This window comes from Pyrus communis, chromosome 14, assembly GCF_963583255.1.
Source record: "Pyrus communis chromosome 14, drPyrComm1.1, whole genome shotgun sequence".
NCBI classification, from domain to species: Eukaryota; Viridiplantae; Streptophyta; class Magnoliopsida; order Rosales; family Rosaceae; genus Pyrus; species Pyrus communis.
This window is the reverse complement of record NC_084816.1, coordinates 177507-245888: the sequence shown is the minus strand read 5'-3', so window position 1 is coordinate 245888 and position 68382 is coordinate 177507. Positions and strand designations below refer to the sequence as shown.

The window sequence follows — 68382 nt, the reverse complement described above, 5'->3', positions numbered from 1 at the left end:
TATTTTTCCTGAGCATTAAGTTAAATTTTTAAGGAATTTGGAAGCAGTTTTACGGTTAATTGAGCAACAAATGTATACTTAGTAGAATATTTAAACCCAAAACAAAAAAAATAAGTGAAAAATATAGTGGTGAGGTCGAGAACATTTTCAAATGGGGTTCTACACTCAAAAATCACAACAGAAAGTCTCACCTTAATTTTCAAAACTTCACAGTGAGGCGAAGGTGAAAATAAATATATTTATGTACAAATTTGCAAAATCAACTGAAAACTGTGAATGTTAACCCACGTTTTTTTTTTAGAAAAATGATTTTTTTTTTTTCGTGAAATATTTTTAGTGACCATTAAGGAGAACTTTATAAGGTATTTGGAAAGCCGACTAAAAATCGTGAGTTAACACCCACGTTTTTTTGGTAAAAAATGCAATGTTTTATTTTTGCAAAATAATTTCTGCGAGCATTAAGTTAAAGTTTTTAAGGAATTTGGAAGCAGTTTTATGGTTGAATGAGCAACAAATGTATACTTAGTAGAATATTTAAGCCCAAAACTAAAAAAATAAGTGAAAAATATAGTTGTGAGGCCGAGACATTTTCAAATGGGGTTCTACACTCAAGAATCACAACGGAAAGTCTCAACTTAATTTTCAAAACTTCACAATAAGGCAAAGGTGAAAATAAATAGATTTATGTACGAATTTGCAAAACCAACTGAAAACCGTGAATCCTAACCCACGTTTTTTTGAGAAAAATGATTTTTTATTTTTTCGTGAAATATTTTCAGTGAGCATTAAGGAGAACTTTATAAGGTGTTTGGAAATGATTTTATCATTTATTGAGCAACGGATGTATACTTAGTAGAATATTTAAGCCGAAAACTGAAAAAATAAGTGCAAAATACAATAGTAAGGACAAAAACATTGCCAAATGGGGTTCCACCCTCAAGAATCTCAACGGAAAGTCTTACCTTAATTTTCAAAATTTCATGGTGAGGCGAAGGTGAAAATAAATAGATTTATGTATGAATATGCAAAACCGATTGAAAACCGTAAATGTGAACCCACGTTTTTTGGGGGAAAATGCAAATTTTTTAATTTCTGGAAATATTTTCTGTGAGCATTAAGGAGAACTTTATAAGGTGTTTGGAAGCAATTTTATGATTTATTGAGCAACAAATGTACACTTATTAGAATTTTAAGCCGAAAACTGAAAAAATAAGTGAAAAATACAATAGTGAGGACCAAAACATTGTCAAAGGGGGTTCCACCGTAAAGAATCTCAACAGAAAGTCTTGCCTTAATTTTTAAAATTTCAAGGTGAGGCGAAGGTGAAAACAAATAGATTGAACGATGATTTATGTACAAATTTGTAAAACCGACTGAAAATCGTGAGTGTTAACTCACGTTTTTTTGGTCAAAAATGCAAATTTTTATTTTTGCGAAATATTTTCCATGAGCATTAAGGAAAAATTTATAAGGTGTTTGGAAGCAGTTTTGTGATTTATTGAGCAACAAATGTATACTTAGTAGAATATTTCAGCCGAAAACTGAAAAAATAAGTGAAAAATACAATAGTGAGGACCAAAACATTGTCAAATGGGGTTCCACCCTCAAGAATTTCAATGGAAAGTCTCACCTTAATTTTCAAAACTTCACATTGAGACGAAGATGAAAATAAATAGATTGAACGGTGATTTATGTATGAATTTGCAAAACAGACTAAAAACCGTAAGTGTTAACCCACGCTTTTTTTGGCAAGAAGGCAAATTTTTATATTTGCAAAATATTTTCGGCGAGCATTAAGGAAAACATTATAAAGTATTCAGAAGCATATTTACAAATTATTGAGCAATAAATGTATATTTAGTAGAATATTTAAGTCAAAAACTAAAAAAATAAGTGAAAAATATAGTAATGAGACCCATAACATTGTCAAATAGGGTTCTACAGTCAAGAATCTCAATGGAAAGTCTCACCTTAATTTTCAATACTTCACTGTGAGGCGAAGTTAAAAATAAATAGATTGAATGGTGATTTATGTACAAATTTGAAAAACCGACTAAAATCCATGAACCCACGTTTTTTTTGTGAAAAATGCAAATTTTTTATTTTCGTGAAATATCTTCTGTGAGCATTAAGGAGAACTTTGTAAGGTGTTTGGAAGTAGTTTTATGATTTATTGAGCAACAAATGTATACTTAGTAGAATATTTAAGCAGAAAACTAAAAAAATAAGTGAAAAGTACAATTGTGAGGACCAAAACATTGTCAAATGGGATTCCACCCTCAAGAATCTCAACGGAAAGTCTTATGTTAATTTTCAAAATTTCAGGGTGATGCGAAGGTGAAAATAAAGAGATTGAACGATGATTTATGTACGAATTTATAAAACTGACTAAAAATCGTGAGTGTTAACCCCATGTTTTTTTGGTCAAAAATGCAAATTTTTATTTTTGCAAAATATTTTCTGCAAGCATTAAGGAAAACTTTATAAGGTGTTTGGAAGTAGTTTTATGATTTATTGAGCAACAAATGTATACTTAGTAGAATATTTAAGACGAAAACTAAAAAAATAAGTGAAAAATACAATAGTGAGGACCAAAACATTGTCAAATGGGGTTTCACTAGCAAGAATCTCAATGGAAAGTCTCACCTTAATTTTCAAAACTTCACATTGAGGCGATGGCGAAAATAAATAGATTGAACGGTGATTTATGTACGAATTTGTAAAACCGACTAAAAACGGTGAGTATTAACCACGTTTTTTTGGTCAAAAATGAAATTTTTTATTTTTGCGAAATATTTTCCACAAGCATTAATGAAAACTTTATAAAGTATTTGGAAGCATATTTACGATTTATTGAGCAAAAAATGTATATTTAGCATAATATTTAAGCCAAAAGCTAAAAAAATAAATGAAAGATAGTCTTAAAATCACCTGTAGGTGAGGCTTATACAAAAAATGGCAAAATTTTGTTTTGCTCAATAGTCTTTCATCATCTTTTGGTTGATAAAGAGGGTTCTATTAATATGTAGAACAAACTATCATATTCATGTTCTTCAAAATATATTTTTTTGTGCATAGAGCCAAACTCGTTTTTTGAGCACCCGAGAGTTTGCCTCGTTCTACGTGTGCAAAGCCCGCCTCATCTTGTGTACCTGAGTTCACCTCGTACTGCATGTGAGGTGTTTGCATTGTTACATGCCAGAAGGTTGCATCGTTTTGGCATGCACAGAGCCAACCTCATTTTTCATGCACTGGGCTGGCCTCGATTTGTGCGACGTATCCAGTCTCGTTTTCGTGCGTGGAGCTCGCCTCGTTTTGCATCAAGAACTCCTTCCTGTTTTCTGTGAGCGGAGCCCGCCTTGTTTTGCGTGTCATGGTTCTTCATTCTGCGTGAGTTGAGTCCGTCTCGTTTTGCGTGTGTCAAGCCCGCCTAACACTCATGATTTTCTTAATAAAAATACAAATTTTTTATTTTCTCAAAATATTTTTCTTGAGCATTAAGTTAAACTTTTTAAGGAATTTGGAAGCAGTTTTACAGTTGATTGAGCAACAAATGTATACTTAGTAGAATATTTAAGCCCAAAACTAAAAAAATAAGTGAAACATATAGTAGTGAGGCTGATAATATTTTCAAATGGGGTTCAACACTCAAGAATCACAACGGAAAGTCTCACCTTAATTTTCAAAACTTCACAATAAGGCGAAGGTGAAAATAAATAGATTTATGTAAGAATTTGCAAAATCGACTGAAAACCGTGAATGTTAACCCACCTTTTTTGGGAAAAATGATAAGTTTTTATTTTCGCGAAATATTTTCCATGAGCATAAAGGAAAACTTTATAAGGCATTTAGAAGCAGTTTTATGATTTATTGAGCAACTGATGTATATTTAGTAGAATATTTAAGCCAGAAACTAAAAAAAAAATAAGTGAAAAATATATTAGTGAGGCCCAAAACATTGTTAAAATGGGATTCCACCCTGAAGAATATCCAAGGAAAGTCTTATCAAAATTTTCAAAACTTCACTGTGTGGCTAAGATGAAAATAAATAGATTGAACGACGATTTACGACGACTGGACGAGGATCGGTAGCGTGGTACTAATCTTTCTCTATCGCAATTTATTTATATATTTTCTACTTTTATGTTTTTTCCTTTGAGAGTTTTGTTTTCCTACGTTACTTTATTTGAGTAACCAATATTAAATTTAAATATCTTTAAATTTAGGTTTTAAAACGTTGATAGAAATTAAAAAAAAAACCAAAAACAAACAAAAATTTGAAAAAGGGGGATCTATACAAAGCTAGCAATTTTCACCAGTAGAAGTCTTGCGGAACTTCAGTACCAAAGTACCGATCGTGTCCTTTTCTATTTTATTTATTTTCCGCTATTTTTTTTTCTTCTTACGTTACTTTATGTAGATTTAAATACCTTTAGACTTAGAGTTATATCTTCATTTTCTGTGTTTGGGCGACCAATCCTGCCTCGTTTTTGGTGCGTAGAGCATGCTGCGTTTTCAGTCAGCATAACCTGCCTTGCTTTTTGTGCACCCAGGTTCACCTCATTCTATGTGCGTGGACTCCACCTCGTTTTGCATACGTCAAGCCCACTTAACATCCGCGTTTTTTTTGTAAAAAATTCAAATTTTTTATTTTCACGGAATATTTTCCGTGAGCATTAGGAAACTTTATAAGGCACTTGAAAGCAATTTTTTTCGGTTTATTGAGCAACAAATATGTATTGGTATAATATTTAACCCGAAAACTATGAAAATAAGTGGAAAATATGCACGTGAGGCCCAATACATTGTAAAATGGGGTTGCACCCTCAAGAATATCAACGGAGAGTCTTACTTAATTTCCAAAACTTTACGGTGAGGCGAAGACAAAAATAAATAGTTTGAACTATGATTTATGTACGAATTTGCAAAACCCACTAAAAACTGTAAGTGTGAACCCACGTCTTTTTTGAAAAGTGCAAATTTTTATTTTCACAAAATGTTTTCCGTGAGCATTAAGGAAATCTTTATAAGGCATTTGAAAGTGGTTTTATGATTTATTGAGCAACAAATGTATATTTAATAGAATATTTAAGTTGAAAACTAACAAAATGGGGTTCCACCCTCAAGAATATCAACAAAAAGTCTTACCTTAAGTTTCAAAACTTCATGCTGAGGCGAAGGTGAAAATAATTGAATTGTATGATGATTTATGTATGAATTTGCAAAACCGACAAAAAAAACGTGAGTGTTAACCCATGTTTTCTGTCAAAAAATGCAAATGTTTTCCATGAGCATGGAGGAAAACTTTAGGAGGCATTTGATAGCAGTTTTATGATTTATTGAGCAACGAAGGTATATTTAGTAGAATATTTAAGCTGAAAACTAAAAAAATAGTGAAAAATATACTAGTGAGGCCCAAAACATTGTTAAAATGGTGTTCCACCCTCAAGAATATCAACGGAAAATTTTACCTTATTTTTCAAAACTTCATGGTGAGGCGAAGATGAAAAGAAATAGATGGAACAATGATTTATGTATGAATTTGAAAAACTGACTAAAAACCGTGAGTGTTAACCCACGTTTTTTTGTGAAAAATGCATGTTTTTTTATTTTTATTTTCGTGAAATATTTTCCATGAGCATTAGTTTTCCATGAGCATTAAGGAAAACTTTATAAGGCATATGGAAGCAATTTTATGATTTATAGAGCAAAAAATGTATGTTTGCATGGAAAAATATATTTTGAAGAACATGAATATGATGGTTTGTAGTTGTGGTAAGAGAAATAAAAGAAACTTTACGGTGAGGCGAATGCAAAAATAAATAGTTTGGACGATAATTTATGTATGATTTGCAAAACCGACTAAAAACCGTGAGTGCTAAACCACGTTTTTTGTGAAAAATTCAAAATTTTTATTTTCGTGAAATGTTTTCCATGAGCATTAAGGAAATCTTGATAAGGCATTTTAAAGCAGTTTTATGATTTTTTGAGTAACAAATGTATATTTAATAGAATATTTAAGTCAAAAACTAAGAAAATAAGTGAAATATATACTAATGAGGCCCAAAACATTGCTAAATCGGGTTCCACCCTAAATAATATCAACGAAAAGTCTTATCTTAATTTTCAAAACTTCACGGTGAGGCGAAGGTGAAAAGAATTGGATTGTACGATGATTTATGTACGAATTTGCAAAATCGATTAAAAACCGTGAGTGTTGACACATTTTCTGTCAAAAAAGAAAGTTTTTATTTTTGCGAAACGTTTTCCGTGAGTATTAAGGAAAACTTTATAAGGCATTTTCAAGCAGTTTTATGAATTATTGAGCAACAAATGTATATTTAGCAAAACATTTAAGCTGAAAACTAAAACAATAATTGAAAAATATACTAGTGAGGCCCAAAACATTTTTCAAATGGGATTCCACCCTCAAGAATATCAAATAAAAGTCTTACCTTAATTTTCAAACTTCACGGTGAGGCGAAGGTGAAAAGAATTGAATTCAACGATGATTTTTGTACGAATTTGCAAAACCAATTAAAAATCGTGAGTGTTAACCCACGTTTTTTTGGTCAAAAATGCAAATTTTTATTTTTGCAAAATATTTGCCGCGAGTATTAAGGAAAACTTCATAAGTTGTTTGGAAGCGGTTGTATGATTTATTGAGCAACAAATGTACACTTAGTAGAATATTTAAGCCAAAAACTGAAGAAAAAAAATATGTGAAAAATACAATAATGTGGACCAAAACATTGTCAAATGGGATTCCACTCTCAAGAATCTCAATGGAAAGTCTCACTTTAATTTTCAAAACTCCACATTAAGGTGAAGCTAAAAATAAATAGATTGAACGGTGATTTATGCACGAATTTGCAAAACGGACTAAAAGCAGTGAATGTTAACACATGTTTTTTTTGTCAAAAAAGAAAATTTTTATTTTTGCAAAATATTTTCTGCGAGCATTATGGAGAACTTTATAAGGTGTTTGGAAGCTATTTTATGATTTATTGAGCAACAAATCTATACTTAGTAGAATATTTAAGCCGAAAACTGAAAAAATAAGTGAAAAATACAATAGTGAGGACCAAAACATTGTCAAATGGGGTTCCACCCTCAAGAATCTAAACGGAAAGTCTTATCTTAATTTTCAAAATTTCACAATGAGGCAAAGGTGAAATCAAATAGATTGAACGATGATTTATGTACGAATTTGTAAAACTGACTAAAAATCGTGAGTGTTAACTCACGTTTTTTTGGTCAAAAATGAAATTTTTTATTTTTGGGCAATATTTTTTTAGAGCATTAAGGAAAACTTTTATAAGGTGTTTGGAAGCAGTTTTATGATTTATTGAGCAACAAATGTATACTTAGTAGAATATTGAAGCCGAAAACTGAAAAAATAAGTGAAAAATACAATAGTGAGGACCAAAACATTGTCAAATGGAGTTCCACCCTCAAGAATCTCAACGGAAAGTCTTACCTTAATTTTCAAAATTTCATGGTGAGGTGAATATGAAAACAAATAGATTAAACGATGATTTATGTACGAATTTGTAAAACGACTAAAAATCATGAGTGTTAACCCATGTTTTTTTTGTCAAAAATGCAAATTTTTATTTTTGCGAAATATTTTCTGTGAGCATTAAGGAAAACTTTAAGACTTGTTTAGAAGTGGTTTTATGATTTATTGTGCAACAAATGTATACTTAGTAGAATATTTAAGCTGAAAATTGAAAAAATAAGTGAAAAATACAATAGTGAAGACCAAAACATTGTCAAATGAGTTCCACCTTCAAGAATCTCAACGGAATGTCTTACCTTAATTTTCAAAATTTCACGATGAGGCGAAGGTAAAACTAAATAGTTTGAACGACGATTTATATACAAATTTGTAAAACTGACTAAAAATCGTGAGTGTTAACCCACGCTTTTTGGTGAAAAATATAATTTTTTATTTTCGCAAAATATTTTCCGTGAGCTCTAAGGAAAACTTTATAAGGCATTTGGAAGCGTTTTTACAGCTTTTTGAGCAATAAATGTATATTTGATATAATATTTAACATGAAAACTAAGAAAATAAGTCAAAAAACACAGTTGTGAGGCTCAAAACATTGCTAAAATGAGGTTGCATCCTCCAGAATATCAACAAAAGTCTAACTTTAATTTTCAAAATTTCACAGCGAGGCGAAGGTGAAATAATTACATTGAACTATGATTTATGTACAAATTTGCAAAACCAACTAAAAACCGTGAGTGCTAACCCCTTTTTTGGTGAAAAAAATGAATTTTTTATTTTCACGAAATATTTTCTGTGTGCTTTCAGGAAAGCTTTATAAGGCATTTGGAAGCAGTTCTACAGCTTTTTGAGCAATAAATGTATACTTAGTATAATATTTAAATCAAAAACTAAGAAAATTTGTGAAAAATAGGGTCTTGAGTGTTAACCCACGTTTTTTTGGTCAAAAATGAAATTTTTTATTTTCGTGAAATATTTTCCGCGAGCATTAAGGAAAACTTTATAAGGTGTTTGGAAGCGGTTTTATGATTTATTGAACAACAAATGTATACTTAGTAGAATATTTAAGCCGAAAACTTAAAAAATAAGTGAAAAATACAATAGTGAGGACCAACACATTGTCAAATGGAGTTCCACCCTCAAGAATCTCAACGGAAAATCTTACCTTAATTTTCAAAATTTCACAGTGAGACAAAGGTGAAAACAAATGGATTGAACGATGATTCATGTACGAATTTGTAAAACCAACTAAAAATCGCAAGAGTTAACCCACTTTTTTTTGGTCAAAAATGCAAATTTTTATTTTTGCGAAATATTTTTCGCGAGCATTAAGAAAAACTTTATAACATGTTTGGAAGCAGTTTTATGATTTATTGAGCAACAAATGTATACTTGGTAGAATATTTAAGCCGAAAACTGAAAAAATAAGTGAAAAACACAATAGTGGGCACCAAAACATAGTCAAATGGAGTTCCAACCTCAAGAATCTCAACAGAAAGTCTTACCTTAATTTTCAAAATTTTTACGGGGAGGCGAAGGTGAAAACAAATAGATTGAATGATGACTTATGTACGAATTTGTAAAACCGACTAAAATCGTGAGTAACAAATGTATTTATTGAGCAACAAATGTATACTTAGAAGAATATTTAAGCCGAAAACTAAAAAAATATGTGAAAAATACAATAGTGAGGACCAAAACATTGTCAAATGGGGTTCCACCCTCAAGAATCTCAATGGAAAGTCTCACCTTAATTTTCAAAACTTCACATTGAGGCAAAGCTGAATATAAATAGATTGAACGGTGATTTATGTACGAATTTGTAAAACTGACTAAACATCTTTAGTGTACAACCCACGTTTTTTTTTGTCAAAAATGCAAATTTTTATTTTTGCGAAATATTTTCCGCGGACATTAAGGAAAACTTTATAAGGTGTTTGGAAGTGGGTTTATGATTTATGGAGCAACAAATGTATACTTAGTAGAATATTTAAGATGAAAACTCAAAAAATAAGTGAAAAATACAATAGTGATAACCAAAACATTGTCAAATGGGGTTCCACGCTCAAGAATCTCAATGGAAAGTCTTACCTTAATTTTTAAAATTTCACGATGAGGTGAAGGTGAAAACTAACAAATTGAACGATGATTTATTTACGAATTTGTAAAACCGACTAAAAATCGTGAATACCCACGGTTTTTTGGTCAAAAATGAAATTTTTTATTTTTGCGAAATATTTTCCGTGAACATTAAGGAAAACTTTATAACTTGTTTGGAAGTGGTTTTAGGATTTATTGAGCAACAAATGTATACTTAGTAGAATATTTAAGCCGAAAACTGAAAAAATAAGTGAAAAATACAATAGTGAGGACCAAAACATTGTCAAATGGGGTTCTACCTCAAGAATTTCAACGGAAAGTCATACCTTAATTTCCAAAATTTCACGATGAGGCGAAGGTGGGAACAAATAGTATGAATGATGATTTATGTACAAATTTGTAAAACCGACTAAAATATTTTCCACGAGCATTAAGGAATACTTTTTAAGGTGCTTGGAAGCAGTTTTTGATTTATTGAGCAACAAATGTATACTTAGTAGAAAATAAGTGAAAATTACAATAGCAAGGACCAAAACATGGTCAAGTAGAGTTCCACCCTCAAAAATCTCTACAGAAAGTTTCCCCTTAATTTTCAAAACTTTACATACTGGCGAAGGTGAAAATAAATAGATTGAATGGTGATTTATGTACGAATTTGCAAAATGGACTAAAAACCGAGTGTTAACCCACGTTTTTTGGTCAAAAATGAAATTTTTTATTTTTGAGAAATATTTTCCGCGAGTATTAAGGAAAACATTATAAGGTGTGTGGAAGCAGTTTTATGATTTATTGAGCAACAAATGTGTACTTAGTAGAATATTTAAGCCGAAAACTGAAAAAATAAGTTAAAAATACAATAGTGAATACCAAAACATTGTCAAATGGGGTTCCACCGTCAAGAATCACAACTGAAAGTCTTACCTTAATTTTCAAAATTTCACGATGAGGCGAAGGTAAGAACAAATAGTTTGAATGATGATTTATGTACGAATTTGTAAAACCGATTAAAAATCGTGAGTGTTAACCCACGTTTTTTTGGTCAAAAATGAAAATTTTTATTTTTGTAAATATTTTTTGTGAGCATTAAGGATAACTTTTTAATGTGTTTGGAAGTGGTTTTATGATTTATTGACCAACAAATGTATTCTTAGTAGAATATTTAAGCCGAAAACTGAAAAAATAAGTGAAAAATACAATAGTGAGGACCAAAACATTGTCAAATGGGGTTCCACCCTCAAGAATCGCAATGAAAGGTCTCACCTTAATTTTTAAAACCTCACATTGAGGCGAATGTGAAAATAAATAGATTGAACAGTGATTTATGTATAAATTTGCAAAACCGACTAAAGGTCGTGTAACACATGAATAGATTGGACGACGATTTATGTACGAATTTGCAAAATGGACTAAAAATGTGAGTGTGAAACCACGTTTTTTGTCAAAAATGCAATTTTTTTTTATTTTCGCAAAACATTTTCCATGAGCATAATGGAAAACTTTGTAAGGCATGTGGAAGTGGATTTATGATGTATTGAGCAACAAATGTATATCTAGTAGAATATTTAAGCTGAAAACTAAAAAAATAAGTGAAAAATATAGTATTGAGACCCAAAAATAGGTCTACCATCAAGAATCTTAACGGAAAGTCTTACCTTAATTTTCAAAACTTCACGGTGAGGCAAAGGTGAAAATAAATAGATTGAACGATGATTTAAATACAACTGGGCGAGGATCGGTAGCGTGGTACCGATCTTTCCCAATTCCATTTTTTTTTCCTTCTTTTTTGTTTATTCCTTTGAGTTTTTTCTTCGTACATTACTTTATCTGAGTAACCACTATTAAATTCAAATATCTTTAAATTTAGGTTTTAAATCGTTCATTACAAGTGTTTAAATATGTACGATAATAGATTTTGCATGAAAAAATATATTTTGAAGAATATGAGTTTGATAGTTTGTTGTTATGGTAAGAGAACTAAAACAAAACATAAGTAAAAAACAAAAACTAAGAGGGGTTCGGTACAAAACTAGCGATTCATTTTAAAAACTATTGCTAACAAACTAGCGACAGTTCTTCTAAACAATCGATATCAAAGTACTGATCATATCCTTTTCTATTTCATTTATTTATTTGGAAGCAAGTTTACGATTTATTGGGCAACAAATGTATCTTTAGTAGACTATTTAAGTTGAAAACTAAAAAAATAAGTGAAAAATATAGTAGGGATGCCCAAAACATTGTTAAAATGGCGTTCCACCCTCAAGAATATAACAAATAGTATTACTATAATCTTCAAACTTCATGGTGAGGTGAAGGTGAAAAATTAACAACGATTTATGTATGAAGTTGTAGAAACTGACTAAAAACAGTTTTTTGTCAAAATTGCAATATTTTTATTTTCGTGAAATATTTTCAATGACCATTAAGGAAAATTTTATAAGGCATTTGGAAGTGGAGTTACGAATTATTGAGCAACAAATGTATATTTAGTAGAGTATTTATGTCAAAAACTAAAAAAATAAATGAAAGGCCGAAAACATTGTTAAAATACAATTCCACCCCCAAGAATATTAACAGAAAGTATAAATTTAATTTTCAAATTTCACGGTGAGATGGAGGTGAAAATAAATAGTTTGAACGACGATTTATATACGAAATTGTAAACAACCGTCAGTGTTAACCCACTTTTTTGTCAAAAAAGCAAATTTTTTATTTTCGCGAAATATTTTTTGCGAGCATTAAGCAAAACTTATAAGGCATTCGGAAGCGGATTTACAATTTATTGAGCAACAAATGTATATTTAGTAGACTATTTAAATTGAAAACAAAAAAAAATAAAGGAAAAATATAGTAGTGAGGCCTAAAACATTGTTAAAATTGCGTTCCACCCATAAGAATATAACGTAAAGTATTACTATAATTTTCAAACTTCACGGTGAGGTGAAGGTAAAAATAAATAGTTTGTACGACGATTTATGTACGAATTTGTAAAAACTGACTAAAACCCACGTTTTTTGTTAAAAATGCAAATTTTTTTTTTTCGCTAAATATTTTCTGTGAGCATTAAGGAAGATTTTATAAGGCATTTGGAAGCCGATTTACGATTTATTGAGCAACAAATGTATATTTAGTAGAGTATTTAAGTCAAAAACTTAAAAAATAAGTGAAAAATATAGTTGTAAGGCCCAAAACATTGTTAAAATAAAGTTCCACCCTCAACAATGTTAACAGAAAGTATTACTTTAATTTTCAAACTTAACGGTGAGGCGAAGGTGAAAATAAATAGTTTGAACAACAATTTATGTACGAATTTGTAAAAACTAACAAAAACCCGTGAGTGTAACACCCATGTTTTTTGTCAGAAAGGCAAATTTTTTATTTTCACAAAACATTTTCCATGAGCATTAAGGAAAATTTATAAGGCATTTGGAAGCGGATTTACGATTTATTGAGTAACAAATGTATATTGAGTAGATTATTTGTGTTGAAAACTAAAAAAATCAGTGAAAAATATGGTTGTCAGGTCCACAACATTGTTAAAATTGGGTTCCACCCTCAAGAATACAACAAAAAGAATTACTATAATTTTTAAACATCACGGTGAGGTGAATGTAAAAATAAATAGTTTGAATGATGATTTATGTACGAATTTGTAAAAACTGACCAAAAACAATGAATGTTAACTCACGTTTTTTGTCAAAAATGCAAATTTTTTATTTTCTCAAAAACATTTCCGGGAGCATTAAGGAAAATTTTATAAGGCATTTGAAAGTGTATTTACAATTTATTGAGCAACAAATGGATATTTAGTAGACTATTTAAGTCGAAAACTAAAAAAATAAGTGAAAAATATAGTAGCAAGTCCTAAAACATTGTTAAAATGGGGTTCCACCCATCAAGAATATAACAAGAAGTACTACAATAATTTTCAAACTTCACGATTAGGCGAAGGTGAAAATAAATAGTTTGAACGACGATTTATGTACGAATTTATAAAAATCGACTAAAAACTATGAGTGTTAACCCACGTTTTTTTTGTAAAAAAATGCAAATATTTTATTTTTGTGAAATATTTTCCGTGAGCATTAAGGAAATTTTATAAGGTAGTTGGTAGCGGATTTACAATTTATTGAGCAACAAATGGATATTTAGTAGACTATTTAAGGCGAAAACAAAAAAAAAATAAGTAAAAAAATATAGTAGTGAAGCCTAAAACATTGTTAAAATTAGGTTACTCCCTCCAAAATATTAAGGGAAAGTATTACTTTATTTTTCAAACTTCATACTGGGGCGAAGGTGAAAATAAATAGTTTGAACGACGATTTATGTACGAATTTGTAAAAATCGATTAAAAACTATGAGTGTTAACCCACGTTTTTTTGTCAAAAATGCAAATTTTTTATTTTCGCAAAATATTTTCTGTGAGCATTAAGCAAAATTTATAAGGCATTTGGAAGCGGTTTTACGACTTATTGAGCAATAACTGTATATTTAGTAGACTATTTAAATCGAAAGCAAAACAAAAATGAGTGAAAAATATAGTAGTAAGGCCCAAAACATTGTTAAAATGGGGTTCCACCATCAAGAATATAACAAAAAGTATTACTATAATTTTCAAATTTCACGGTAAGGCGAAGGTGAAAATAAATAGTTTTAAGGATAATTTATGTACGATTTTGTAGAAACTAACTAAAGACCATGAGTATTAGCCCACGTGAAATATTTTCCGTGAACATTAAGGAAAATTTTATAAGGCATTTGGAAGCGGATTTACGATTTATTGAGCAACAAATGTATATTTAATAGACTATTTACGTCGAAAACTAAAAAAATAAGTGAAAAATATAGTAGTGAGCCCAAAATATTGTTAAAATGGGGTTCCGCCCTCAACAATATTAACGGAAAATATTACTTTAATTTTCAAACTTCACAGTGAGGCGAAGGTGAAAATAAAGAGTTTGAATGATGATTTATGTACGAATTTGTAAAAACTGACAAAAAAGCGTGAGTGTTAACCCACTTTTTTGTCAAAAATGCAAATTTTTTATTTTCACGAAATATTTTCCATGAGCATTAAGAAAAATTATCATAAGGCATTTAGAAGCGGATTTACGATTTATTGTGCATATTTAGTAGACTATTTAAGTCGGAAACTAAAAAAATGAGTGAAAAGTGTTGTAGGGAGGCCCAAAACATTGTTAAAATGGGGTTCCACCCTCAAGAATATAACAAAAAAGTATTACTATAATTTTGCAAACTTCACGGTGAGGCGAAGGTGAATAGTTTGAACGACGATTTATGTATGAATTTGTAAAAACCAACAAAAAACCGTGAGTGTTAACCTTTTTTTTTTATGCAAATATTATATTTTCATTAAACATTTTCCATGAGCATTAAGGAAAATTTATAAGGTAGCTGGAAGCGGACTTAAGATTTTTTTAGCAACAAATGTATATTTAGTAGACTATTTAAGTTGAAAACCCAAAATATTGTTAAAATTGGGTTGCACCCACAAGAATATAACAGAAGTATTACTATAATTTTCAAACATCACAGTGAGGCGAAGTTGAAAAGAAATAGTTTGAACGATGATTTATGTACGAATTTGTAAAAACTGACTAAAAACTGTGAGTTAACACCCACTTTTTTTGGTCAAAAATGAAATTTTTTATTTTTATGAAATATTTTCCACGAGTTTTAAGGAAAATTATATAAGGTGTTTGGAAGCGAGTTTATGATTTATTGAGGAACAAATGTATACTTAGTGGAATATTTAAGCCACAAACTGAAAGAAGTAAGTGAAAAATACTATAGTGAGGACCAAAACATTGTCAAATGGGGTTCCACCCTCAAGAATCTCAATGGAAAGTCTCACCTTTATTTTCAAAACCTCACATTCAGGCGAAGGTGAAAATAAATTGATTGAACGGTGATTTATGTACGAATTTGCAAAACTGACTAAAAGTCGTGAGTTAACACCCTCGTTTTTTTGGTCAAAAATGAAAATTTTTATTTTTGCGAAATATTTTCCGCGAGCATTAAGGAAAACTTTATAAGGTGTTTGGAAGCAGTTTTATGATTTATTGAGCAACAAATGTATGCTTAGTATAAAATTTAAGCCGAAAACTAAAAAAATAAATGAAAAATAGAATTGTGAGGACCAAAACATTGTCAAACGGGGGTTCCACCCTCAAGAATCTCAACGGAAAGTCTTACCTTAATTTTCAAAATTTCACGGTGAGGCGAAGGTGAAAACAAATAGATTGAACGAATGGTTTATGTACGAATTTGTAAAACTGATTAAGAATCGTGAGTGTTAACCCAAGTTTTCTGTCAAAAATGCAAATTTTTTGTTTTCGCAAAATGTTTTCTGTGAGCATCAAGAAAAACTTTATAAGGCATTTAGAAGCGGTTTTATGATTTATTGAGCAATGAATGTATATTTAGTGGAATATTTAAGCTAAAAACTAAAAAAATAAGTGAAAAATATACTAGTGAGACCCAAAACTTTGTTAACATGGGTTCTACCCTCAATAATATCAACAGAAACTCTTACCTTATTTTTCAAAATTTCACGGTGAGGCGAAGGTGAAAAGAAATAGATTGAACGATGATTTATGTAAGAATTTGCAAAACCAACTAAAAACCGTTAGTGTTAACCCACGTTTTTTGTGAAAAAATGCAAAATTTTAATTTTCGAGAAATGTTTTCCATGAACATTAAGGAAAATTTTATATGGCATTTGGAAACAGTTTTATGATTTATTGAGCAATGAATTTATTTTTAGTATAATATTTAAGCCGAGAACTAAAAAATAAGTGAAAAATATATTAGTGAGGGCCAAAACATTGTTAAAATGGGTTCCACCCTCAAGAATCTCGACGGAAAGTCTTATAGAAATTTTCAAAACTTCATGGTGTGGCGAAGCTGAAAATAAATTGATTGAACGACAATTTTTCTAATAGAATGTTTAAGCCAAACACAAAATAAATGTACTAAAATTGTAGTGGGACCCAAAACATTGCCAATACGAGATTCTATGTACAAAATATAAACAAAAAGTCTAACATGAATTTCCAAACCTCATGGTGCGGTGAAGGTGAAAGAAAATAGATTTTTGTACAAATTTGCAGAATTGGAAACCGTGATGGTTAGCCCACTTTTCTTTTTGAGAAAATTGATATTTTTTTATTTTTGCCAAATGTTTTCCGTCATGATTAAGGTATCTTTATAAGTCAATTGAAAGCGGTCTTTGCATTTATTGAGCCACAAATATATTATAATAGAATATTTAGATTAAAAACTTAAAAATAAATTGGCAAAAATTGTAGTGTGGCCCAAAACATTGCCAAAACAGGACTCCGTATACATGAATATTAACAAAAGGTCTTACATGAAGTTTCAAATCCTCGCAGTGCGGTGAAGATGAAAGGAAATAGATTTTACAATGATTTTTGTGAAATATTTTGCGCCATGATTAATAGTAACTTTGTAAGGTAATTGACAGTGGTTTATTATTTATTGAGTCACAAATGTATTTTAAAAAGAATATTAAGTTGAAACCTTAAAAATAAATAGACAAAAATTATAGCGGGGACCAAAACATTGCCGAAACTCTATCTATAAAAATATAACCAAAAAGTCTTGCAAGAACTTTCAAAATCTCACAGCGCAATGAAAGTGAAAACAAATAGAATTTACGATGATTTTTTTTTTTGTACAAATCGGCAAAATCCTCTAGACACAATGATGGTTAGCCTAAATTTTTTATTGAGAAAAATGCGAATTCATTTTCTCTGCGAAATATTTTTTGCCATAATAATAACTTTATTAGGCAATAATTAAAAATACTTGGAGATCGCTAATGTGATTAGAATGTTTTCAATATTAGTGTAATCTCAAATAGCCTTGTCTCATTCAACAAAGCTATTTTGCGTCATGAAACCCTCCTAGGTATTTCTGTCCAGCCATGACAGCCATTTGCCTAGTTCCCTGGAGCTATGTTTTGCTGATAAAGCCGTCTTAAAAGTACTTTTGCCTAGACATTTGCTTAGTCTCTTAAGATATGTTTTGCTGATGTGGCGGAGCAAATCCAGATTTGCCAGGTGGATTGCCTAGTTCCATGCTCTCTGCTTGCAATATAATAGCATGATTATAATACAACATGACAAATAAAATAGTGATGAGATAAGATCAACACTTGGAAGATGAAGAGGAAGATGGAACCATAATAACTTCATCGTCATCATGTTTTTCAGCTGAGTCCGAGTCCGAGTCTTCCACTCTGAACTGAGCTCGCTTGCTTGCTCTCTGTTTTCAGTTATTAAATGGGGCTGTGCAGATTTGGAAGATTGGTTGAAGGGGTCGGAGTTAGCAGGAGGAGGCCATTTGCAACCTCCTCCTCCTCCTCCTCCTCCTCTGCCGCCGGCGGTGATGAAATGATTGTTCGCGGCACTGGCAGCAAGTCGTTGAACCTCTACTCTGCCATCAACCAAGCGCTCCACATCGCCTTGGAAACTGATCCACGGTCTGCACTTTCTTTCTTCAATTTATTTTTTGTTTTTCACTTTCATTTCTGCTTGCTTGATTCATAATTTTTTCATTCAACTATTCTCGTTAATTCAATCGTATATGATGTGATCTTATCTCTCAGGTCAGATGGCAATTTCGACTTTAAACAAATTTAACAATTTCGATTGACTTTGCTGAAAAATATCAAATCCGATAAAAGTTACCAGTTGAATTTTACTCATGTTCATGCCGGTGGAGTGTTACTTTGGATTGATCAGTTACCTCATTTTGCTTATGCGCCGCCTAAACCTAGCCTAAGCCTATGGATTAACCACTTAACTCATTATTTTCATCTCACTCTCAGTTCTTATGTATTTGGAGAAGATGTGAGCTTTGGTGGGGTCTTCCGTTGCACAACAGGCTTAGCTGATCGCTTCGGTAAACAAAGGGTTTTTAACACCCCTCTTTGTGAACAGGTACCCATCCAGCTTTATGTCTTCCTCCCTTCCACTTTGTTAAAAATGTCTTCTGTCAACTTGATAACCTGCCTTCTTGTCTTTACACCCAGGGCATTGTAGGATTCGGCATTGGTCTAGCAGCTATGGTATGTTTGAGGGTTCATCTTACACCTGACCTCACCTTTACAATCATGTGTACCTCCATTCAAATTTCACTTTCAGTTTTTGATCTTATCCTATAGCCACAACCCTCACTACCTTTGGCTTCATCTGACATGATAGGGTAATCGAGCTGTAGCAGAAATCCAATTCGCAGATTATATTTTTCCAGCTTTTGATCAGGCATGCATCCCGATTCTCTTCAGTGCTGAGTTCTGTCATAGACTCATAACCTCACAAATGAAAGATGATAATTAATTGGGTGAATCTCACTATGTAGATTGTCAATGAAGCTGCAAAGTTCCGATATAGAAGTGGAAATCAATTTAATTGTGGAGGTAAAACTTCACTTTTTTTGTCATGTGGGAACCATATTATTTTCTTCCCACAAGTTGTTTGTGGATTATAAGGTTTTTTGTTTCTCACTAGGTTTAACAATTAGAGCCCCCTATGGAGCTGTTGGCCACGGTGGACATTATCACTCACAGTCTCCTGAAGCTTTTTTCTGTCATGTCCCTGGTCTCAAAGTAGGTCTTCTTCCATTCAATCATATTTTGTGATCTTTACCCCCACAAAGCCTCACTACATTTTCCCCGTCTCTCGTCATCTTTCTTTGAGCGAGAGTTATAAGGTCATTGCACTGTTATTTGATATCTAAAGAGTACTAAATTCATATAGGTGGTCATCCCTCGAAGCCCACTGCAAGCAAAAGGCTTATTGCTGTCGTGCATACGCGATCCAAATCCTGTTGTGTTCTTCGAACCAAAGGTAGTTTAAGTTTGGTTATAAAATAAATTAATTTGTCCAAATTAAAAAAAAAAATTTTGACAAAAAAATTTGACCCGAAATTTTACAAAAAGAACCGGGGTTTCAGTGGTTATACAGATTATCAGTAGAAGAGGTTCCTGAGCATGATTACATGTTGCCTTTATCGGAGGCAGAGGTACACTAAACCCCCTAGTTCCATTCTAGTCCAATTTTCTAATGTTTGAAAAAAAAATGAGACTTGCGGTCATGGTTTTGATATAATCAAAAGGAACTTGTTACTTGAAAATTGGAACTGCGATACTCAGGTAATTCGAGAGGGCACCGATATAACACTTGTTGGTTGGGGAGCTCAATTATCTGTAATGGAACAGGCCTGTAAAGAAGCTGAGAGTGTAAGTTTTTTCGACTGCTAGAAAATATTATTCCCTTTCTGCTGCGTATAATCAGTGTGTTTGATTTGGTGTCATGTATTATGTGGCGAAGGTTCATGTAATTGTAAAGGTTACAATTATCGAATTTTCAGGATGGAATTTCTTGTGAACTGATAGACCTGCGAACCCTTTTACCTTGGGACAAGTACACAGTGGAGGCCTCCGTCAGAAAGACGGGAAGGCTTCTTGTAAGTATTTTATCTGTTTACGTAGGCCACTTGATGAAAATGGGTTGGTGCACTCTTGGTGACAAACCGAAGCTCGTTTTGTAGATAAGTCATGAAGCGCCAGTTACTGGAGGATTTGGTGCTGAAATATCCGCTTCAATTGTTGAACGCTGCTTCCTAAGGGTAACTCTCACGCCTTTGTTTTTTTCTATTTTGATGTTTCGGTGATTAACTTTTGTTAGGTTTTGGAGACAGCTGATAACTTGATCTGTGAGCTCTTGTATAGTTAGAAGCGCCTGTTGCAAGAGTATGCGGTTTGGATACCCCCTTCCCTCTCGTCTTCGAGCCCTTCTACATGCCCACCAAAAACAAGGTTAGTTATCTGACATGTTTTCACCGTGGCATTTTCTTTTGATACTGGCGCTGTGCTTATGTAAATTTTTCTCTCTTTTTCTTCATCGGATGCAGATATTGGATGCAATCAAATCAACTGTAAATTTCTAGTGTAAAAGCAAAAGCAAGTCTGCTTCCTTCTTTCTCCACCTAACTTTGTTTTCCTAGTCTAGGTGTAATCAGTCCATTTATCATCTGATCTTGCACACGACGGAGTGAGGAAATAAACGTTTCGGTCCTTCCTCGATCTATTCCAGTATGTAAAAGAACCCAGCAATCTATGGTTCCGAATTGGATAGTGAACCACGAACCTCCTAAGTTCATCAATAGCTTGCAATCCCTACCAGAGTGAGAGTGAGAGATTTGTGTTAAAAACTATTTATTCGCTTTGCATTTTGTTCAAGGTCACATCACATTACTAGACTAAACAAAAGACAAAACAAGAGTCTAAATTTCTCTTCATCGTTTACTCCCACAATGCACCACAATGTAGTCTTCTTATCTACAATTCAACCCAGGCAATTCGCCCAAATGCCGCACTATTCCGCCCCACGAACATGACTCTTGTGCTTACACAGAAACAATCTGCCGTCAATTTGGAGATGAAACGACATTAGTTATGAAGCATAATTCGTATTTGATTGGAATTTTAACACAATTAAATAATTAAAGTTCATACCAATGCTGATTTTTCCTGAATCCTGTAAGAACTGGGTAAATGTTCTCAAAGGCTTCATACGTCTCGGTTCTTGCCTGAATCATTGAAATGACAATGCTCTCCAGATACTGTACAAAGATAATAAAACATAAAACTGAAAAATCAAACATCAAAAGAAGCATTGTGAAATAATCACCTTCGCTCCTGTTAGGACAATTTTTCCAGACACAAAGATGAGAAGCATAATCTTCGGTTGTTTCATTCAATATATCAAGCCTAGAAAAATTTCTGGTTCATACTGGCCACCACAGTAAAAATATTTCAGTTGATTGACAAACAACTTTTCCAGAAGAAACTTCCTACTGGACTAGACTAATCTAGCAGCTTCCTCATGCTCAAACAACAATAGATAGAAGAATGACGAATAGTTCAAATAGTAAAAACCATGTTTGTCAAACTTAAGATGCATGTCATTAGTTACAAAATGCAAGAGGTGCATAGACACAAGTAAACTATGAACATTATGATTCAGTAATTTGGTTCTTATCCGGTTTCCAGCACAAACCCCTCCCTGAAACTTTGGACCCTCAGCCATCAAGGAAGAAATATATATATATATATATATATATATATATATAGAGAGAGAGAGAGAGAGAGAGAGAGAGAGTAATTGGAACTTGGCTGGAAAACCGAGTTTCTGGATGACTCGAGCATACTGAAGAGCAAAGAGGGTCATGTAAGATTGTGTAAATACAATGTCTTCGTGATATCGATACTAACATAATCATGACATCATCATATTACTCCATACTTAAAATCTATTAAAGGGCTATCCGCATGTGTTAGAGCTGCATAGTTTAAACGAAAACTCCAGAATGGCTTTCTTTGGGATAAAACTTCAAACAGAAGCCAGAAAATGGACAATGAGACATCCAAAACTGCCCCCATATATAAATGTACAGGATAACTGTGGAAAGGAATAAGAATACCTTTCGTGCTGCCAATCTCGATTGTTCTTCACTCTTAGCTCCCATACAAACCTATACCACAACAATAACGAGCCAGCATTAACATGATTATGAAGGACTAATTAGCATGATTTGAAAAAGGAAGAGAGATGTGTAAAATCGCAAAAAGGGATAAAATTTATCAACTACCAATGCTGCCACAGCTAAGGATATAAGAAACAGACGAGAGGTTTTAAGTATATTGGAAATCATTACACAATTTTTACCTATTACAAGAGGCTAGAGAGGGAGAGGGAGAGGAGACCATAAAACAAACCCTCGTCTATTAATCATTTGAATGATTACAAATCAAAGCATAAGATGCAGAAATTTGTGGAAGTCAATGAAAAACAGAAAAGGTAGGGAAGAAGATCCTTGGTTGGAAATTGATACTTACCATTTCACCAGATGCTTTAATGTACTCATTAAACAAGGGCTTGGATCCACAGTATAAAAAACATTATGGCTCTTAAACAAAAGAAAGGTAGAAAAATAGAGGAGAAAGGGAGCGGGAGAAGCTATGCTCAAAACATCACATGCCTTTGGGTTGTATTCAGAATTACGAGCTTTCAATGCAATGGCTTTAAGATCCAATTTGCAATCCAGATTGACTGTGGAGACAATATTCCTGAGAGCACAGACAACACCTAGTTAAGTGCATGAAGTAAATCAAGAAAAGCTCTCAAAGTTTCAGGAAATATATAACTATAGATATTTTTTGCCATGTCTAGTCCAGATTAATAAATATTTGCATCAGGAATTCAGCATCAACAAATCTATCATTAACAATTGCCATACAGCAAGCCCAATCATGTAACTTGAATTCAATGGTTCCACGGATGAACATCCACATAAAACATGCTAACATGAAACAAAATTACAAAAGTGTGGAGACAGAGAAAGAATTAAATATAAAACCAATGAACAACAGCTGAAACAATTTTATCGCCATCGGTCATTTAATCAGGCACAGCCAACATAATACAACATATCACTGGATGAGGATGCAGCACAAACTGGTGGATTGACTATATTACAAGTTACAATAACTGATTGCAAGTGAAAGCAATTTGGTTGTGTGAATTGAATTATGAGAGTATGATGAGGTAGAAAGAAAGAACTCACTGGAGAGTAGGGACAATTCCAGAAGGGTGCTTGCTCAGGTCTACTACTGGATGGCTTCCCTCTTCTGACACTCCCTTTGTTTTATTGACTTGGTATTGATTGAAACCTTGCGCCTCCATTCTATATATTATGCAGCATCGATCACACAATTATACAGATTAATAAAAGGGAATGTTAACGAAAAACTTCCGGTATTGTTCACTTAAACGAAAAATCGTATTTTTATATTAAAAAGTCAATCATAGTACTATTCACTTTATCTTTTATTTTGTCCTTACTGTTAAAACTCAAAGTTTTTAAGCCCTTTTCATTAATTTCTTTAATAAAAACCAAGCAAGATAGTTTGATACATCCATCCATCCATTCATCACACATACATACTCTGATGATACTCATATGGATCCCATATGAGATTTCAATTAAAACAAACCAACCACAGGGTAAAAAATAAAAAATAATTTTCTCAACCCAATAATACCCAAAAACCAATCTTCTTATTAACAAAAAAGGTTTAATCTTTCTCCTTTTCCGTTTCAAGATAAAGGGAGATCAAACAAAAATACCCACGCACAAAAAAAAATATTTATAAAAAAAAAAAACAAGTAAAAGAGAGGTCCTTGTGTTCTTTGAGAAAATCAGATGAGTTGTTTTTGGGATTTCGGGTATGATTCTTAATTATCTTTTATTTTATTTTTGGGCCAAAGATTCTTCATAATTATCGTTTAGCAACATGAAAGGGGCGGATCATCTTCAAATCATTTAAGTGATGTGAAGAAGAAATCACATCAGCGAGGATGGTTTTGTTTTAAGTGTAAAGTTGGAAAAAGAAATCGGACCTTCTGGGTGCAGAGATCCGACCGCGAGATCGATCGATCAAGAAATAGAAGAGTTGGGTTAAGACTCAGGAGGAGGAGGAGGAGCGGGAAGATGTTGAAGAGGGGTCCATTTTATACGAGAGATTTGTATTCTGAAACTTTAAAGGAAGAGAGAAGGGGGAGGGATTTGGATCCTGATCCAGATGCGAATCCGAATTGTAGTATGACAGTGAATTTGCACTATGGGTCGGTGACACGGACCGGTCAGTCAACCAAAGGAAACAAAAACAGAAAAGGAATCCTGAAACGTGGTAGATTTCCACACGAGCACAAGACGCTCTCCTCTACTCTCCTTCTCCCCCTTGGATTAGGATCCTCTCCTGGGGCTAATGGAGAGGATTATTCTGACAAATCATCGTGGACCGTTGGATTTTTATCCAACGATTACAAATAAAAGGTTCTTTTAAAATTATAATGATTGTAACCGTTAGATAAAAATCCAACGATCCATGATGATTTGTCAGAATAATCCTCTCCATTAGCCCCAGGAGAGGATCCTAATCCAAGGGGGAGAAGGAGAGTAGAGGAGAGCGTCTTGTGCTCGTGTGGAAATCTACCACGTTTCAGGATTCCTTTTCTGTTTTTGTTTCCTTTGGTTGACTGACCGGTCCGTGTCACCGACCCATAGTGCAAATTCACTGTCATACTACAATTCGGATTCGCATCTGGATCAGGATCCAATTGTTATCTTTTGGTGCGAGACTGTTTGCTTATGTGTAAGTACTAATGGGCCGATAAATCCACTAAGAGGTAACTAAGGGATTACGCAGGCCCAACCCACAGCTTCTTTAGCTCAAATAAATAGGAACATTCCTGATGCCCTTGAACCACTGGGCCCAATCTTGCAACTTGAGCTTACATCGAGTTAGGTTTACCTTTTGATCCATTGAAGCGTCTCGCTTGGTTAAAAAAGAAAAAAAAAAAAAAAAAAAACAATTCTTCGTTTGGCTTATGGGAAAAAAGTTAAAAAGTGGTACGTTTAACTCATAAAACTCATGAGCTGCTCGTTTTTTCTCGCATGATACAACAAATCATAAGAGTAAAAACTCAAAATTGAGGTTTGACTATTTGAGTATGTGCGTTGGACATCAGTATATTCATTGGAGATGAATAAAATTTTCCTTGTGGAGCTCCACATTAGGTTATCTCCAACAAATCATAAGAGTAAAAACTCAAATTTGAGGTTTGACTATTTGAGTATGTGCGTTGGACATCAGTATATTCATTGGAGATGAATAAAAATTTCCTTGTGGAGCTCCACATTAGGTTATCTCCAACCCATTCGGCTAAATAACCATAAGGCTAAAAATAGTTCAGAATGACACGAAAACCGTTAAAACCAAGAGCTAGGCTAAAGGGCTTGTGGGCCCCACCGGGCCCAAGTCCCCAAATCAGGCCAGCGGGTTAGCCATTTCTAGCCGGTCTTCCAACCCAACCCTTTAGTTCCAGAATGTCAAGCTTGACATTTTGCCAGCCTTTTAGCTCAGCCCATTTGAATGCCAACGGTTACCTGGCATCAACATGATGCCAGCTAGCAACGGCTAGCTAACGTCATGCCGCTGTCAGGTTACCGTTAGAATTTAAAAATATATATATATATTTGGACCAATTTAAAAAAAAAAAAAAATTTCTATAAATACCTACAACATTGAAAGCTAAAGATGAGAAATGCCACATAGATAAGAATCCTATTTAAAATTTGCACAACCAATTATAACACATGACACTCGAAACCCTATCCCAAAAATTATTAAGATTACATAATGATTAGAAATCTAGAGAGTTACTCACTTTAGCGACACGTGTCACTCGAAATTCTATCCGAAAAATTATTGAAATTACATAAAGATAAGAAATCTGGAGAGTTTCTCACGTTAGCGACACGTGTTAGTCGAAATCATATTTAAAAAATTAGGAAATTGTTATTAGTACTCTTAAAATCTCATTTGGCACTCCAAATTAGAAAGAAAAATACACTTGTGAGAAATGTAGAATGAAATTTTTGGAGTGCTAATAACAGTTCAAAAAAATTATTGAGATTATATAAACATAAGAACTCCAGCAGCTTATTCATTTGGCGACAAGTGACACTCAAAATATGTCCAAAAACCTTATTTTAATATGGTAATTTAATTTAATTAACCATATTTATTTAATTAAAATAATAAATTATGTTTCGCCTTTAACCCTTTGATTTCGACAATTGAAGTTGAAGATAATTTTTTGTCAAAGGATTATGTTTGGCTTATAGCACTTTGACCCCCTCGGTTGAAGATATAAAATATAGTCTAACAGTGTTAATTAAAATATAATTTCTTGCAGAGCCTATAGAACTGAAGAGAGTCATTGTTCCTTGGAGATAGCCTTAGATGAAAATCTCATATTAAAAACAAATTTGAATCTCATTTTAATTAAAAAGCCAACCATGAATTTTAAACCTCCGCTGAAGATGTTCTTCGGCAACCATTCATAAATTTGGAGTGTTAATATTTGACTTTCTATAGGAGGATAAAAGATTGGATTCAGATTTGAGTTTTAACAATTTTAGGTATGACTCAAAATTCAAATCTTATTTTTTCTTGGTTGAACATTTTTACTTGTTAGCATAAACTACACATTTAAGTCGATTCTCATATTCAAACCCAAAGTTGTGCGTCACTTGGCTCAAACCCAAATATGAGAATCAGTTCTCAAGTCTAGTGCACCTGAAAATGTTTTGCCTTCTATTTTCAGTTTTTTATAGTGCTATTCACATATCCACTTTTTTGATCTCACACCTTGTTAATTTTTTGTCCTAAAATAATTATATATATGGCACTACTATTTTAGTTCCTCGCACATTTAATCCTTAATCAATGTGGCCATAAGGACTGGACTATCTTCTCCAACTATGGCAGTACTGTTCTCAAAATCAATCTCATCGTCTTGAAGCATAATATTCACAAGTAGAAATAATCGAGAAAGGCATCAACTCCGACATATTTAGAATTGTTTGTTTCAACTGATTCAACATGAAATCCATGGCGGAGAGAGAGAGAGAGAGAGAGAGAGAGAGAGAAAGAAAAGAAAGGCCTCAGAGATCTTGGTGGATAAGATTCATCAGATGGGAAGGATCACTTCCCATCAAGAGTAGCAAATATATCTGCATCACCGGCCTCCCCCACGAAATTCTTCCTAATAATTCTATAATAAAATCTAAAAAAAAAAGAAAAAGAGGAAATGGAGGGGAATGAATGAATGATGTAGTCAGAAGTAGCTGGTTTAATATCATACAAACACGAATGCATGTTATCATTGGGAATCCGTCCGATTTTTTTCATCATTCCACATCCATCAATCAAGACTCCCTCCTAATCCTATCTTATCCTATCCAGCTCCAACACACAAACAATTCATTTGCAGAAATACAAAAAAAAATAAAAAATTTTCATATTAAAGAAAAATAAAAGCCAGAGAGAAATAATAAATAAATGTATCAACCTTGTCACCAAAATATCCTATGAAGAAACAAGGAAAATCGGAGCTAAAGGTTGAATACACACATGAATCATGAATGTAACGGGTTCACTGTAGCCTAAGGATAGATTCCTTGATCCACTCACATTGAATCAAACAATTGCAATTTTAGGCCGAATAATTATAAAGAATACACGAAATTGGACAGACAAACAGACAGATTCATACAAACATAGACAAACAGACAGAGTCATACAAACATACATGCGGAAGATATTGACGAACGAGGACGCAGTAGAAAGAATTGAGGAGGAGGAAGAAGACGCCTCCAGCCTCCAGCCTCCAGCCTACGGTCCGGTCTGCGAATTGAGAGAGAACGAATTATTGGGAGCTTTCGTGCTCCTTTTATAGGGTTTGTTACCGCTAAAACCCTAGACGACGCCAACACGAGAGGCGAGGCGGTGCTCAATTCCTTCCCACTTCAATCTAAAGCCCAATGGACAACTCATCCCAGCCCACCCCATATTGGATTGGCCTGCGATGTTATTGCCTGTATACTATTTATTTATTTATTTACTATTATTAAGGGAAGAATTCAAAATTACTATAATTAATAATATAAGAGGGAAGGATATTGGACCACGTGACAGTTCTCTGTATGGTATGATTTTCTCACTAGGAGAGCAAAAGCTCTGCAGCTATATTGTCCGAGCTCATTTCAATCGGAGGTCATTTCGGCTTGTAAAATAACACAAGCCGAGCTTGAGTTTATATTTGACTCGTAAAGCTTGATTTTTTTAGTTTATATTTGACTCGTAATGTTCATTTACAAGTAGTTTGCTTGGAATGGAATAAATTTTGATCAAGTCCTCACCCTATTTCAAAGTCCCATGGAACTTTAATCTCAATTTGTAACACGCATTCTTAATAAATTTAGTCCAAGTTCCATACAACTTCAAACTCTCTCATCTTAAAGCCACTGAGACCCAAACCCAAACCCAGCATTATACTCGTTGTAGCTTAACTCGTAAAAGAAACAAGTCAAGCAAATAATCGCAACTTTTTATCTTGTATTAATGTAGTTGCATAGGAGATAGAAGTCACCAATCTGCAAGATTGTAAATCCGCAACACTAAGTCAAATGCGTATTTCACCATACTTGAAAGCACACAACAGCAGTTCACTTCAACAACAAAACAAGGAAGCAAAGAAGAAAATAGATGACATTACATGACAAAACATTTTAACCAGCCCACTTATGACATCATCCTAAAATAATATTACATCATTTATCATATACATACTATTAATAACTCTTACATTTTCAGTACAGCTACTATAACACTGGTTTGCCCATCTCTCTCTATGGCCTCCATTTCTCATTCAAGAATCCCCCTTCAATGTTTTCCAACACCTACAAACTAAAGCCATTACTCCTAAACTGACACTCTTCTTCACCCTACCAACAACTGTCAAAATTTCCACTCACAATACGACAAAACGTGCAAACAAGACAAGTTCATTCATCGAGTGACCACTTTCTGTTTATACCCCAAAGCCGGAGTTAGCCGGAGTTAGACCACCAGCTTCTTCAATTTGTTTCACAAATGTTCTCAGACAACCATTGATAATACGGGGTGCTGATCCATCACAGAACCATTTAGCAAGATCGACGGCCTTCACAAATGCCATATTCAATCAAGCCAAGCAACTATGGCAAACCAAATACACTTATAAGTTATGAAAGTAACCAACATCATACCTCGTTAATGACAATTGGGTGTCTTGTTTCCAGCACTGTTATTTCTGACATTGCCAAGTGGAGGATGCAAAGCTCCAATATTCTCCCTGCTGGCTCATCCTGAAGATTACGGATGAGTATGGTGTTAAATATTTGTGCGTAGTAGACAAATGGGAAGTGAAGTATGAATAACACTGTAATATTATCCTTTCTCACCCAAGAAAAAAACAATGAACTGGATTTGATACCTCGTTTAAGAGATGACCAATTTATGAAACAGCAATCATTGGTGTAATGCTACCCAAGTACTAAACATGTGCCATGAAAACATAAATAGACTGAATTAAGAAAAACCCCCAGAATGCCCTAAGGCACGCCTCAGCCACCTAGGCGCGCCTCAGGGCATGTTTTTAAAAACATTGACATGGACTGAATTAAGAAACCTCCGATCTCCAAAAAAGCATGTGTTATATTCCCAACTTATCTGGAATTATGTATAAGTTCATTTAAACCTACGTGGAAACAAGATGCGACTCCAGGTAACTAAAGTCTTTAACGGATATCTGCCTGCTATCACCCTCCATATCTTTGCCTGACCTCGGAAAGCAGAATAGACAATAAGCAAATCCTAATTAAGAAAAACGGGTTTACAAATGGATAGTAGATTTATCAGCCCAAGAGCAGACAATACAATTCACGTGATTGAGCAAAATAGATTTATCAACTCTCAAACCTTCGTACAAGCACACACAAAATACGGGTTTACAAAGTGCATCAGACACGCCCCACAACCCGGTAGCACCATGACCATCACCCATCATGTGAAACACAAATGGATAGTACTACTTTAACTGGGATGGACAATCATAATGCATCAACCTCCTTGTTTGTCTTCATTTCAAAGAACAGAAATCCCGCTTCATTTTAGCTGCATAAAGATACTAATTGTCCTCTTCAAAGAGGGGGGAAACCAACTATTCACCAATGCCGATGTTGCTTTTATGCATGCAAAGACAATACAGAATGTTTATATAGAGTAGAAGCCAGCTATGCTGGTATCACCTTTAAGGCTTTAAGTCAACAACTATTATGCTTTCTGAACACACTCGGAGCCAATTTAGAACAAGTGTACACTTTAATTATGGAAGCGACCCCCATGCAAGCCGGCCAAAAGAAAAAAAAAAAAAAAAAACAGGACACAAAAAAAGTAAAAGCGTTTAAAACCTGGACAGTCAATACACAAACTGAATATCAATCCCTAAACCCAAAACCATACCTGATGTATTACAAGAAGCACAAACAAGTAATACACTTCAGGATCTACAAAACTCAACAAAGATAATGTGCAGACAAACTGTATTAAGCTTATTGGTGCATCCAACCTTCCAATTTGGAGGGGCAACGTTGTCAATAACAAGCACATGACTGTCCCATTTATCCATGACTGCAACCAAAAGTTTCCTTGTAAATCTGTAACAAAAAGAAAGACATAATTAGTGTTAGACGAAGTCAAGATCCACGCGTGATTCCCGCGACTTGAGGAATCCTCTTTTAGTTCAAACTGTGATCTTTCTGTTGTTTCTAGTTTATAGGATTGTTCAGTTTCAAATGTTTGTTGTAAGTTAAACGCTGTGCATGCAATCTTTCTGTTTTGAAATCTCCTTGTATCTAGGGTTTTCAAACTCTTGTTGTAATCCTGATGCTAATATAAATACATGCATCCCATCTTTAACTGGGTATGCAATTAGAGTGAAAACCCTACGAGAGTAAAAATTTTTGCATGGTATTGAGCCCTACCGTCTAACGACTCGATCCACCCTTTTTTTTTTTTCACGCTTCCATGGCTGACGGAAATGGCACCTCCTCCCATTCCACCATCACCACCCCTCCTACCACCAATCCCTTCCATCCTTTCTCCACCATGGTCCATATTAAGCTTGATAGAACCAACTACCCACTGTGGTTGGCTCAAATTCTCCCAATTCTCCGAAGTCGAGATCTGATGGGGTATGTGGATGGTACCTCCGTGTGTCCTCCAAAACACTTGCCCGGTATCACCACTGTCAATCCACAGTATGCTGCATGGGTCCAACAAGATCAAACGATCCTTAGTTGGATAAATGGCTCATTAACTGCTTCTGTATTGTCTACTGTGGCGAGCAAGCGGACTGCTCGCGCCACTTGGGAAGCCTTGGAGCAAAGGTATGCCTCGACATCCCAAAATCAAAATTTGTTCCTGCGAAATGAATTGTTGCAGACCAAGAAAGGTGATCTCTCTGTTGCGGATTACCTGGATCGCATGAATGCGATAGCTGATAACCTAGCCCTAGCTGGGCAACCTGTCAATGATGATGAACTTGTACAGATTGTGCTGAACAATCTAGGACCTGCCTTTGAAATGACAGTGAGTGTTGCTCAAGCTCGGGATTCTCCCATTACTTATCCCACACTTGAGGCACTATTGTTGACCACTGAACGCAGAATGGCGGAACAACAAGCTTCCTTTGCTGAGACTGCTCCTGTGAATGCCTTTGTTGCTGCTCGAGGTCGTGGCGGTGGCAGGTCGCGAGGAAATGGGAGAGGTATGTCTCCATCCAATCGTGGCACTTCATTCAATCACCGAGGTTACAACCCTCGTACTAATAATCAGCGCAACCCTGCAAATGGCGATCGTCCTCCTTGTCCTGGTGAGTGCATTGTTTGCCAAATTTGTGGAAAACTAGGTCATCCTGCCCTTGATTGCTACCAACGAATGAATGCGGCGTATAAAGGTAGGATTCCTACAAAAAAACTCTCAGCTATGACTTCCTCTCCTATTACTCTGAACAAGCAACAGAATGGTAATTGGCTTTTGGACACCGATGCTAATGCACACATTACTCCTGATCTTCAAAATCTCGTCAATCCTAAAGAGTATACTGGTAATGAAACTGTTGGAGGTGTAGGTAATGATTCTGGCATCACTATTTTGCATTCTGGTTCCAATCAATTATGTACTAAAGCTTGCTCATTTAAATTAAACAATATTCTCCACTGTCCCACTGCTTCTCAACATATAGTTTCTGCCATAGGTTTACTTTAGATAATCGATGCTACCTACTAATATTTTCCTATTTTTTCCTTGTTAAGGACCTCAAGACCCGGAAGACGCTTTTCCTAGGGAGATGTGAGAATGGGTTATACCCATTTCCAAGTGGCAGTGGACAACTCCAGTATCCAATTTCAGCCTTTGTTGGAGTCTGGTGTTCTATGACAAAATGGCATGCCCGTCTTGGTCATCCATCCCACTCCATAATTAAGTTTTTGATTTCAAATAAATTGGTACCAATTCATGGTACTTCTGATGTAAGTTTTTGCGAGTCTTGTCCCTTAGGAAAGAGCACTAGATTGCCTTTCTATGCGTCTCAGTCTGTTTCTCAATTTCCTTTGCAACTGTTGCATTCTGATGTGTGGCCTTCTCCAGTTATTTCTAATGAAGGTTTTCGTTATTATGTTTTATTTGTGGATGAATATTCTCGATATTCTTGGATTTTCCCTATGAAAAACAAAAGTGAAGTCTTCAAAATCTTTGTTAAATTCAAAGCTTGTGTTGAAAAAATGCTTAATCTTTCCATTAAAACATTTCAATGTGATGAAGGAGGTGAATATAAGAGTCGTGCATTTCAAAATTTCCTTAGTACAAATGGAATTTCTCAACGATTTTCATGTCCCAAACATCCGGAACAAAATGGACTTGCAGAAAGAAAACATCGACACATTGTTGAAACCAGTGTAGTTATGCTTTCTCAATCTCACTTGCCCAATCGTTTTTGGTTTGATGCGTGTTCAACTGCAACATATTTGGTGAATAGAATGCCAACAAAACTTTTGTCTCATGTGTCACCTTATGAGAAGCTGTTTAAAAAAAAACCAAAGTATGACATGTTGAAAGTGTTTGGTTGTCGATGTTTTCCTTGGTTAGTACCTTACACAAGCAATAAACTTCAACCCAAATCCAAATCTTGTGTTTTCTTAGGATATTCACTAAATCATCAAGGCTATAAGTGTTTGGATTTGTCCACACGACGAGTGTACTTGTCTCGCCATGTCCTATTCGATGAGGACTCCTTCCCTTTTAAAGGACTCACATCTTCCTCTGCAGACGTCATTCCATCAGGTAACCATGTCTCACCTGACCTTTTATTAACCTTTAATATGCCTACTAGGTCCAGTCCTTTACTACCCCAAGACTCAAACAGTCGACCAACACTTTCAAATCCTAATCCTCCATCACCTACTCACCCACCCTCTTTCTGCGACCAAACATGTTCTCCAATCACTACTCAGTTACAACCTGATCCACCTACTTCCCTCGCCCAACCAAGTCCTATTTCTACTACACATTTGTTTTCTCTGCCCATACAACCAACCTCACTCTTCCCAAACAACCTACCCTCAAATGAGCAAGTCACGGTATCCACAGAACCGGTAACAATGGTGCCTGAGACTTTGAGCAATCGTATGACCACACGTTCACAGTCAGGAATTCAAAAGCCAAACCCTAAATATGTCATACATGTCACTGTTGACAAGTTTCCTCTTGAACCCACTTGTTTTAGTCAGGCTGTGAAGTCTCACGAATGGATGAGTGCTATGGTACAGGAGTTTAATGCGCTGCAGCAATGTGGGACATGGACCTTGGTTCCATTTCATCCTAGCATGAATCTGCTTCCAAATAAGTGGGGTTTTAAGCTGAAGCGACGTGCATATGGCATGATTGAACGCCATAAGGCGCGTCTTATGGCAAATGGGTTTCATCAGAAGGCTGGTGTGGATTACACCGAAACCTTCAGTCCTGTTGTAAAGCACACCACTATTAGGCTTGTTCTCAGTCTTGCTGTCTCAAAAGGTTGGCATGTTCGGCAGCTTGATGTCCAAAATGCCTTTTTGCATGGGTTCTTACGTGAAGAAGTATATATGAGACAACCTTCGGGGTTTATTGACAAGCAATTTCCCTCTCATGTTTGTAAGCTTCAGCGGAGTATTTATGGTCTTAAGCAGGCACCAAGAGCGTGGTTTGAGAGATTCTCAGATTTCTTGCTCCACCTTGGTTTTCAGGAATCAACCTGTGATTATAGTTTGTTTGTCTACAATCACTCCGGTGTTTACTTAATCCTTCTAATCTATGTGGATGATATTTTAATCACTGGCAACAGCCCTCATCAAATGTCTAGGTTGATTAAAAGGCTCGGCACCTTGTTCTCGATGAAGGATTTAGGACCCCTTAATTATTTTTTGGGTGTGGAAGTCAAGTATGATGGTACGACTATGCATCTTTGCCAAGCAAAGTATGCGTTGGACTTGTTGTCACGTACCAAGTTCACAGAGGCCAAACCAATTTCAACACCTGCTGTCTCTGGTCAGAAACTCAGTGCACATGTTGGTGATTCGTTCGACAAACCAGAACTTTATCGTAGTGTGGTTGGGGCCTTACAATATCTCACGATTACTCGTCCTGATTATCATATGCTATTAACCAAGTCTGCCAGTTTATGCATGCCCCCACTACTCATCACTGGATGGCGGTGAAACGGATTCTTCGTTATTTGAAGGCCACGCCTAGTCATGGTCTTCTGTACAAACCAGGTTCTGCACAACTTTCAGCATATTCCGATGTGGACTATGCAGGGATTCCCGATACTCGACACTCTACTGGGGGATTTTGTATTTATCTGGGATCCAATCTTGTTTCTTGGAGCTCCAAGAAGCAGAAAACTGTGTCTCGGTCGAGTGCTGAGGCCGAGTACCGGCAGTTAGCCTACACAGCAGCCGAGCTTTCATGGTTACGATCTTTGTTCAAAGACCTGCATTTGTATCTTGTGTGTCCACAAATTTGGTGTGACAATGTCTCTTCAATTTCCCTTGCTTTGAATCCTTTGTTTCATTCACGAACAAAGCATTTGGAAGTTTATTATCACTATGTTCGAGAGAAGGTCGTTCGTCGTGAATTGCTTGTTAATTATATTTGCTCGCAGGATCAGCTAGCTGATATCTTTACCAAGGGCTTGTCTTTGTCTAGATTCAAATTATTAGTGTCCAAGCTACCAGTGGTTTCCCCACCTGTTAGCTTCCGGGGGGGGGGGGTGTTAGACGAAGTCAAGATCCACGCGTGATTCCCGCGACTTGAGGAATCCTCTTTTAGTTCAAACTGTGATCTTTCTGTTGTTCCTAGTTTATAGGATTGTTCAGTTTCAAATGTTTGTTGTAAGTTAAACGCTGTGCATGTAATCTTTCTGTTTTGAAATCTCCTTGTATCTAGGGTTTTCAAACTCTTGTTGTAATCCTGATGCTAATATAAATACATGCATCCCATGTTTAACTGGGTATGCAATTAGAGTGAAAACCTTACGAGAGTAAAAGTTTTTACAATTAGATGGTCTAGATACAACTTCCTGTCACCCTCAATATGCAATGCTGGGAAGAAAAACAGAAAAATGATGTGCTCCACTTGCTACATCAAATAGTTACAAAGTGAAATTTTGATCAAAATAGTAGATGGTTTACCGCAAAATGAGTTTGCTGTATACCAATTTTGGAGGAGCTGCAAGAACTTCTGCTTCTGAAAAGAGAAAATGTGCGGACTTTATTACTCTGGAAATAGGAGTTGCATATAAAGTGGCAAACAGAGCAAAAATTAAAAGCACCATCAACTAAACCTTGATGAAGTAATGAATAACCGGACATGTAAATTACAAAAAAAGGTCATCAGTGCATTGAAGTTGCACAATGATTTATTAGAGGGGTGTTGGAGCTCATGAGACCCAACAACTGTGCCCTGTTAAGTTATAGAATCAGTCATCACAAGTTCTTGGACAATGCATATAGCTCAGGAAAATAACCCTCCATGTGAAGGCAGATAGGAGAAAAACCGTGTGAGTCAAACAATTAACTTGGTTGCATATAAACAGCATTAGTAAAGAAAGCACGACGGTGATATTTAACACGTCCAAAAACTTAAAAATGGAAAGGCATGTTAAGTGTGAATTGTCACATTTATACCAATTGCAGATTCCTTTTCATCATTGCGCAGGAGCTCATCTGCTTCCTCGACGGTTTCAACAGTGACAGGGGGTCCTCCGAAGCTCATGGGATTATATCCAAGTAATGATGCCCTGTCAAATTCATACCCGGCTTCTGGGAATATAAAATGTGTGATGAGTAATTCAGAATCCAAGCATAATGAATGCTGCATAAACATACATTAAAGACCATACAAGAGGATAGGTACCTCGACGGACATTCATTCGCTTTTCAAATAAGCGTACTGGATCAGAGCCCTCTAAACAAGAAGCATAAACAATCGACCTGCGTTCAAATCCCGCCAAAAAAAACTTGGTTAAGGCTGGAAACAGGATTTTGGGAGTCCTGTGCTAATTTAATAAAAAGGCCCTCCTTATTTAAAAAAAAAAAAAAATTTGGACAATATATTCATACAAAGCTCAAGAACCAATATTCAAAATTAATTGAAATTAGCATCTCACTCTTATTATTTTTAAACCAACAACAACCCAACTTTTATTATTTTTGTTTAAAAAAAAAACATAAATGAAGTAATAAATTTTGGCACATTGAGTGAAAAAAAATATAGACAATATGTCAAATTGCCAAGTTAGCCATCAAATTGAAATTTGATATTTTGAATTTGATGTCTCCATGGAGATGTTCTAATCTCCAACATAAAATCATGATTTAGGGTTCATCTATAACAAAATAGAGCATAACTGAAAAAAAGATATGAAAATACGTTTGTATTGGTGGGATAAAGTAATACACAAGTTTTTATTGCTAGAGAAAAGTAGAAAATTAATATATTAAATATAAGCTTTACTTAATCAATTGTAATATAGATTAAATCATATGATGATGATTTTTCTTTTCAGTTTAAAACTTTTTTATTAGAAATTTATACATATGTAATATATAGGAGGGTAAATTTTTTTGGGGCCTCTAAAAAATTCGAGACCCTGTGCCATTGCACCTTTTGCACACCCCCAATGCCCTCTCTGGCTAGAAATGAAGGGTCTGTTTGGTACTCTATTTGAATTCAAAATTTTAAACTCAAAAACAATTTTCAAGTTTTAAGCTTTAAAAACTTGTTTGGTAAGACTATTTTCAAAAACTGAACTCAAGACTAACTTAAAAATATAGTCTATTCTCTAAAAACATAAAAAATGAGTTTTTAGAGTTTTTAAACTTAAACTCACTCATTTATTTTCTCTCTCTCATCCCCTCTCCAAATCTATCTCTCTCTTTTCTTCTTCTCTCCTTTTTTTTTTAATTTTTTTTTTTACCTTTTTCGTCTCTCCTCCAATACGCTTTCTTCATTCTCTTGGTTATTTCTCTCACTCGTCATCCTCTCTATCTCGTCTGATTCTCTCTTCTTTCTCTTTCCTTCAATCATCTCTTATTTTCTTCCATCATCTCTCCTCTTTCTCTCTTTCATGCGACAATTTCTTTTTAGATCTCTTTATCTAGTTGAAGTTGTAAGATTTAAAAATTTTAAATCGCAAACTAATAAAGTTTTTGAGTTTTAAAAAAAAAATTGTTTTCAAGAAATGTTTTGAAAAATGATAAAAATTTTCAAATAAGATATAAAATAGGCCGAAACAATTCCCAAAATAACTACTTTTTGTTTTATTATCATTCATTTACCTTGACTATTTCTCCAAGAAACAAACATGGGTTTAGTTTAGTTTGAAGTAATTAAAGAAGATAAATAAGTAATTAAAAAGATAGGATAAGATGGAGAGACTTCCAGAGCGAGCTCTCTAGCAGCTCTGGGGCTGCAAAATTTGCCACTTTTATCAATCTTGGGCAACATGTCTGCTGAGCCATTGCTGGGCTTTTTGAGAGCTTCGTCGAGAGGGAAGGACGAAGTGCGGAGAGCGGTTTGAGGGTAGGAGAAAGATAGGGTGTTGTGGGCGAGTAAGGTTCTGGGGATTAAACCTAGAAGGTGGGACTTTCCGAAGAGCAAGGAAGAAGAGGAGAAGAAAGAGAAATGGGGTTTTAAACATGGGATTTGGATCCTGCCGGATCCCCACCCTGGGGATCCTAGGCTCAACGCACATGGATGGTTGATAAAAAATGGTGCGTTCATAATTTTTTTCTTTTTTATATTTTTCACATAAAATGAAGTTTTTTCACTTTTAAAAATATAAAAAGCATGTAATTAGGGCTGCACGATTTTTTATCAATAGTTCATGTGCATTGATCCCTAAGATTCCCAGGGAGGGGATTCGGCAAGGATCCAAATCCTTAAATGTGGAGAAGAAAAGGAGCAACTAAGACTGAGAAGCGAGCTTCCCTCCATTGTTGGGCTTCTGGGAGATTTTAGGGAACGTGACTACCTCTCCTTGTATGCCTATAATTACAGGAGTAATGCTATTTATATCATGTTTTTATACCACATTTTTATACTATCTTCAGTGATATCTAATGTGCACTGCCACATTATTTGAAAATTTTGCAAAATCCAAGCAAATTAACATCATTTGAAAAATTTACAAAACCCAAGCAAAGGAAGGAGAAAGACTCCTCGTATATCACAATCATCATTTAATTAACTAATTTTTCTTAATTATTAGTTTATTAAATAATGAACTAAATTTAAAAATCTGATTAATTCAAATGATATGGCTGTTCACGTCAAATATCACCTAAGATGGTATGAAAATGTGATATAAAAACATGATATGAATAACATTACTCACAATAAAGTATCTCCCCTTGCCCTTTTTGGGGGTTTTAGGGAGAACTTCTTACCGTTTGACAAAACAAAAAGAGAGGACTTTATTGTATTTACCAACAAACCAATTAAAACTAAGTCAAGGACTCAAGAGACCGAAGTTATAGATAAAACCGTTTGACAAAACAAAAAGAGAGGACTTTATTGTATTTACCAACAAACCAAATAAAACTGAGTCAAGGACTCAAGAGACCGAAGTTATAGATAAAATTTGTAAATTGTAAAATTTGTAATTATGTCAACACGCTTATCAATGCTTAAGTAATAATTCAAGTGTTTTTTTATTAACAACCCACATGTTGTTGAATACACCCAACATAAAAATGAAATATTAAACAACTTGTAACTCTAATATAAAATGACTATTCGAGCCCTCACAGCTAATCTTACTCTCAATTGTAGAACAAAACCCTAAAAACATAAACACATCGATGAAAAAATATTTTTTGATGAACGGAACAAAAAATCTAGTTTTGCTCCTCGTTCATTCATTGGTTTTTACATTCAAGAAATTAATCAAATAATGGAATATAAAATTGACTTTTTGCAAAGCCCTGCTCTAATTCGAATCTAAGAAATAGGAAGAAAACGGGAGAATGCTGTAAAATTTTAAGATGTAATTAAATGTAATATTCTTATGGTTGTTTGATGATGAAGAAATTCAAAGTTTCTTGGCTGGTTGGAACTGACAAGACCGTATAAGAACAGTTCCTACCATTTGTCCATCAGGCTTATTAGAATCCAACGTGATTGTTCAAAAAAATTTGACGGATGCTTATAAATCAAACGGCAAGATGGATATTTTATACAACAATTTAATTCATTTTTCTTGTCCTTAAAATGTTGATTATTCTATTGTTTGAAAGAGATGAAGAGTTTGATGTATGGTTCATTAGTTGATGATTGTGGGGTGTATGAGATGTGTGAGGTGTGAGGGTAATATTGAGAAATATATGAGGTGTGTTAAGAAAATTTTTAATTTAAAAAGTAAATGTGGGGTGTGTTAAATACGTGTGGTGTTAATAAAACACCCCGTAATTCAATCATCAACTTTATATCATTTAGTATACACAAATTTTTTTTTACAAATTTTATTTAATTATTATAGAAAACACTTAACTATGGCTCGTTTGGACGTGTTTTTAAAATGACCGAAAGCGTTTTTAGAGAAAATATTTTTGAGTTCCAAAAGCACTTTAAGTGATTTTCCAGAATTTACTTGGATTTCTACTAAGGATTAATTTTAAAAATATTTTTACCAAAAATATTTTCAATTATTTTAAAAGTACATCCAAATGAATCCTACATTTCTATAATTGACTTGCATTTACCCCAAAAGTTAATTTCAAAAGTATGTTTGCCAAAAGTCCTTTGGGTTATCAAACAATTTCGTATTGGTAATCGGTAAAAGTCGCACAAGTTACAGTTGATGGTAAACTCCCGTTAGCTTGGTGGGTGGTTTGGTTGAATCGAATCTGAGAATCGAGAGTGAAAAGGCCAGTGTCTCTCTCGTTCTTCTCTTTCGTGGTGTTGTCCGTGTGAGGACCGAGGAAGAAGAAAGCACCAATTCTACAGCTAATAGTCTAGACTCTGCTCCCAACTCTCTGCTAGATCAACATTCAACAACAACATACCCACATATTGAAGAAGATGAAGGTGAAGGTGAAAGTGAAGCCGAGCTTCATTGCGGCGGCGCTGTGCGTTCTGTGTGTCCTCTCCCTCTCCCTCGAATCAATATCAATATCAATTGTTGGATCAGCATCTTCTTCCCCCACGACGAATCAATTTCTCGGAATCTCCCCCCAAGGTCATCCAACTCCTTCACAATCTCTTTCTCCGCAGATCTTTATTATTATTATTATTTCATATATATATATATATATATATATATAAACAACAAATTCTAAAAGTCTGAGTTTGGGCATTGGAATTCCCAGATGAGAAATACTACAAATCTTCGGAGGTGATAAAATGCAAAGATGGAACCAAGAAATTCAGCAGAGCTCAGCTCAATGACGACTTCTGCGATTGCCCTGACGGCACCGACGAGCCTGGTACTAGTCATTCCTTCCTCTTTCCCTTTCTCTTATTTTCCCTGAATAAAGAAATTGAAATGGGACTCTCTCTACTTTCTTTGAACTTGTTGCTAGAATTTGGCATTTCGATGCTGGTTGAACTTGTATTTGATCTATGTGATACGTTTTTGTTCACAAAAATGCATATATTTGGTGGGTGGGTTGCAGGTACATCTGCATGCCCAGCTGGAAAATTTTATTGTCGGAATGTGGGACACGCTCCTCTCCTCATATTTTCGTCTAGAGTGAATGATGGACTTTGTGGTAAGTATTTGTGCCAATACAAATAGCCTCACAAGTTATATGTTATGAGCACCATCACAGACTTGCTGCATTTTTGTGTTTCATTTTTTTGCAAGAAGAGTCCCCAACGGGAAAGAGAGGATTGGAAAAATGCCTCATTATGTTGATATATTAAATCTTAAGAAAACCAATTCTCCATTCCTTTGCATACAAATCATAAAATTGTTTTACCCGGCCAATTTATTTAATCTCTTATGCATTATTACCTGTCTGCAGACTGCTGTGATGGGAGTGATGAGTATGATGGTCAAGTAAAGTGCCCAAATACATGTTGGGAGGCTGGGAAAGCAGCTAGAGATAAGCTCAAAAAGAAGATTGCTACTTACCAAGAGGGGGTCGTCATACGAAAGCAGGAAGTTGAACAAGCCAAAATAGCTATGGCCAAAGATGAGGCGCAACTATCAAAGTTGAAAAGTGAGGAGAAAGTACTGAAAAAGCTTGTTGACCAGCTGAAAGGTATACTTCTGTTATGTCATGTCTTCTTCTAACAACGTTATTCTTATTTCTTCTTCTTCTAAGACAATATATTTTCTGTTGAGGGAATTTAAGAATTTCGTCAAATTATTAAAAAGAAAAGTTGTTTCACTTTTGAATATGGACTCTCTATGCATTTTCTAGGCATGTTGACTGTTGTGGTGATGCTGATGTTAATAAACGTGAATAACTTAACATCTCTCCTATTATCCGGAAATACAATGGTTAAATGTCATAACAGTTTTTGTTTTCTCCTCACCTGTTGTGTAGAACAAAAAGAACAAATAGAGAAGGCAGAAGAGAAGGAACGGTTACAGAAAGAAAAAGAAGAGCAGGAGAGAAAAGAAGCCGAAGAGAAGGCTAACCCAGGGAAAACCAAAACTGAAGAGGAAGCTAAGCAGCACAGTAGTGAGGACGTGGAAAACTCTGATGGTGAAGACAGACGTACAGAAAGTACATATGAAGAAAAAATTGGGATTTTGGAGGGTTCTCACTCATCTCAGGTTAGGTTAATTGCTTGCATGGCTGTTTTGTTCCCTTCTTATAGTGCTACTTGGAGAATTTTACAAATAAATATGTAGGCTATAGCTATCTTAAACTAAAGCTACATATTCTTCCTTCATCCCCATTAAAAATGGATTTCTGCTGCTTGAATTCATTTAACTGAAAGTATGCATGTACATGTACATAAATTATGACATTAGAATATAAGTTCTGTTACTTGAATATAGTCTTTGACCATAATCACTGCTCACTGGCAGTGGAAATAGTTTATTTTCTTTTAGTTCTCACATTGACAGTGTTGTCATAGGATACAGCAGAGAACCATGATGACTTATCTGCTAAGGATGATCATAGTGATACTCCTGAACATAAAGGATTGTTGGTTGAGAGTGTAGAACAGGTAAACCAAGACTTTGAACTAATATTCTTTGACAAAGACAAATCTATCCCGTGGAGCTTTCAATTCTTACATTACATGTTAGATTATGATATATTTTTGGGACATTAAAAATTGCTTCTGTCCTAATGTAGCATGCAGAAAAGCAGAAAGAAGAGCCTGTTGCTATATCTGAAACTGACTTTGATTCTGGAAGCAAGGTGCCTCCTGATGAGGTAATAGCTTATGCTGCCCACTCATTGATTTGTCTGCTGAAAGGTATCCTTAACAAAATCGTTTCACCTATTAAGTTCACATAGTGTGGTTATCTGATCTATATGAAATTATGAACACCCTTTCATCTATTAAGTTCTTTAAAAGGAAACGGTCTATCACGGGGACATGTAGGGTAGTCCATCGAGGTTTAGACTGGTGATGGTATGGTACACATTTTGCCAGTTCCAAACTTCTAAGGTGATAAGTGTGCCGTATCAATAGATTCAATACTAAATAATTAGAAACTTCTTTCTTGCATGTGCCACCCAGTGACCTTCTCCTTTTCCGTTAACGTTTGTATGTATAAGAAAAATGAAGTCAAGCAGAAATACTTGCATGACAAGATTGAAGAAGTTGATATTCATCAAAAGAAGATAAATTTTAAAGGAACTTCGAGGATTTTATTTTATGTTTTGCTTGCTGTAGTAGTGTACTAACATGAGAAGCATGTCTGATGTTGTATTTTAGGTTCTTCACTTGTAGAATTAAATCGTACCTAGCCAAAAACTTCCAAGTGTTTCTGATAGTTTCCAGCTGGTACCTTTTATTAGGAGCTAAATGGTTTTTTCTTTTGCTTGATTATGTTTCTGCAGGGCAAGGATGAATCTGAAAAGACTGAGTCATTGTCCAGGGAAGAGTTAGGCCGCCGTGTTGCTTCTCGTTGGACTGGGGAAGATACCTCAGAGGAAGGAGGGGAAGTTGATGTTGAAAAAGATAATAATCACGAAGAAGTTCCAAAGGACACCCATGATGAGGATGATGGCTATGCTTCAGAAACTGATGATGAGTCCCAAAGATACGATGACGAAGATGTAGAGGAGGAGGCAGATAATGTTTTTGGAGAGGAGGATCACGGGGATTCTAGTTCTTACAAATACGAGTCAGACACTGATTCAGACTTTTCAGGTATGCAGCCTCTTGGTGGACTTGTGTTCATCACTTTACAACCCAAGCTGTGAAATTGGATTATTATGCTCCTTATATGTTTTACATAACTTCTTTCAGATGTAACAACCTCAAGCAAACCATCTTGGTGGGAGAAGATACAAAAAACTGTGCGGGACCTTTTACAGGCTGTTAATTTATTCCAAACTCCAGTGAACCAATCAGGTTGTCAGTAAAAATTTTGGATGTTATTATGTGCTTGATTACAGAAAATAAGAATATATGAATGTCTCATCTCTTTGTGCTTATCTGTTCTTCAGAGGCTGCTAGTATACGCAAAGAGTATGATGAATCCAGTGCCAAGTTGTCTAAGATAAGTTCAAGAATATCAAGCTTGACAAAAAAGCTAAAACATGATTTTGGTTAGTGTCTACTGAGCTGCATCTGTATGTATGCTTTTTTATTTTTTTCCTTTAAGATTTTTATGGCATAATTGGCTATCTGCTAGGCATTCATAAACTGAACTCTTATTTGATATTACAGGACCAGATAAGGAGTTCTATTCGTTCTATGATCGTTGTTTTGAAAGCAAGCAGAATAAGTTACGAACTTTGTCTTGCTTTGATAGCTTTCAATGTTTTGGTATCGTAGTTTTGATTATTAAGGAAATTTCATGTTTAATGTATCTGACCTTTGGGAACCCAAAATTCTTTGTTCAGATATGTTTACAAAGTATGCCCATATAAACAAGCTTCCCAGGTGGAGGGACACTCTACAACCCGTTTAGGGTAGGTGTCTACTTTTGCTTCCCATATATTTAATACAAGAAAAAGGATGTGTCATTTTGGTGGACAGAAACTAAGATTAAGTTATGCATCTACCATTTTCTTATCTCTTAGAGTTAGGGCTTAGGGGTTTGCTCAAGTTGTCAGGGGGTTATGGGTTTGAAATTGGAATAGTCTTGCGTTCAGGTTGTCACTAATCATAGAATGAACCAAACATTTGGGGGTCATATGTTTCTTTCTGGGTGTTGAGCAGCTATTTTATTCTTCTTCCAACTAGCTCCTAAGAGATCCTTGCTAGAGGTCAAGCACCACATCTTAGCTGTCCATTATCCACTTTGCAATTAGATTCTTGATTGTCTGCCGTGCCTTCAATTCAGAAGAAGGCTAGTCATTTTGGAAAAAGGTTAGATCATTGGATTTAGAATCCAATTAATTGAACATATTCTGCTGCGTCCTGGTATGTAGCAGCAGCTTGAAATTGATAATGGCGCATGCATTATAGATTCAGTTGTTTTCTGGCAGTCTCTGAGGAAATACTCAAGCATCTGACACTGATGATGTCACCATCACAGTTACCTCGGGTGCGAGAGAGCATTTGCATATGTTTCTTTCATTTCAATTTTCTTACATACTACCTTTTTTCTTTTACATAAATCTTTGGAAAAATAGGAGCTGGGACAAATTTGAGGACTCGTATAAAATCATGGTCTTTGCAAATGGTGATAAGTGCTGGAATGGGCCTGATAGAAGTTTGAAGGTAGTTATCATCACGTTTGATGTTTCTATAGATATGATGCTCTGATTTTATCATTTAATGAAACACATTTCTCCTTGATTGTTGCTCTGAGTTGTTGTTCTTTTTTGGAATAGGTTGCATTAGCCACATTTATAATCTCAATAAAAAACTTGAAATGTGATTATTGAATGGTTAAATTCTAATTTGTAAGACAATGGTGGGTTATGGTTTTGCTAGACACCATAAACAACCAGTATTACTACCCATTAATATCTTGACTGCAGATCAGACAAACGTCACATAAGTATTAGTTTCATTTTTATTCTGATATGCAGTCTTACACGTCTTATTTTATCTTCAGGTCAGACTTAAATGTGGTTTGAAAAATGAGGTTGCTGATGTTGATGAACCAAGTCGTTGCGAGTAAGACACACACACACACACACACATACATACACTCTCTCTCTCTCTCTCTCTCAGAGACACAAACAGTGTTTCTCATTTCTCATGGTGTATATGTAGTGGTAGGTATTACCTGGATCTAACTTTTGAGTTTCGTATGACAGGTATGTAGCGTTGTTATCTACACCAGCGCTTTGCTCAGAGGAAAAACTTGAGGTATTGTTCCTTTTTAGAGTTAGGAGTGATGTTTACCGTTGTTCTCTGGCATTTGAAATGTCTAATGAGATTAAAATGTGACAGGAACTGCAACACAAATTAGACGTATTGAACAAAGAAGAGCCGCAAGGCCACGATGAACTTTAAATTGTCGTGACGGATTTACCATGAATGGGTGCTGATGCAACACGTGGCCTTTTACACAAAGAAAGCCTGACTCGGCAACAAGTGATATTGAAATTAATGATCTTCTGATACATTTTTGAAATGAGCTTAGAGTACTACTAACTAGTAGTAATTCCAAATATGATTATATATAAATGCAATTGTGCTGAATTTCTTTATTTTTACGAATCCCTGTGATATTTTAATTAGGGCTGAATAAATATGATAAAAAGTGGATCATAATGTTGACAATAACCTAACATGGCTATTTTTGAAGGTAAGAGCGAGCGAGCGTCGTTTTCTTGTTCGCTAGATGACTCGAGAATTTATAGTCACTCACCCAACTTTGATTTGTATAATCATGCATTACTTGATTTCGTGTTTGCTGAGCCTGAGCAAGTGGTGCTTTTCCTTCCTTGCTATGTGGTGTACCGGTGAGAGGAATTTGGGATAGGAGAGAGAGATGTTGAGTTTTGAGGAGTAGGATTATCTTTTATTTTATTTTTTTTCTCTTCTTTCTTCTCCTTCTATTTGAATGATCACGATTAAGTCATGTTAACATTTTATATTAATTTTTTATAGAAGAAGAAAAACAAAATAAAGAATGTAAAAGGAGATGATGAAAGAAGATGGAAAAGAATAGAAAAAAGACGGAAAAGAATCCTTGTTTTTTTGAGATTTGAGAAAGGCGGTTGGTGTTGAAATTTGAGATTCCAAGGCATACAGTACATCCCACGGCGCGCATAACCGGCTTCGCTGCCCACCGGCGCCTGCCCATAGGAAACTAGGAATTAGGATACTGATAGGACATATAGCCCATAGGAGTGACTCTTATTACTAGTTTGGTCCGCTGGTTTCGGCTTATTACTAGTTTGCTCTGCTGGTTTCGGACACAAACCAGAAGTTGAAAAGTGGGTTACTAATTAATAGGGCTTATTTGCGACTTCGACGTGTCCACACGACGCTAAGTCAGCAGTTAGGAGTCACAATCGAATCAAATGGAGGTGTGCCTGCTGAAATACGCACCGCACGATTGCAAATCACGGGTCAAAGAGACAGAGCCGAGAGCTGGCCTACCTATGCCTGTAAGAGATACTAATCATACTATCGCACATCATTTTTTACTTCTCACACATATTTTATTAATTTTTGTTTGTTGATCTTTTTCATTTCATCCGATTTAATTGCCGAAAATAAAAAATACGTGGGAAAAATAAAAAAAGATGTGTGGATATCACATCCCTACCTATAATAATATGCATGAAATAAATTGCTGCATGTTGGTTGGTTGCTTCTCTAGAAATATTTGTAGAAAAATTAGAAAGCTTAAATTCTCTCTAGTTTGTTTTTGTCATCACATACTCGTATTTGTCCTTTCATTTTATTACCTCACTTTCTCCAATTTAGGCAAAAATTCCTTCCAATTAAAATGAACAAAAATAGCTACAAAAATAAATGAAGAAAAATCAACCCAACTCACAAATTTGACTAAATTGACCTAAGATAAATATAAAATGGAATAAGATTCTCAAATAGTAATTAAAAATGAGAGAGAAGGAAGAAAAAGAGGCATTGGCGAACACGTTTGTTTCTCGGGCTTCTTCTTCTTCTATTTCACATCAAACGTATTTTGTACTATTCGCAAATCAAAATCCCCATTTTATTTTTCTATTTTTATGAGAAGTGTTATTAACATTCTAAAAGTTTCATTCTACACTCTTTACAAGTGTATTTTTTTTTTCAAATATAGAAAATTTAAAGTGTAAAATGAAATTTTTAGAGTCCCAGTAACAATTCTCACTTTTATTCCCTTATTAATCATCCGCTTTGAGTTTGCAATATGCGTATGTTAATATATATATCATTAAGGCTTCATTTTATTTGCGAGAGTTGAGTCATTCACGTGCGAACACAAGACAAGTACATCGCCGTTGGCATATTTTCCCACGACACTCTTTCAACTCCCCCACCCAATAACAACAACGACAACAACAGAAAAAGCTGAAAGCCGAAAGAAATCGGAGGGAAAAATGGATCAGAGGCCCAAGACCAAGATCGTCTGCACCCTGGGACCCGCGTCGCGGTCCGTTCCCATGGTGGAGAAGCTGCTGAGGGCCGGCATGAACGTCGCCCGCTTCAACTTCTCCCATGGGTCCCACGAGTACCATCAGGAGACCCTCGACAATCTCAGGGCAGCCATGGAATCCACCGGCATCCTCTGCGCCGTCATGCTCGACACCAAGGTCCGTCCCTCCCTCTTCTCTCCTTTCCGATCCCATCTGATCCTAATCTCTCGGATTCACAATCATACAATACAGCATGCATTGCTACTGCTTATTTGCTTCTTCTCTCTGTTTGTATCTTTGTTTTGTTTGCTAGGTTTTTTGTTTGTTTGCTCATTTTTCTGTTTAGGGTTCAGATTTTTTTACATATACATGTATAGACACACACACACACACATGAAAGCTATTAATTTGTGTATGATTTTTTTCATTTTTGGAAAATTTGCAAACACTGACACATGTATTTCATCTCTCTCTGTCTCTCTGTGTATGTTGTGTGTGTTTATTTGTGTGAAATGAATCCTTCCCTCCCTTAGGTTAGAGGTTAGGACTTAGGACGCACATTTTTGGAAACTGTACCAAGGCCACGTTTGCTGCCTAGGATTGGATTGAACTGGCCACCATTTGTTCCTTCAACCTAGTTTGAATCTAGCTAGTTATCCAATCCAATACAATTCTAGACACCAAACGAGGACCCAGTCTCGAACTAGAATGACATGTTATTTTTCAAGAAGTGGATTAGATTGTGGAAGCTTTGAGGAATTCCTGATTGTTTGTTTGTTTGTTTGTTTCTTAAATTCACCGCCACAGGGTCCAGAGATTCGAACTGGATTTCTCAAGGATGCGAAACCCGTCCAGCTCAAACTGGGCCAAGAGATCACCATTTCCACTGATTATAGCCTCAAGGGTGATGCAAATATGATTTGTATGAGTTACAAAAAGCTGGCTGAGGATGTCAAGCCGGGGAGCATGATTCTATGTGCTGATGGCACCATCTCCTTTATGGTTCTGTCTTGCGATAAGCAAAAGGGTTTGGTTCAATGCCGCTGTGAGAACTCTGCAGTTCTTGGTGAGAGGAAGAACGTTAATCTTCCCGGGGTCATTGTGGATCTCCCAACCTTAACAGAGAAAGACAAAGAAGATATTCTCAAGTGGGGAGTTCCAAATAAGATTGACATGATTGCCCTGTCTTTTGTTCGGAAAGGCTCTGATCTTGTGGAGGTCAGGAAGCTCCTTGGAAAGCATTCTAAGAATATCCTTCTCATGTCAAAGGTAAGGCTCACTTTTTCATGACAAGATAAACTGAGCCATCCTGGAGTATGCTTTTTTTTTTTTTTTTTTTTTTTTAACTGCTTTTGACTATAGAGAGAACCTAGTACAAGTTTATGTTGCCTAGATTAATCAGTGATTGCAAATTTGCAACTGGTACTTACTTCTTCTTGGTGCCTTTCGTTATGCAAAGTATTATGAACCGATTCATTTGAACTCAAAATCATATCTAGCAAAAAGGTTTACTGGCATTGTGGAATTAGGAGTTCACTAAAACTATGCGACTGTTAGCAACGTATCTACCCTCTTATATGGATACTATTACGGTTAAATTTCACGTATTTTCTTCCTTTCTATGGTTCTTACTTGAAAATTTGATTGATAGGTTGAGAATCAGGAAGGGGTGGCGAACTTTGATGACATCCTTGCACAATCAGATGCATTCATGGTGGCACGAGGTGATCTTGGTATGGAAATTCCAATTGAAAAGATCTTCCTTGCTCAGAAAGTGATGATCTACAAGTGCAACATCCAAGGAAAACCTGTGGTCACGGCAACACAGATGTTGGAGTCAATGATCAAATCTCCCCGTCCAACTAGGGCTGAAGCTACCGATGTTGCCAATGCCGTTCTAGATGGCACAGATTGTGTGATGCTAAGTGGTGAGACTGCTGCGGGAGCATACCCTGAACTTGCAGTGCTGACCATGGCAAAAATATGCGTAGAAGCAGAGAGCACCCTTCACTATGGAGATGTGTTCAAAAGGATTATGGAACACTCCCCCGTGCCCATGAGCCCACTAGAGAGTCTGGCTTCTTCTGCTGTTAAAACAGCCAACTCGTCCAAAGCAGCTCTTATATTGGTACTAACCAGAGGAGGAAGTACTGCAAAGCTGGTGGCCAAGTACAGACCTGGCATGCCTATACTGTCTGTTGTTGTCCCTGAGATTACGACCGATTCATTTGACTGGTCATGCAGTGATGAAGCTCCAGCAAGGCATAGTTTGATTTTCCGTGGGTTGGTTCCAGTTCTAAGTGCGGGATCTTCAAGGGCCTCTAATGCAGAGACAACTGAAGAAGCGCTGGACTTTGCCCTCCAACATGCCAAGACAAAGGGACTCTGCAAGAACGGAGATGCTGTTGTGGCTCTGCACCGTGATGGAACTGCATCTGTGATCAAGATCTTGACGGTGAAGTGATGATGATGGCAATGGTTTCTTATGTTGTTCTTTTTGGCATTTTCAAAATTAGCCAATGACAATGCTTGTGATTTTGCCTTGCCTTGCCTCGTTTAATATGTGTTTTTGGATGCGAAAACATCTATGTCTACCGCCGTCATCAGTGTTTGTGATGAGCAGGCGTGGATAGCTACATAATTTGCTGATATTGCGATGTTGGACTTAATGCAATACGTTTACGAATAGGACCATTTTGATGAATTGATAGCTTCATGAGTTTTGCATGTTATGTATGTTAAAAATAGATGTTACTTAATCCACCGCTTAGACTTAATATTACTAATACGACAGAAGAATCCGTAGTATGAATTATGAACATGATCCATCATCCAACATAATAAACAATTCGATCGAGTTCTGAATTCAATTCAGTTCAGTTTAAATGGCATGGCTTGACTTGGCTTCTGCGTATGATTGAAGTAAACATAGACATGGGCTAGGCCAGCCGACCATCCTAGTTTGGAACATGGTTTTGTAAGAAAGAATAAAATATCAAGTATGACAGAGGAAAGGATCAGCAGCTAATACTAGTAGGACCTATCTTCCAAGTCGGAATTGGATCCTCTCCCGAGCACAAGCTCAGGATCCTCCTGACCAGCCCACATGAGCCGTTGGATTTTGATCCAATGGATTATCATAACTTTAAAAAGATCTCCTGTTTGTAACTGTTGGATTCTCACGTGTGCTGGTCAAGAGGATCCTGAGCACAAAGCTCAGGAGAGGATCCCATTCCTTCCAAGTCTTGTCTATAATCCAATGAGAACAATCAAGGGTTCTAGTGAGTCCGTGTCAGCTGGGTCCACCTCCGAAAATGACATTATCAAATTCAATACCAAAAAATTCAAAGTTGGAACAAAGAAGCCAAAAGTCCAACAATGATGCTGAAGCTTTCATGCCTCTAAAGCAGCACCAGTTATGAGTGCAACAGCAAAGAAAAAATGGGAAAGCAATTCACTCACATATCAGGTAAATATAGCAACATAAGTAGTTCGTGTGGTACTGACTAGGAGGCCAAAACATCTACAAGAGACCATCCTTCCTTATAACAAAAAGGAGGAAAAATAAAACAACAATTTGAACTTCCATTATTCACATTCACGTAAGATACTATGTACACAAGCTGCGCAGAGGACGATTGAAGCCACATAATGGACAAGAACCTGATATACCAACTGATCTAATGGAAATATATACTCAGTTGTCTTCTGTTTGAGAAGTGCTTCCACTTCCGGTTGCATTTGCCGACGATGATGATGATGAATTTCCCACACTGCCACCTGACTGAGATCCTGAGTGAGAAAACAGACCATTGAAAGGCCACGGTATTGAAAACCTTCTCCCGTTTCCGTTTCTCCCATCCTCATCTCCCTCTTCCCCACCAACATCATCACCAATCTCTTCACTCTCCCTCGAGTTACTGCTATTCCTGGAAATATCTGAATCACGCTTTGATTCATCAGCAGGCAACTGGAACCTGCAAACTGGACAGGAACTATGAAGCTCCAGCCATGGCAGAATACACCCGCTATGAAACTTGTGCTTACATGGCATCTCTTTTGCTTCTACACCGACCTCAAAATCATCCAAGCACACTGAACACTGCAAATTCTCCTTGATCGTCACAGTGGGCAGAGCTTCCACTGCCTCCTTTTGCGCAGGTGGAGTCCCATATCTATTAGGATCATTCTCTGCCAAATGTTGCAGCAACAAATCTAAACCAGGCCCGATGAAATAATCGCCTAATGAACCAATAGGGGTGTGATTGTTGTTTTGACCCTGATTCGAATCGTAAGATCCCTGAACAATGATGGTTTGATTGAAAGGATTTATAAGAATTACACGCTCCCTCTCCCTTTCTCTTTCCCTATCCCCCTCAGAATTCTCAGACTCAGATGCCAATCCAGCTCGAATGCCTTGAAGCAGCTGTAGAATAGTAGCTGAGCTTCTTCTCCTCCTCCGGATGATTGATTCAAGTTCTCTGTCCAATTCAGTATCTCCGCCCTGGCGAGTGTCACCATCATCATTGTCATTGTCATTGTCATCATCATCATCATCATCGTCATCAAAGTCGAGTCGTCTTAATCTCCGGCGACGACGGGGATTGTTCATCATGCCCAACAGGATTGGAGCCCAGAGGGAGAGCGCACGATCGGAACCCAAATCAGAGTCAGCGTCTTGATTCTCCCTTGTAGTGCCATTGATTTCTTCAATAAATCCGCCTTGGCAAAAGGGGCATTTCATTTCTACTTCCATGATGGGATTCACCATTTGAGAACACCTATAACACCAATACCTTGCTACCATTGCTTCGTCCATCTCTCGTTCTTTCTTTCTTTTTTTCTTTCTTCACTCACTGTCACAATACCATATCAAAATCAATTACCAATTAAACAGGACCAAAGAGATGAAGAATTTAGCCCGACTTGAGATCTAAGCCATCACAACAACAATATTGCCCTTCATCCCCACAATCCCACCCAACACACAAATTATTAACAACACCATTTAATATATGTAAATCCCAAACAACTAAATAATTATCAAGAATAATTATATAAAAAAAGTCAGAATTTGACAAGTCCATGAAGCAGAAGATATGCTGAAGTTGAGCACCTCCGATGAACCACAGAAAGAAATCACTTGTTTCAGAAAGGAAAAAAAAGCGCAAAAATAGATAATAATAAAAATAAAAAGGAAGACGGAGAGTTGAATTTTTATTGTTACCAAAAGCCAAAAAATGGGAGGAACAAGGTTGAGCAACAGCAAAAGCAGATGTTAAGAAATCAAATCGCTTTCCAGAATGGAACCAGGGTTTTATGGAAGAGGATTAGAGGAGAGGTGTGGATTTAAAGCCGATTGTAACATTTAAGGTGAGTAGAGAAGGAAGGGAAGGATCTGGAAGTATTTCAGGACCCAGCTATTTATTATCCATCTAGTATTTAGTATTTACCAACAATAATTAATAACAATCAAAATTCAACAACAAGAAGAAGATGATGACATTTGACATGCAAACCAAACGTAAACGTAATAAATTTGGAAATTACTGCAGCAGATAAAGTTACAAAATTTAGACGAATTGTTTGAATAATACAGAAGGAGAGAAATACAAGATTTGTGGAGAGTGTACCCACCCAAATGATAAAGCAAGCAATTTTATGAATTCCTTCTTTGTCTTCTTCTTCCTCCTTCCTTCCCCTTCTGGGTTTTTGGTTTTGGTTTTGGCTTTTGGAGCTGCAAAAAAAAAGAGAAAACTGAGGGAAAGAAAGACTCCACCAACCCTTCCCCCCTCTATCTGTGTGTGTGTGTCTCTCTCGATCCCATCCCCTTTCCAAGTTTCCAACTTGCTAATTTCTTTCCTCTATTTTTCTTTTACTCCTTTGCTTTTGAAAATTACAAATTCAAATTGCAATATTTTAGACTAATGTTGTGATTACTCTACTTTTCATTCCACGTTTATATCATCTTCTACTGAGAAATTTCCGCCGTTTGTTTATTCTCTTCTACTCTTTTATTCTTTGTTTTTGTCTGTTTGTTTGTTTCTTTCGATTGGGTTGGGTATCTATAATTTCCTTGTCCTTTTAAAATTAAAAAAAATGAACTAATCGTAAAACGCGTTATGTGTATGCGTGTGATGTGGACCATGTGGTGGTGGTCCCTCATTCATTGTTTTTCAAAACCAAATAGCCAATAATTTGATTTCTATTGCCTTCTTTTTTTTTTTTTTTTTTTCCTATATCAAGAACCTTTCATATTCAATTTTAGTCTCTCTCTAATTTCTCTCCTACGATAATTAAATATTCTTGTTACCCGCTATTTCACAACTTTGCCCTTGATTGTTTTGGTTACTTCCACAATTGTTGCTAGCTGTTGGTGGTCAGCTCAGCTCAAGAAATTAATATCAATTGTTGTTTTCTTTTAATAAAGACAATGTTGAACTACATTATTATTACAAACTTATTATAAAATTTAATTAACTTCCCCAACATCTTAATGTATATACTATGTTTTGTTAACAAAATAAAATATAGCATAATATTATTGAACGAAAAGATTTATTATGCCCAATTAATATAATTTAAACAAATCGCTAACACTATGATCGAGCTTAAGTATAAATGAAGGGATCAATACCTAATAACTTGAGGCATCGCAAGTATGGATCAACCTCCTCTAGTGATCAACCACCACCCCCCCCCCCCCCCCCCTCTCTTTTCTCCCCCCTCGTAACAAAATAGATTCATACCAAAAGCACATTAATTAAAAACGAAAACACTCTTAAAATATTTCTTATCTTCTATGAAGCTCCTAAAAGGGTTTTGTAGTAGCAAAATTTCGCCGTCTTCTTATTTGACGAAATTATACCTACTAAATAAAGTGACGCCTTAGGTTAAGGACCAAAGTCACGCGCCTAGAGAGGTTTGGCAACCAATGAACCTCTGAAGTCTAAAACAATTTCTCTAAAAAAGAGAGATTTAGAGTTGAACTACGGAAAATCAACTTACCAAATAATAAACTGGAAAATGGGGAATTATAGGAGTTAGGGTTGACCACATGTATACGGAATCTCATGTCATGTGTCGGCGTCTGATTGACCAGAGTGTGTCATTTGTTGCATGAAATAGGAAAATATATTTAAGATGTTGAAATATCTTAAAATGTTTGAGAATAATGCTTAGATATATTATTAAATAAATAATAATATTTTAGAATTATATTATTATTTGATTTTGTTTCATTGAATAACGGAATATATCTTCAATTATGAAAGCTTAAAGGTAAGGATCTTCAATTCCATTGTTTTATCTCCTTGCCATGATGGAGCTTGAAAAGATTGTAATTAGCTGCTCAGATGTTCTTTTGTTGGTTGACTTGAGCATGAAACAAATATGGACTTTGCCAATTTAATAAGGGCATTGTTGTCAATCGTGAATAAAGTTTACGTGTGGCTCGAAGATTTTCTAAATTAATTTGGCACCACATATTTTACATATGGTTTGAAAAATGTTTGGTTCATTATGTGTGACAAATCATTATTCTTTATTAACAATTAGAGTCTGATATGAGAAGTTGTCCCTTTATAAAAAATTAATGTTGTAGTTGTATTTAGACTGAAATAAGCAATAAAAAGTCAAATGTTCATAAGAATTAAATGAAGCAACAAAGCATAAACTAGGAGTCTACGACCACACATGAACTCTAATCCTAAATAAAATTTTTGTGAATGCTCCCTAAATTATCAAATTTAAATACCAAAAATGGCACAAATTTTAATCGAGCGATCCAGTTTGGCCATGGTTGGGGATTGTCGCTTGAATTTACTTATGATTCAAAATTAGTACTAGAGAGAGAAATGGGAAGGTTGACAAATGACAATCATTCAAATGCCCGACACGTCCTTTCATAAACAAATAAATAAAAAAAGCTTAAGCCGTGACCCCATTGACGTTTCAATTGAAAGCTTAGTAACTCCTAATAATGATAATTATTTTATTTTTTACCGTTCCTATTTCTTTACTTATATAGTTATATTCTTCTCTATCGAGGCAGAAGAAGCTCATATCGTCTGTGAATATTTAGCATGAGGCTAAGCTTAATTAATTGACGAAACGTATTAACTCAATTATTTTTAGCAAAAATTACGTAATCAAGTTAGTTAAAACAAAGTGTTTTCCTTTCGAAACATGGCACCCAAGTTAGCGAAGCACTTAGCTGGCTGCTGTGCCGGCTTTCGATTGTTCCGAGCCAACAAAACAATGCATGAATACTCTCTCTTTCAACCCACTATTTACATCAATATATTCCTCATTCATATCCTGCTCAACCTATATATACCAACAAAAAGCAAGGGACCATGGAAACCGGCTTTTCCATAGCAAGAACAAACAAAGCCCACCAAAACTGCCTCCCTTGCATGGCCTAATTATACTCTGAGGCTTGCAATTATCCAAAAGTATCTTCTACACGCCTACTTCGGACAAACAAACAACAAAAAAACTCTTGCAAGTTCGTAGTGAATAACATTGTACGGGGTGTGAAATTCAACGAAAAAGCAAAGCTACATTGAAAGGGTGAACAAATGTTGTCATGGAAACAAGAGGCAATTGCCTTCTCTTGGTTCCTCAACCAAAATGCTATTGTCAACTAACACCCACATGTCTGATTGCTGCGTGGTGATGCCGACACGCTAACTCGACTCACACGCATGGACCACTGGACTTGGATCTTTATCAAAAGCTTTTGGCATACCAAACCAAACCACACGGACCATGTGCTTCTCCTTTTAATACTTTGATTTGATCAACACGTTCCCATCCTCATCCGGCCAATACAAATGCAATAATATGTGATCCGACTGTACAAGGCCCACTCCCTAACACAATCTGGCCGCAGCGACTACATCATATGAAAGATCCTCTAGACAACTACCTAGGGGAGTCGATCCACAAGGAAAAGACAGATGGCACTCAAAATTAAACCGAACTAGGCTGGCTTGCTGCCTTCTCCTCCTGCAAGGTTTCAAATCGAGTTAGAAGCAGCAAAAACGACGTTTCATCTGGATAAAATAATAATCATAAGAGACTTTTACAATTAAAGAAAATCCTATTAACCTAAAGTGGGGTAACAGTCACAGCCCCAATATGGATTCATATATTCTTCTACTACGCACAGATCTATCTGATGACAATCTGCCCTGTACATGACTAATACTTAAATGGCATATGTAGTATAATGTGGCGGCCGAAAGAACGCATGAGCCAAGATAATTTTTGAGTATCTTGTTGAAAATGAATAAGAAAACAGCAGAGGAGCATAACTACTAATGAGGGAATAAAAAGGCCTTTGTCAGCTGGATGACTAAAATCATTTTACACAAGATTTATAATGCTTGCACATGATACAAGTATGGGTACGGTTATATAACAACCACAAATCATCATCCAATCAAATTTTGGGTAGAGAGGTGTACAAATGAATTATCCAAATTCTCAACTGAGAAATCTCTCTGTCAAAACCAAGAAAACAACCTCAAAACGCCACCCAACCAAATACTAAATGTAGATAAACATGTGAATGGAATGTTTTGGTCAGTTGGTGTTGCTGGGAGATAACAAAAGGGTAAGAATGAAACCATGAGATCTGCTATACCAAATAAATTAACCAAATGGCATAATAGTGGGGATCACAACCCGCGTCATCAGACACGTTATGCTACCAAATTTCATATAACTGGTCAGAAACATATTCATGGATACTTACATCTACGAACTGAAACGATCTGACTACAGATGGTTTTGCCTTAGAAGATTCGACATCAGAAGTAGATCTGTTGCCACTGCAATATTTTCCCTAGAAACCAATAACAGAAGTTTCAATTTAGTAACAGTTGACGAACAGTCATTGCTACGTTCTAACAGACAAGAACAGTATTATGAATATCTAAAGAAAAAGAAAGTATCAGCAGTTCCAAATTTCAAACACCAACATATATCTCAGTAGTTCACATCATAGCAAAACGTAATTCTCCAAACTAGATGTTGCAATAGTACACCATATATTCCTTTCATTCTTTCGCCAGGTTGATTACTTTCAAAACCATCATGCACAGAACCATAACAAGATGCACTATGAGAACATTAGCATTCATTTTTCATTTTATTATCATGTGATTTCATAGACACTTCAGTCGAATGCCCCTTAACAGACTCATTCCTTTGAGTTAACCCTCAATGAAGTTCATACACAAATTAAATCCTTTACCCTTTCCTAATTACCTTTCCATATTATATTTCTGAATATACCTATCAGCTTTGCTGCCGGAGATTTCTTGGAACACACCGTAATGGTTGTTCCTTTGACTTTACATACGGGCTTTCTTTCTTGTTTTCTTCCATGTACATATTTGTACAATCTTGCGTTAGGTTGTTTTTGACAACCTCCTTCCTTTTAGACTATTATGACCATTATTGTATATTTTGTAATAATTATATGTAAACGAGAATCAAAGCTGGAAAAAGAAGTGGTAGTCATGATGTCCCCCCTTCCCCAACCCCCCCAATGAAATAAACAAATAAAAATCGGAAGTGGAGGAAAACATTCTCACATCCCAAACAAGGATCTGAATAAAAACCTTCTTACATCATCAAATGCGTCATAGTATTTCAAATCAATATGTTCTATGATTAAATCATGATGGACAAAGTAAAGTCAACAAAAATTATACTACAACAAAACTTGTATTAAAAACATATTCATTCATTGGATGGATAGACACGAAAGTATTTGCAGAGTTCATGTCTTTTATTCCTTGCATCTTTCAATATTCTATGGTAAAGTCTACATTTATGTGATTGCATGCCGCCATGATGAACTCAGATCGAAGTGGAGGAGTGAACAAATTGCACAGAACCCCTCTTCTTCAATTGCCACACAAACAGTCACAAAAGACCCTTCTTGTGGACACCATAGTGACTTAATGATCAAAGCCAGTTTTAGAAAGGGTTTTCCGGGGTAGAACAGCAAGATCATCAATTCTCAAATCTTGCCTAGCCCACCATCCAACTAGTATCCCAAGTCCAAGAAAAATCTTGCATGATTCCTTTGATGCATAGGACCTTTACTTATTTAAAGAAAATGTTTTGGGTCACCAGTGGCGTTAGTTCCACTGGAAAATTCAAGACCAACATGCATGGTTGTCCAGACCCACTTAGAACAATTGATATCAAACTTTCAGCCCCCTCCTAGAATGCAAATGTTAACAGAGCAGAAAACTTTCCCAGAGTTACGTCCAGAACAGACACGTTACGTCTCTTTTCAAGGAAGCCTAATTAGAATTTCATTCCTTAACCAAGTTGGATACGAAATTCACAAATCACAAATATCAAGGATAGCGTTGTTGTTCATGATATGCGATCTCATGTCCTCTTATGAATATTCTTGCCTCCAAGAGGACTTTAATGGTCATCTATATATCACAGACCAAGTTACATACATGATACATTGCAACCCTTGAACTCTTAGTGCTCCAGCTACCTTCTACATCACACTTTTTTGAAGCTATACATATACTTGATTGTTATAGTTTCCTTGGAAGAGTGAGACTCATTAATCTTTAAAAAATACTTTATAGTTGTCTTGTAGGTAGCTATTCATAGAATCTTGCCTAGTAAATTTTGACAACCTCAAGTGGGCCAATGTCTACATTCCTTCATTATACCCATTCTCTCGTGTCCCTCCCCTACTCTTATTGTGAATCCCAAATATTAGGGTTTTAAAACTGCACTTCTCACCAAAGAAATTAAAAGAGATTAATTGTATGTCACTAACTTCACCAACTTTTGTCCTGCAATTGTATACTCTAACTTCTTGGTTCTTATATAATTGTATGTCACTAACTTCACCAACTTTTAACATCCATGACTTAAGGAAACATGGATTAAATGAGATTTTAAACAGATCAGTGGGTGAAGCTATACAATTTGTACAAACAGAAATACAAAAGAAGATGAAGTTGCTCCATAGTAAGTTTGTTAATCGTTACTGATGCAAACAAAGTGAGGTGATAACATATTGCAATTGTAGATGCAAGAGAAGAACAAGGAAAATGAAAATTTGAGCAGGCATGTAATGTAAGAGAGAGAGAGAGAAGACAAACCTGACCATCTTCAAAGAGTGAGCAGTAATACGCGGGGTCATAGATAGCGCCTCCTATAGCATCACTAGAATCTGAAGTTTGTCTGGGTACAACGGGGGTAGTAGGACTCAAGAAACTATTTCTTAAATCAAAATCAGCTTCTCTAGGAGTTGCACTAGTGTCTACATAGGAAAGGCCCAACCTGTAGATCTGAATCCATAACAAGGAGGAGGATAACCTGATGGAAAAGCCGATAATTTGCATGGCCAGAGTGAGCTTTACAGAGAAGATGTACAAAGTTGTATTACTCCCACTTCCACGAGAAAGGTTCCTGCAGAACACAAAGTTACAAACATAAAAGCATCAGAAGCAAGCATACATATATATACATATACATACATTAAAATGCAAAATGGAAAAAATGGAAAATGGTACCAGATTTCGTGAGTGAAGAGAATGAACCAGATGACATCGAGGAAGATGGCGCAGACGAGAAGGACGGCGTATGTGCGGCCGAGGCTCTGACTGCTGCTCTCGATTGCGACGAGGGCGAACAATGCAATGGCCAGATTTATCAGCAAAACCCCGGTATACAGTGCACCAAGCGATCCCACCAATGCGCACCCAATCTATACATACATACGTACATCAAAGGATCGATCTTTAACACGTTATATGAATCAATCATTCATTCGTATTGATTTGGTTTTGTAATTGAAACGAAGATGAAGCGAAAGGAAATGAAAGGAAAGGAAAGGAGAGGAACCTGAATGTAGAGGAGAATGACGGCCAATGATTGAAGCCTATCGTAATCACGAAGCCATGGCTGTATTCGATCACGCAATGATTCGCAAAGCATCATAAACTCCTCCTACCCCCTATCCCCCTACACCGGTCCCACCCTCCGCCTCTCTCTCTCTCTCTCAAATCTTCTTCTTCCTTCTTTCCTTCTTTCACTGGTTCTTCTTCTAGTTATGATTCACAAAGCCTGTCGTAATACCAAATTTCAAATGTGAATTGATTTAGGGGTCTTTTAGGGTCGGTCTGATTTGCCATTTGCCTCGCAGTTTGAGGCCAACTCATCTCTTCATCTTCCTCCTCCTCCTCCTCCTCCTCGTCCTTGTTAAACTAACTTTTGCTAATTTTCTCAGTTTCTTTCTTTCTTTCCCCTTCACTTTCTTCTCATTTTCCCCTCGTCTTGGCTAAGGCTTTGGCAATTGGTAAGAACACAACTTACTTTCCTCCACAAGCATGTATTTTTACCAATTTACAATGTTGGATACTCATTTGACCATTAGCTAGATAGATCTAGCATTCATGTCATGTTTTGTGTGTTCGTATCGTTTTCGTATCATATCTGATATCGTGTTGTATAACATCTGTTAAAGTAAACATGTAATATAACCAGACTCGAAATCGATCTATTAATATTATCAGGTAATATGATCCGATCCGTTAAATATTTTTTTTTAATCAATAAATAATGAAAATGAAAAACATAATTTGACAATATATATATATATATATCTCTATAACATAACACTAAATTAGTATATGCATACCACATTGTCACATAAATATTTTAAAAAAAAAAATATTTGTCTTTCAAGTATTACGTAATTCAAAATAAGAGCCTAACGAAAAAACCATTAGTACATTACTATAAAATATCAAATGTTAAGGATATGCAAAATGAAGGAAGTTGTATTTCAAAGTTGAGAAACCTTACACATTTATATATGCTTTCACATTTTCTAAACATGTACATTAATGAGTAAGAATTTTATTTATTTTGAACTCCCTAAGGTTTGTATGGTTTTAAAAATTCAAATAATGATGGACTTATACTCATAGCGTAGATGATGCAATCCTGAGCCTTTGCATATTTTTTTCACATTTTTTTGCACCTGTAAATTAATTATTATAATTTTTTTTTAATGTGTTTGGTATTTTTAAATTACTTGATACTTTTATTTTTAATGTATTTTATAATTGTTTAATCTCACTCTTTAGTATACTATAAAAATAAACAAATAAGTAAAACTTATTTACCACCATCGCTTAAAGATGTACCAGAAAATTTGAAAAAAAAAAAGAAAGAAAAGACTACCAGTATCAGGGAGTCCACCACTAAACCCCATTTCCGCTTGTAGCTGCACCAGCGAAACCACCACCACTTGAAGTTGTACTAGAAAATCCACCACCGCCTGAAGCTGTAGCAGTAAAACCACCATTGTTTGAAGCTGCAACAATGAAACCACTACCACTTGAAGCCAAACAAGCAAATTCACCACCACCAGAAGTAGCACCAACAAACCTGTGGATGCAAATTTTCGCCTTCTTCTCCTTTGACGAAAATGCATCTGCAAAATAATAACCTAAGATCAAGGCTAAGAGCCTCACGCGCCCACGATGAATGGGGGGCTTTGGCGGAAGAATCCCCAATGCCAAAGTTAGAATTTGAGAGATAAAGTGTTTAAAGAATTTTAGGGAGAGAATGGCCTCGCATTTTGGTGTGAAGATGGAGCTATATATAGGGGTGTTGCCGACTCTATTTGGAGAAATAATATCTTGCAATTAATTTGGTAATTAATCCCAATTTGAAAAGAATAATTGGGAGTTACCTTGTGGATGAGGATTTGATGAGGAGTGATGAGAGGGTTTTGAATAAATATTATTTTGATCACTTTTGACTCTTCCTTGATTGAGCCGTTATTGTCTGTTGCATGCGCGTGGGAATCCCGGTGTGCCTTGAGGGTAATTTTGTCTTTTTATCCCTAAAGTACACGTGTCACCTCCATAATTTGCTTGATTATTTTTAGCTCCACAAATGCCCCCACACATGCTGGGCTGCTCGCAGGAAAGGGCAATAGGTGTAAAGATCTCCAACTTTGATGCAGATTCCCACTTGAACTTGGAATTAGATTTTTCTAGCAAAGGGGAATACATTGCCTCCAAAGCCTATTTAAGCCTACCTTAAGCAAATGATTAAATCAACTTTGGAGGGCAATTAGTTATCCCTACAAGAAAGAGAGAAAGCTAGAGGATATTTGTTCCCCCTCCTCTAGCACTCTTCTTTGCTTGCTCGTGCAAAGAACCATCTTTCATTGATTTCTTTATCTTCTATGTGCTGCACCGATGTAAGAAAAACTTAATTTCCTTTGTTTTCTTCTTGAGTGGTGCTGCTACGGGGCAGTCATTGGGGTGGTATGGCACATTGGCTGGCAGAGTCCAGGAGTCAGCTTGGAATAGGTCGAAGATGTGGTGTGACAGGGGCCACAACTTATGCTGCTCATCTTGACTGAAGCCAAAGGCTGGCTCAACATGGGCTGAGGAAATGGCGTCGCATATGCCATGGTTTGGGCTACCACGTCTGGGTTGCTTGCCAAAAATGAGGAAACTGCTTGAGTTTGATTTTTCAGCTGTCGTAGATGGAGCAATAAAAGATGGAGCTGCCAAGATCAGAGTTGCTGAAAATGAAGTGTCGGATGAGCAAATTGTTGAGTGCAAAGTGGTTGTTACCCCCTGACCATTTGCTGCTTAGCTGGTCTTCAAGTATTCAATCTTTTTTGGGGAATTGGTTACTATTTCGCACTGGAGAGCAATTAGTTTAACCTCTTGCACTGGAGAGTAATTAGTTTAACCTCTTACATTGGAGAGCAGACCCATATGAGTGTCGAGGAATTGGTTTACCTTCTCGCACTGGAGAACAATTAGTTTATCATCTCACACTGGAAAGCAATTAGTTTATCCTATTGCACTAGAGAGCAGACCCATATGGGTGTCAAGGAATTAGTTTACCCTCTCGTACTGGGGAACAATTGGTTTATCCTTTCGCACTAGAGAGCAGACCCTTAGGGGTGTTGGGGAATTGGTTTACCATCTCGCACTGGAAAGCATGAAAATCGTTGTTGTAAGCGTATTTGAGGAAAACTAGACTGCTAAACAACTGAAATAATCCTCAGCCTGTAAGGTCTTGTTTAGCAATCTGCTTGAGACTTCAAACTGCTTGTGGAACCCGTGTAAAGATGTACGTGGGAAGCGCGGTGAGCTGCTCCCAGACTTTCTTCAAGTATTGTGCCATCATTAGATGTTTCGTCGTGTGCCCTTTTGAGGCTTGATTGGTGATCAGCTGAGAATTTGAATGGATTGCAAGCTTCATCACCGCTAAGTTTTTCATTAGCAGAGGCTGCTAATAAAGCCTTGTCTTCTGCTCCGTCATTTGACACTTTTAAGTTTGGAGTATCATGGGCTTGGTCGGCGCGAGCCACATGGCAAGATTAGCACGGCTAAAAGCCGTGGTGTAAGATCGGCACAATTAGAAGTAACGGTGACATATCAAGGGTTGCCGGGAGCCGTGGAGCAGGTAAGCACAGTTGTGAGCGCAGAGTTGGGGTTGGTTTAGGCCAGGTTGTGCATAGTAGGAGGAATTGGACCACTAGGTCCGTGATGCTCGGCTACTAGACGAGCCATGCCCCCGATTTTTGGTAGTTGGGCTAGTGCATCCTTCTAGTACTCGTTTGCCATCGGCGAGCCATTAGGCTGAGCTACTACGTTTGTCAAAACAGAAGTAATATTTGTATTCGACAATCTATATGGGATAATCCCGTCTGCTTGATCTTATCAATGAAAGGTAACCCGTTTATATTGGTCATGTCTCATCAGTAGCTTCATTAAAAATCACGCAATCGTACGGTCATCCGTCTCTCTACTTCTTCCTAAATTTGCCTTTGTTGGGGTAGCAGAGCTCTCGGCTGCCCCCAATCATGAACTATTGGTTTAGGCTGGTATTCCATGTGTTCGGCTCATCTATGTTGTGGCTGCAGTGTATGTGGTACGTTAAACTTGAGCCAGATTGAGTGACTTTTTTCTCTGTCGGTCTTACTGCATACTCCGATGTAAGATGGATGATGCTCTTTGCGGGCCTAGCCGTGAATAAACACTTCACTTGGAAGGTTACTCATGTTGATTATCGGAGTATGGCCTCAATCATGAATGTATTCTCGTTCGTGGGCCTAATCGAGAGTGCACGCTCTTCCACGCACTATGACGAAAGTATATGCTACCTTAGGGGCCTAGTCGGGAGTGTACATTACCAAAACGTTCGGTTAGTGACTAGTCGAATGGCTACTTGCTGAGACACAGCTGGAAAGGTTCGTCGTTTGTCCTTGTCTTATTTCAGAACACCTCGTCTGGGGCACGCTGTATCTTAGTATGCTAAAAGAGCTGATTCACCAAGGTTGTCTGCTGCACAAGGGCGCTTGTCAACTTTATAACTTATTGAGACAAGTGTCGTTCGACATTTGGGTTGGAAGAGTTCAGACGGCATGCGTCTCTTTGAGTAGTGGAAGTGTAATGGATTATGGGCGTGAGATTTGAGTTGGGATATGTCAAATCTACGGAGAAATGAAGTAAAAATACCGCCGGTTCAATCGTAGGTCCATAAATCTAAAGCCGAGACTGTTGAACTGGCCTTGGGTCGATTGTAATTGCTTGGAAGGCCACAGAGTGGGCTAGGCCTCAGATTAGATTGCGGAAGACGGTCGGATTGTTGGGTCTAGTCGGGTCGCTAGCGTGGATTGCTCTGTGTACGGTGCGGGTGGGCATTGGGCTTAGGCTTTGCTCGAGAGGGCGCTAAGCTCGAGCTGGCCTTGGGCCCATAAGCGCTGGGCTGTTTCTCCTGCCACAGCTGCTTAGGCTTACGCTGATAAGGTAGTGGCTTGGGTTTGGCTCAGCTACCCTACAACGTGGGCTGCAGATTGGGGCGTGCGTTAAGTGGATGAGGCTTGGGCCTGCGTTATTGGGGTAGCAGCTTAGGCTACTTCTAGCGCCTAGGCTTGCTGCTGCAAAGTGGCGTGGGCCTAGGCTAGTGGCTGCCTCGCTAACCGCTTCTCAACGTGGGTTTGCTGCCATGAAGCTGACCCATTCCCCACTGCTATGGTGGTCCCCGTAGTTGTCATAGTAGTGGTGCTCCTTGGTGGCAAAGTTGCTCTTCTTGCCATTGTATTGAGCCTTGTGGATCTTCATGGTAAGGCTACGTCTCGTCCTCCATCATTCGATCTGGATCTTTGAATGTAGGAAGTTCCGTTTGTCGTGGTTTCCCAATTTCCCATCATTGTATTTTTTTCTCACCTCTATTCAAAGAATTAAAAAATTCTAGGAATAAGAAAGTATGAAAAATTTGCGAACGAACGAGAAACGAGAAACTTTGAATGCAAGAGTCTTCTTCGAGCGTATGAATTAAACTCTCAATGAAAGCACCAAATTATGGATGCAAATTTTCGTCTTCTTCTCATTTGATGAAAATGCACTTGCAAAATAATAACACCTAAGATCAAGGCCAAAAGCCTCATGCGCCCACGATGAATAGAGGAGGCTTTGGCCGAAGAATCTTCGATGCCAAAGTTAAAATTTGAGAAAGAAAGTGTTTAAAGAATTTTAGGGAGAGAATGACCTCGCATTTTGGTGTGAAGATGAGACTATATATAGGGGTGTAGCCGGCCCTATTTGGAGAAATAAAGACTGGTTACTTATGGTGGTATTTTGTATATAATTGCAAGACATAATATCTTGCAAATAATTTGGTAAATTAATCAATTAATTTGGTAATTAATCCCAATTTGAAAAGAACAATTGGGAGTTATTTTATGGGTGAGGATTTGATGAGGAGTGATGAGAGGGTTTTGAATAAATACCATTTTGATCACCTTTGACTTTTCCTTGATTGAATCGTTATTGTTCGTTGCATGCGAGTGGGAATTTCGATGTGCCTCAAAGGTAATTTTATCTTTTTAACCCTAAAGTACACGTGTCGCCTCCATAATTTTCTTGATTATTTTTTGTTCCACAAAACCTTCCAGCAGCACCACTTAAGAAGCCACCGGTAAGAGTAGTGCTGGCAATGCCACCATTAAAACTACCGGGTGATCCAAAACCAGTACCTAGTACTAGTAGACTGGTACCAAGCTGTCTTAACTGGCCAAAAGCACCATCCTAATGCTTGCTACCATTGTCCAACTTGCGTTGGCTGGCCAAACCCACTCGGAATGGGAGCTTGGGCATTACTACCACTGTACTGGTGCCAAAGCCACCAACAAACGCACCTGAATTTGTTAGCTAAGATGATTGGGAAGGCCGTAAAGATTCAAAATTAAAAGATGCGGGCTAAAACAACTCTCCACTAGGAGTAGGCCTGGAGAAAAAATAAGTTGGGTTTGTTGCTGCATTGCCAAATGATCCACCAAATGGATTGGGTTTAGGAGCAGTTAGGTTAAAAGCAGAGCCAAGCCCAAACCCACCAATGCTTCCCAAACTAGTTCAGTTGTGCTACTTGAGTTTGGAGTTTCCTCATCCATGTCATTATCCTCTGTATTTTGTACATCCAAGCCATCAGTCCCACCAGTAACACTCTCTGACATTGAAAGTAGATTTGAAATGGATAATGCCTAATAGATGGCTTGCTTGTTGTAGGACCAATCTGGGCAAACTTTCCAGGCTCGCTAGGTATCACAGAAACAGATAATGAGGGAGAAAATGGAAAGTCTAGTTTTTTCTCCATCGTCAATATATATGCCGTTGTTGTGTTTAAAAGCCTATCCTCCACACTTTCTTTTGGTGGAAGTGCAGTCTCTTTATCATATGAATGTAGCATATCATTATGTTTTTTTTGCAATGATAGTCTGTGTAGGTACTTTACGAATTGATGGTTCTTGAATAATGTCTGATGGTAAGACAAACTTTTCCTTTATAGGAACTGAATCATACTTCCCAATATCATGTCATTGCAAAATCGTTCTGCTATCATGTTAGTTTCCTTTGTAAAATTTTGCCTGG

At 36.1% G+C, this 68382-nt stretch overlaps 7 protein-coding genes and 2 non-coding genes across 13 annotated transcripts; 3 read left to right on the top strand and 6 right to left on the bottom strand.

Annotated features, from left to right (window-relative positions):
• Nucleotides 1–17780: 17780 nt before the first annotated feature.
• On the top strand, nt 17781–20960 carry LOC137715741 (2-oxoisovalerate dehydrogenase subunit beta 1, mitochondrial). 3 transcript variants are annotated; one of them, XR_011065581.1, is made up of 13 exons: nt 17781–18143; nt 18492–18603; nt 18696–18731; nt 18868–18927; nt 19025–19082; nt 19174–19271; nt 19423–19512; nt 19619–19687; nt 19818–19904; nt 20036–20131; nt 20221–20293; nt 20397–20483; nt 20579–20941. XR_011065581.1 is itself a non-coding variant. In XM_068455084.1 (13 exons), the coding sequence occupies exons 1-13, from the start codon at nt 17944–17946 to the stop codon at nt 20612–20614; spliced, it is 1107 nt and encodes a 368-aa protein (XP_068311185.1). In that variant the 5' UTR covers nt 17781–17943; the 3' UTR covers nt 20615–20960. The 3 variants fall into 3 exon arrangements, 1 of the variants encoding a protein (XP_068311185.1); XR_011065580.1 differs by having other exon boundaries at nt 20216–20293; nt 20366–20483; XM_068455084.1 differs by having other exon boundaries at nt 20216–20293; nt 20579–20960.
• Nucleotides 20961–21169: 209 nt separating this feature from the next.
• LOC137715543 (TATA-box-binding protein-like) lies at nt 21170–23412 on the bottom strand. The gene is made up of 6 exons (XM_068454891.1): nt 23294–23412; nt 22658–22796; nt 22566–22580; nt 22151–22201; nt 21727–21876; nt 21170–21289 (listed from the first exon to the last, which is right to left on the bottom strand). The coding sequence occupies exons 1-6, from the start codon at nt 23410–23412 to the stop codon at nt 21170–21172; spliced, it is 594 nt and encodes a 197-aa protein (XP_068310992.1).
• A 3825-nt stretch (nt 23413–27237) lies between these two features.
• LOC137716649 (small nucleolar RNA SNORD24) lies at nt 27238–27324 on the bottom strand. The gene has a single exon (XR_011065714.1). It is a non-coding gene; the product is annotated as a small nucleolar RNA SNORD24 (small nucleolar RNA).
• Nucleotides 27325–27409: 85 nt separating this feature from the next.
• On the bottom strand, nt 27410–27497 carry LOC137716655 (small nucleolar RNA R12). Its single transcript, XR_011065720.1, has one exon. It is a non-coding gene; the product is annotated as a small nucleolar RNA R12 (small nucleolar RNA).
• A 1395-nt stretch (nt 27498–28892) lies between these two features.
• Nucleotides 28893–38225, bottom strand: LOC137715542 (uncharacterized). The gene is made up of 7 exons (XM_068454890.1): nt 38159–38225; nt 36633–36707; nt 36404–36538; nt 35909–35963; nt 30748–30835; nt 29387–29485; nt 28893–29301 (listed from the first exon to the last, which is right to left on the bottom strand). The coding sequence occupies exons 1-7, from the start codon at nt 38223–38225 to the stop codon at nt 29170–29172; spliced, it is 651 nt and encodes a 216-aa protein (XP_068310991.1). The 3' UTR covers nt 28893–29169.
• A 2385-nt stretch (nt 38226–40610) lies between these two features.
• LOC137714958 (glucosidase 2 subunit beta-like) lies at nt 40611–46531 on the top strand. Its single transcript, XM_068454140.1, has 16 exons — nt 40611–40956; nt 41087–41203; nt 41393–41488; nt 41744–41983; nt 42272–42504; nt 42813–42905; nt 43037–43117; nt 43751–44063; nt 44163–44267; nt 44363–44464; nt 44586–44643; nt 44762–44830; nt 45497–45584; nt 45925–45986; nt 46130–46181; nt 46266–46531. The coding sequence occupies exons 1-16, from the start codon at nt 40800–40802 to the stop codon at nt 46326–46328; spliced, it is 1929 nt and encodes a 642-aa protein (XP_068310241.1). The 5' UTR covers nt 40611–40799; the 3' UTR covers nt 46329–46531.
• Nucleotides 46532–48251: 1720 nt separating this feature from the next.
• LOC137714959 (pyruvate kinase, cytosolic isozyme) lies at nt 48252–51126 on the top strand. Its single transcript, XM_068454141.1, has 3 exons — nt 48252–48589; nt 49220–49681; nt 50064–51126. The coding sequence occupies exons 1-3, from the start codon at nt 48377–48379 to the stop codon at nt 50874–50876; spliced, it is 1488 nt and encodes a 495-aa protein (XP_068310242.1). The 5' UTR covers nt 48252–48376; the 3' UTR covers nt 50877–51126.
• An 851-nt stretch (nt 51127–51977) lies between these two features.
• Nucleotides 51978–54416, bottom strand: LOC137715428 (E3 ubiquitin-protein ligase SIRP1-like). 2 transcript variants are annotated; one of them, XM_068454759.1, is made up of 2 exons: nt 54050–54416; nt 51978–53268 (listed from the first exon to the last, which is right to left on the bottom strand). In XM_068454759.1, exon 2 carries the CDS (start codon nt 53229–53231, stop codon nt 52110–52112), a length of 1122 nt encoding a protein of 373 aa, XP_068310860.1. In that variant the 5' UTR covers nt 53232–53268; nt 54050–54416; the 3' UTR covers nt 51978–52109. The 2 variants fall into 2 exon arrangements, with proteins under 2 accessions (XP_068310860.1, XP_068310861.1); XM_068454760.1 differs by lacking the exon at nt 54050–54416 and adding an exon at nt 53640–54013.
• Nucleotides 54417–56918: 2502 nt separating this feature from the next.
• On the bottom strand, nt 56919–61752 carry LOC137716036 (uncharacterized). 2 transcript variants are annotated; one of them, XM_068455425.1, is made up of 5 exons: nt 61316–61752; nt 60985–61178; nt 60571–60880; nt 58176–58265; nt 56919–57424 (listed from the first exon to the last, which is right to left on the bottom strand). In XM_068455425.1, exons 1-5 carry the CDS (start codon nt 61409–61411, stop codon nt 57389–57391), a joined length of 726 nt encoding a protein of 241 aa, XP_068311526.1. In that variant the 5' UTR covers nt 61412–61752; the 3' UTR covers nt 56919–57388. The 2 variants fall into 2 exon arrangements, with proteins under 2 accessions (XP_068311526.1, XP_068311527.1); XM_068455426.1 differs by having other exon boundaries at nt 61012–61178.
• Between the last annotated feature and the right edge of the window lie 6630 nt (nt 61753–68382).

Excerpts from the sequence above, each read along its gene's own strand:
- LOC137715741 (XM_068455084.1), top strand. The coding sequence starts at position 17,944 with ATGGGGCTGTGCAGATTTGGAAGATTGGTTGAAGGGGTCGGAGTTAGC. Across the intron at positions 18,604-18,695 it reads ACACCCCTCTTTGTGAACAG|GGCATTGTAGGATTCGGCAT; the intron begins GTACCCATCCAG and ends CTTTACACCCAG. Across the intron at positions 19,083-19,173 it reads AAATCAATTTAATTGTGGAG|GTTTAACAATTAGAGCCCCC; the intron begins GTAAAACTTCAC and ends GTTTCTCACTAG.
- LOC137715543 (XM_068454891.1), bottom strand. The coding sequence starts at position 23,412 with ATGGAGGCGCAAGGTTTCAATCAATACCAAGTCAATAAAACAAAGGGA. Across the intron at positions 22,797-23,293 it reads GGAATTGTCCCTACTCTCCA|GAATATTGTCTCCACAGTCA; the intron begins GTGAGTTCTTTC and ends CTGTGCTCTCAG. Across the intron at positions 21,877-22,150 it reads CGAGATTGGCAGCACGAAAG|TATGCTCGAGTCATCCAGAA; the intron begins GTATTCTTATTC and ends TTTGCTCTTCAG.
- LOC137715542 (XM_068454890.1), bottom strand. The coding sequence starts at position 38,225 with ATGTTGCCCAAGATTGATAAAAGTGGCAAATTTTGCAGCCCCAGAGCT. Across the intron at positions 36,539-36,632 it reads GCGAATGAATGTCCGTCGAG|AAGCCGGGTATGAATTTGAC; the intron begins GTACCTATCCTC and ends TTATATTCCCAG. Across the intron at positions 35,964-36,403 it reads TGAAAAGGAATCTGCAATTG|AAGCAGAAGTTCTTGCAGCT; the intron begins GTATAAATGTGA and ends TTCTCTTTTCAG.
- LOC137714958 (XM_068454140.1), top strand. The coding sequence starts at position 40,800 with ATGAAGGTGAAGGTGAAAGTGAAGCCGAGCTTCATTGCGGCGGCGCTG. Across the intron at positions 42,906-43,036 it reads TGGTTGAGAGTGTAGAACAG|CATGCAGAAAAGCAGAAAGA; the intron begins GTAAACCAAGAC and ends GTCCTAATGTAG. Across the intron at positions 43,118-43,750 it reads GCAAGGTGCCTCCTGATGAG|GGCAAGGATGAATCTGAAAA; the intron begins GTAATAGCTTAT and ends ATGTTTCTGCAG.
- LOC137714959 (XM_068454141.1), top strand. The coding sequence starts at position 48,377 with ATGGATCAGAGGCCCAAGACCAAGATCGTCTGCACCCTGGGACCCGCG. Across the intron at positions 48,590-49,219 it reads CCGTCATGCTCGACACCAAG|GGTCCAGAGATTCGAACTGG; the intron begins GTCCGTCCCTCC and ends TCACCGCCACAG. Across the intron at positions 49,682-50,063 it reads ATATCCTTCTCATGTCAAAG|GTTGAGAATCAGGAAGGGGT; the intron begins GTAAGGCTCACT and ends TTTGATTGATAG.
- LOC137715428 (XM_068454759.1), bottom strand. The coding sequence starts at position 53,231 with ATGGACGAAGCAATGGTAGCAAGGTATTGGTGTTATAGGTGTTCTCAA.
- LOC137716036 (XM_068455425.1), bottom strand. The coding sequence starts at position 61,411 with ATGATGCTTTGCGAATCATTGCGTGATCGAATACAGCCATGGCTTCGT. Across the intron at positions 61,179-61,315 it reads TCATTCTCCTCTACATTCAG|ATTGGGTGCGCATTGGTGGG; the intron begins GTTCCTCTCCTT and ends ATGTATGTATAG. Across the intron at positions 57,425-58,175 it reads GATCGTTTCAGTTCGTAGAT|GAGGAGAAGGCAGCAAGCCA; the intron begins GTAAGTATCCAT and ends GAAACCTTGCAG.